This window comes from Triticum dicoccoides, chromosome 7B (assembly GCF_002162155.2).
Source record: "Triticum dicoccoides isolate Atlit2015 ecotype Zavitan chromosome 7B, WEW_v2.0, whole genome shotgun sequence".
Taxonomy (NCBI): Eukaryota; Viridiplantae; Streptophyta; class Magnoliopsida; order Poales; family Poaceae; genus Triticum; species Triticum dicoccoides.
In genome coordinates, this window is record NC_041393.1 from 232689555 (window position 1) to 232761643 (window position 72089).

General features: G+C 45.7%; 1 pseudogene; it reads left to right on the forward strand.

The window, feature by feature from the left end:
* Positions 1–34752: 34752 nt before the first annotated feature.
* LOC119340765 lies at positions 34753–48870 on the forward strand (annotated as a pseudogene).
* Positions 48871–72089: the final 23219 nt, after the last annotated feature.

Below are 72089 nucleotides of genomic sequence, written 5' to 3' on the forward strand. Positions count from 1 at the left end.
TTTTTCAAATATTTTTGAAACAATAAAATAATTTTTCCCTATTAAAGACCATTTCTGGCCTTAAGAAAAAGCTTTTAAATAAAATAGGAAAATAGCTTTTAAAATTATATTTTTGTGGTTTATGGGAGTCCTACATCTAATAGGATTCAAATATACTTTTTGAAATATTTTTCATACCGCAAATCAAGTACTTGCAGTGCAAACTTCAATTTAGGGGTTTTTGGAAAATTATTTTTTGAAAATACTATTTGGCCAAATTATTTTTGTAAGAAAATACTATATTGCTCTATACACATGTCATGATCATTGGGCAGAAGTTTGGGGCAAGGAGATGAAGTATATAAGGTGGAGTTGTGTTGACTTTAAAGAGCACTTAAAAATCACAGAGAGAAAACCAACTCCTAATAAAAGCCAAATAATGCAAAAGTTTTTGTTGGTCCCAATTTTCATGCTTTAATAATGAAAATTAAATGTTACAAAATGCAGGGTGTGACAGCCAACAACGACCATTTTGAAAGGGGACATCTAGTACAGGCTATCCTGACTAAAGGTGGTCTTCGACTGCCAAAGGCTCTAGTGATGAAGCCGTCTTGGGCTCGACGGGGACCTCCGTCCTGCCGTCCTTCTGGTCTTGGTCTCGTTGCACCGATGTGGAAACATTTGCATGATGCCTTGGTGCTCCGCGCCTGCACTTGCCCCCTTTGCACGAAAGAGGAAACGGGGACACTACGCAGGCTGGCGCTCGCCTGGCGCCCGCCTGGTCTTGATTGTCATGGCCTGCGTCATGAGCACCTCGTGAGGTACCCCTTGCCTTGATCTCTCCGCCTCCTCGCGAGCCTGCCTGGCGAGGCCGCCCCTGGGGAGGCCTTGTGTCGTCCGCCCCGCGAGGCTTGGCCCCTCGCGAGGGTGTTGAACTTGGGTTGATGAAGACAGACCATATTGGGCCACTGCTGAGCCACGCCGCAGGCCGCAGGCAGGCAAGTCTGGGGACCCCTGTTCCCAAGACGCCGACAGTAGCCCCCGGGCCCAAGGCGCGCTCGGACTTGGCTTAGCAGCGAAGCCAAAGGGCAAGTGCAGAGCGCTGGGGGGCACCAACAACCTGTGGCCTTGGTCGCCACGTGGCGGTTGATTCGACATGGGCGTCTTCGCTTCCCCACGCTGCCTCGGCAACCGCTTGATTTGACGAGTCCCTGCTGCATGCAAAAAGAGTCATTATTACCTGTGATCGTGGAGGCTGGCGGTTGACCTCCCTTGGGCTATAAATGGGGAGGGGTGGAAGCCCCCGTTGTCCATCTCTTCTTGCTCCGCCTGTTTCTCCTTCCTCCTTGCTCCGTTTGCTTGTAGCGTCGCATGGCACCTGTGAAGAGGTTCTCGGCCGCGGAGAAGGGGAAGGCTCGCGAGGAAGGGCCTGGCTCTCCTCCACCCAAGCGTGGCCGCGGCCGCCCCCGCAAGCGCCCCGTGACTCCCGCCGCGGCTTCTCGTGGTCGTGGTGGTTGTCCTTCGCGCGGTGGTGGCCGCCGAGGCAGCCCGATCGGTGGAGGAAGGCGTGCCGTGGCTGCACAGCCTCCCCGGCTGCGCTTCCATTCGGCGGAGGTGCTACCGGAGTTTGTTGTGTGGTCGGACAACCCGGCCGGCAACTGGCTCCAGCTCCCTCACTTCTTCACCGGTGAACTGCCGACTGCTCGCCCTGGCGGGCTCTAGCTGCATGCGGACGGCTGCTGCAGCAGGGCCTCCTTGGTCGCGGTGGAGATCTCCGTCGCCGGGAACGTGGCCCTGGCCCGGGGCTGGCAGACGTTTTCCCGCGCGCGTGGCCTGGGCCGGTGGTGCACCCTCCACATCAAGTACGACGGCGACGCGACCCTCTACGTGAGGGTGTTCGGAGAAGATGGCCGCCGCGCTGGGTGCTGGCCTGAAGATGATGACGGCGACGAGGTGCATGGCCTTGGCGACGGCCACGACGAGGGCGAAGGCGGACCCGCTCCTGACGGCGTCCGCAGCTCGCCGAGCTTCAGCGGCTCCTCCTGTGGTGACAGCTCCTCCAGCGGTGGCTGCGATCAGCCACCACGCCGCCGCGCCCGCTTCAAGGGAGGTAGCGGGTCGTCCCGTTGTTGCGCCCCGGTGAAGCGCGAGGCGGAGTCTGGTTGAGCTCGGGAGGACGATGCGGATCCCTCCTCGTGAGCTGTCACAGGGCGCGCGCCGTTTTTATTTTGTTTTTCTCCTTTTCCAGCATTTAGAGAGAGAGAAGTATGCAGCCCTGTGGGGGCGTGCAACAGACTATGATCCCTAATTATTGTGCTACATTTATCATCCCTGTGTTGTGTTATGGTGTTGTGATTATGTGCCTGCGTGTAGGAACAACTTAGCTCGGGATTTTTGCAGTGGTTTTCGCCTCGCGTCGTACCCTCTCGAGGCCTCGCCGGGCACCTTAAGATCTGCAAAGATTAGTTGGGAGAATAGTTTCCGAACCTTGGTCGCGAGGGCTGCCGGCTTAGGCCCGACGCTTTGTGTCACGATGCCCGTGGGGCGCGGACCGGGAGGGGTGCTCCCGTTGTGAACTTGAACGAGGGAGCCTCGCGAAAACCAGGTGAGAAAAGGGCTTGCGAGGGCACCCGTGCAGCCCCCTCGCGAGGTTTGCGAGAGAGAGAGAGAGCGAGCCAGACAAAAGCCGAAAACAGAGAACTGGGGCAGAGGACGGCAAACAACACTAGAAGCAACTCCAATAAAGGTTCAAACAAGGGAGAACAAGCCAACTGCGGAAAGCAAATGAAAAGCCGCGTCCGACACCTAGTCTAGTCTTCGACGTCTTCTCACCAGCGCGGAGCTAAGTGCTGCCACTGGGCATGGGCGGGAGCCCTCGAGGCCCAAGGGCGACACTCCGGAGACTCCGGGGCGTGTACAGCCCCAACTCGTTATTATGTGAGAGTGTCACGGGCGCAAGCTTCACGGGCACTGGGCCTTCTTCACAGGCACCGGGCCTTTCTTGGGGCGGCGAGCTTCACAGGCACCGGGCCTTCTTCATAGGCACTGGGCCTTTCTTCACAGGCACTGGGCCTTTCTTTAGGGGTAGAACTTCCGGAGGTGCTGAATGTTCCAAGAGTTTGGGATGGGCACCCCCTCCCGAGTCTCTAGGCACACGGCGCCAGGCCTGGAAACATGAACAACCTTGAACGGGCCCTCCCACATGGGCGAGAGCTTCTGCGGCCCTTCCCTGGAGAGCACCCGCCTGAGCATGAGGTCACCTACCTCAAGAGTCCTAGGCGGATGTTGCGGCAATGATACCACCGCAGCGCCTTCTAGTATCTTGTTGCTCGTAGCGCGGCTTCTCTATGGTGCTCCTCCACCAGCATGAGGTCCATTCCCCGTATGGCGTCCTGCTGCGCTTCATCAAATGCTAGGACCTGTGCGGAGTGACGCCTGGCCTCGTGAGGGAGGACCGCCTATGCTCCGTAGACGAGGAAGAACGGGGTCTCGCCAGTCGACTTGGTGGCGGTAGTGCGGATGGACCACAACACGGACTGGAGCTCATCGTACCAGCCCCAGCCGCAAGCCTCCAGCTTCTTCTTGAAGGTCCTAGTTTTGAGGCCTTTCAGGACCTCTGCATTGGTGCGCTCGGCCTGGCCGTTACTCTGGGGGTGTGCCACCGAAGCGTAGCATATCTATGTTCCAAGGTTAGCACAATATGTTTTGAAGAGATTGCTGGTGAACTGCGAACCATTGTCGGTGATGATGCCATTAGGGACCCCGAATCGGCTCACGAGGCCCTTGATGAACCTGTCTGCAGAACCAGCTGGGATGGTGTGGACGGCTTCCACCTCCGCCCACTTGGCGAACTTGTCGATGGCGACGTAGAGGTAGTGGTTGCCCCCAGGCGCTCAAGGAAATGGGGCCAAGATATCCAGCCCCCAGACCGTGAACGGCCACGAGAGTGGGATGGTCTGCAGGCCCTGAGCTGGCTGATAGATCTGCTTGGCATGGAATTGGCAGGCTTTGCAAGCCTTCACCAGCTCGATTGCGTCATTGAGTGCCGTAGGCCAGTAGAATCCGCTGCGAAACGCCTTGTTGACAAGGGTCTGCGGCGACGAGTGGTGTCTGGAATCTCCGTCGTGTATGTCAGCCAGCAACTCCTTCCCCTGTTCCCTGGAGATGCAACGAAGGGACACATCATTTGGCCGCTTCCGATAGAGCTCTCCGTCTTGGATGCAGTAGGCCGTGGCCTGCCGGGCCACGCGTTTCGCGTCCTCCTCTTTCTCTGGTAGCGTCCCTCGCATCAGGTAGTCCTTGAATTCCGTGGTCCAGCATTCCTCCTAAGGCTCTAGCGCAAGGAGTAAGCGTGCTCCCGAGGTTGGGCCACAGGCCGGGGCTCCTGTGGCTGGTGGCTGAGGGAGTTCCTCCCGAGGTTGCGCCATGCTTGATAGTGAAGGCGCTGCCGATGGCTTGAAGAGTCGTTCCTAAAAAACGCTAGGCTCCTGAGGCAGCCTCCTAGATGCCCTTCTGGCGATGTCATCAGCCTCTTGATTGGTGCCGCGGGGCACGTGCTGTAGCTCCAGCCCCCAAAACTGCTTTTCCATCCTGCGCACCTCCGCAAGATATGCCTCCATATGCTCGTCCTTTGGCTCGTACACCTTGTTGAAGAAGTTGACGAGGAGCTGTGAATCACCCTTGATAATGAGGCGCTTCACCCCCAGTGCTACTACAACTTTCAAGCCTGCTATGAGGCCCTCGTATTCTGCTATGTTGTTGGAGACCTTCTTGCCATGCTGGAAACAGAGCTGCACGGTGTAATAGAGCTTGTCTTGAGAGGGGGATATAAGCACTGCACCAGCCCCCGTGCCATGTCGCGAGAATGCTCCATCGAAGTACATGACCCAGCCGTCCGGCGCCTCATTTCCTGGGGAAAGTGACCGATCTTCACCTGCTTCGAGCCCTAGCGCCTCTGTCCATTCTCCCACGAAATCTGCAAGTGTGACTCCCTTGATGACCCTGGTTGTGCTGAATTCCAACTGAAACATTTGCAACTCGGTGTTCCATCAACGACCCTTCCAGCGGAGTTGGGGCTCCTGAGTACCCTTTCCAATGGGTAGGCAGAGACGACCTTGATGGGGTGACCTCGAAAGTAGTGCCGCAGCTTTCGCGAGGCCACCAATAGCACGAGCAAGAGTTTTTGAGGCAAGGGGTATCGTTCCCTTGCATCTCGCAGCACCGTGCTAACGAAATACACCGGATGCTCAATGAGGGTGGGTGTGCTGACGAGGTCCATACCCTCCGGAGGGTTAGGCGCCTCCTAAGTCAACGGAGCCCCCAGCACCTGGCCGCCTGGTGCGGCCTCTTCAGCCCTAGGGGCGCCTTCCTGTTGAGACTGGTCTCCATCTGCCAAGGCCTTGGTTTTCGCGAGGCCTTCTTGGTCTTGTGGTGCCGCGGCCGGGGCCATGGCCGGTCGCGACGCAGCCTTGGTCTGGCGCTCTTCCCGAACCGCCACCAAAGCTGCACTGGCGGAGTAGGGTGTGGCGGCGAGGTAGAGCACCAAGGGCTCAAGAGGGCGCGATGCCACCATCACAGGAGGTCTGGTCAGGTACTTCTTGAGGTCTTGAAACGCTTGGTCGGCCTCCTGTATCCATTCGAACGGACCCTTCTTCTTCATCAGCTTGAAGAAAGGCAAGGTGCGCTCCCCCAGCTTGGAGATGAAGCGCCCTAACGTAGTTACGCGTCCGGCGAGCTTCTGCATTTCTCTGAGGGTTTGTGGTGGACTCATGTCTTCAATCGCCTTGACCTTCTCCGGGTTGGCCTCGATCCCCCTGTGGGACACGAGGAAGCCCGGAAGCTTGCCGGAAGGAATGCCAAACACGCACTTTTCCGGGTTAAGTCACAGGTCCACTTCGCGGAGGCTCGCGAAGGTCTCTTCTAGGTCCTGGATCAAGGTCTTCGCCTCCCGAGACTTCACCACAATGTCGTTAACGTTAGCCTCGGTGTTTTTCCCGAGCTGCCGGCCTAAGGTGATATGCATCAGCCACTGGAAGGTTGCGCCCGCATTGCGCAATCCAAACGTCATGCAGGTGTAGTAGTATACCCCACATGGGGTCAGGAAAGTCGTCTTCTCCACATCTTCTACCGCCATCTTGATTTGGTGATAGCCCAAAAATGCATCCAGGAAACATAGCAGGTCGCACTCAGCGGTGGAGTCGACAATTTGGTTGATGCGAGGGAGTGGGAATAGATCTTGAGGGCAGGCCTTGTTGAGGTTGGTAAAGTCGACACACATGCGCTCTTTTCCGCCCTTTTTTGGCACAACAACAGTGTTTGCCAGCCATTCAAGGTAGCGAACCTCGCGAATAACACCTGCCGCCTCCAGCTTGCGGGTTTCTTGGACGATGAAGACCTGCTTCTCGGTGGACTGCCGCCTTGCTTCTGCTTCACGGGGCGTACATTGGGGCACACATTCAGGTGATGCTCAATCACCTGCCTTGGGACCCTCGCTAGCTGCTTGGGTTCCCACGCGAACACCTCCTTGTTCGAGCGCAGGAATTTCACCAGTGCCTCCTCCTGGTCAGGGTCGAGATTGGCACCTATGGTGAAGGTGGCGCCGGAGGATCCGTCCGCATCAACTGGTACCTGCTTGGTCTCCGCCTTGTCCTGGGTGAACAACTGCTTCTTCTTGGTCGGCGCAGCCTCCTTGGCCTTGGAGGTGTCCGCGCCGGCAGGCTGCGTTGCTGCAACTGTCTTGAGGGCGAGTTTGAGCGCTAGCAGAGAATCCTTGGTATCCCCAGCTACGGTGAGGACGCTGCTGCTCCCGGGCATCTTCATGAGGTTGTAGGCCGGATGGGTCGCTGCCATGAACTAGGCCAAGGCGGGGTAGCCAAGGATGGCGTTGTACGGGAGGCCGATGTGGGCGATGTCGAAGTTGGCCAGCTCCGTGCGGAAGTAGTCGTGGGTGCCGAAGGTCACAGGAAGGCAGATCTGCCCCAGGGAGCCGGAGGAACCGCCCCCAACGCCTGAAAAGGGCTTGCTAGGTCGAAGCCGTTCCAGCGGTACATGGAGGAGGCTGAAGGCCTCCACGAAGAGCACATTGAGGCCGGCGCCACCGTCGATGAGGGTCCTGGTGACGGCCACCTGGCAGATGGTGGGCATGCAAAGCATTGGGAGCGCACCCGAGCAGGCGGTGTTGACGGGGTGATCGTCCGAGTTGAAGGTCAGGTCGGCCTTGGGTGCCACCCAACCCAGAGGAGCTCCTTGCCGCGTGAGGGCGGCACCGATCTAGCGAACGAACGATTTGATGTGGCGGCCCGAGGGTGGCGCCTGCGAGCCGCCCAGGAGAGCTGCGATGACCGGGGGCACTGGCGCAGTGTAGTGGGTGAGGAGGAGGTTGCGCAGCTCCTCCCAGGAGGCCATAGAAGATGTTGGCAGATGGAGCAGCCAAACACGCGGGACACCGACGAGGGCCATGGGAAACCAGTTGGCCATGACCTTGTCGTTGCCTCCGGCCTTGAGGATGGCCTATTCGTATGCCAACGGGAAAGCCAGCAGATCCTTCACGCCGTTGTAGCACGGCAGCATCTCTGGCTTGAACTTGTGCGGCCACTGCACCTGCCGCAAGGCGGGGGCCAAGGCTCGGAGCCCCCTGGCCCCAGCGCTGGCGTCGGCCGCTGGAGCCGGTGGCGCGTTGTCCGCCATGGGGGCGAAGCGTGGTGTTGGTGGAGAGCGAGCCAACGGAAGAGAGAGCTCCGGCGCACCCCTACCTGGCGCACCAAATGTTGGATATTGGGTTCCGGCAAAACCCTTAAGGTTCAAACTCTGGGGTGCGCACGAAGATCTTCTCCCTACCGATACACACCCCGAAACCTCGCCGCGAATCTAAGCTAGCACGATGAAGAACACAAGAGACACAAGATTTATACAGGTTTGGGTCACCGTTGTGGTGTAATACCCTACTCCTGTGTGTGGTGTGGTGGATTGCCTCTGGGGCTGTTGATGAATAGTACAGAAGAAGAACAGCATCGCGAGGGGTGTTCTTGTGGTGGTGCGCTTTGAGAGGAATTGCTCCATCTTCGTTGGCTCTGGGTGAGATCTAGATGCCCCCTACTCTGGTGGCTAGCCCTATATATATAGAGGCCCTGGTCCTCTTCCCACGTATTAAGCGGGAAGGGAGCCAATAATGGCCATTTTGAAAGGGGACAACTAGTACAGGCTATCCTGACTAAAGGTGGTCTTCGACTGCCAAAGGCTCTAGTGATGATGTTGTCTTTGGCTCCACGGTGACCTCCGTCCTGCCGTCCTGCTGGTCTTGGTCTCGTTGCACCAATGTGGAAACCTTTGCTTGATGCCTCGGTACTCCGTGCCTGCGCTTGCCCCCTTTGCACCAAAGAGGAAACTAGGACACTGCGTCGGCTGGCGCCCGCCTGGTCTTGATCGTCATGGCTTGCGTCATGAGCACCTCGCGAGGTACCCCTTGCCTTGATCTCTCCGCCTCCTCGTGAGCCTGCCTGGCGAGGCCGCCCCTGGGGAGGCCTTGTGTCCTCCGCCCCACGAGGCTTGGCCCCTCGCGAGGGTGTTGAACTTGGGTTGATGAAGACGGGCCGTACTGGGCCACTGCTGAGCCACGCTGCAGGCCGCAGACAGGCAAGTCTGGGGACCCCCATTCCCAGGACGACGACAGAGCTGTTCTGCCGGGGAAACTTCCCTCCGGGAGGGGGAAATCATCACCATCGTCATCACCAACGATCCTCTCATCGGGAGGGGGTCAATCTCCATCAACATCTTCACCAGCACCATCTCCTCTCAAACCCTAGTTCATCTCTTGTATCCAATCTTTGTCCCAAAGCCTCAGATTGGTACTTGTGGGTTGCTAGTAGTGTTGATTACTCCTTGTAGTTGATGCTAGTTGGTTTATTTGGTGAAAGATCATATGTTCAGATCCTTTATGCATATTAATACCCCTCTGATTATGAACATGAATATGATTAGTGAGTAGTTATGTTTGTTCCTGAGGACATGGGAGAAGTCTTGCTATAAGTAGTCATGTGAATTTGGTTTTCGTTCGATATTTTGATGAGATGTATATTGTCTTTCCTCTAGTGGTATTATGTGAACGTCAACTACATGACACTTCACCATTGTTTGGGCCTAGAGGAAGGCATTGGGAAGTAATAATTAGATGATGGGTTGCTAGAGTGACAGAAGCTTAAACACTAGTTTATGAGTTGCTTCGTAAGGGGCTGATTTGGATCCATATGTTTCATGCTATGGTTAGGTTTAACTTAATACTTCTTTTGTAGTTGCGGATGCTTGCAATAGGGGTTAATCATAAGTGGGATGCTTGTCCAAGAAAGGACATCACCCAAGCACTGATCCACCCACATACCAAATTATCAAAGTAACGAACGCGAATCATATGAGCGTGATGAAAACTAGCTTGACGATAATTCCCATGTGTCCTCGGGAGCGCTTTTCTCTATATAAGAGTTTGTCCAGGCTTGTCCTTTGCTACAAAAAAGATTGGGCCATCTTGCTGCACCTTGTTTACTTTCATTACTTGTTACCCGTTACAAATTACCTTATCACAAAACTACCTGTTACCGATAATTTCAATGCTTGCAGAGAATACCTTACTGAAAACCGCTTATCATTTCCTTCTACTCCTCGTTGGGTTCGACACTCTTACCTATCGAAAGGACTACGATAGATCCCCTATACTTGTGGGTCATCAAGACTCTTTTCTGGCGCCGTTGCCGGGGACTGAAGCGCCTTTGGTAGGTGGAATTTGGTAAGGAAAAATTTATATAGTGTGCTGAAATTTACTGTCACTTGTTACTATGGAAAGTAATCCTTTGAGGGGCTTGTTCGGGGTATCTTCACCCCGACCAGTTGAGCAAAGAGTTTCTCCTCAACCTACTGAACCTACTGAAGGTGTTTACTTTGAGATTCCTTTGGGTATGATAGAGAAACTGCTAGCTAATCCTTTCACAAGTGATGGAACATTGCATCCCCATTTGCACTTAATCTATGTGGATGAAGTTTGTGGATTATTTAAGCTTGCAGGTATGCCCGAGGATGTTATCAAGAGAAGGTCTTTCCTTTATCTTTGAAGGGAGAGGCATTGACATGGTTTAGGCTATGTGATGGTATGGGATCATGGAACTACAACCGATTGAAATTGGAATTTCATCAGAAGTTTTATCCTATGCATCTTGTTCATCGTGATCGTAATTATATATATAATTTTTGGCCTCGCGAAGGAGAAAGCATCGCTCAAGCTTGGGGGAGGCTTAAGTCAATGTTATATTCATGCCCCAATCATGAGCTCTCAAGATAAATGATTATTCAAAAAAATTATGCTCGACTTTCTCTCAATAACCGCTCCATGCTCGATACTTCTTGTACTGGCTCTTTTATGATGAAGACTATTGAATTCAAATGGGATTTATTGGAAAGAATTAAACACAACTCTGAAGATTGGGATCTCGACGAAGGCAAGGAGTCAGGTATAACACCTAAGTTTGATTGTGTTAAATCTTTTATGGATACCAATGTTTTTCGTGAATGTAGCACTAAATATGGACTTGACTCTGAGATAGTAGCTTCTTTCTGTGAATCATTTGCTACTCATGTTGATCTACCTTAAGAGAAGTGGTTTAAATATAATCCTCCCATTGAAGTAAAAGTAGTTGCACCTATTAAAGTTGAAGAAAATACTATCACTTATAGTGATCCTGTCGTTCCTACTGCTTATATTGAGAAACCACCTTTCCCTGTTAGAATAAAGGATCATGCTAAAGCTTCAACTATGGTCAATAAAAGTAAGATTAAGACACCCAAACCCCCTGAGCAAATTAAAGTTGAACCTAGTATTGCTATGGTTAAAGATCTCTTGGCTGATAATATTGATGGGCATGTTATTTACTTCTGTGAAGAAGCTGCTAGAATTGCTAGACCGGATACTAAAAATAAACATAGACCTGTGGTAGGCATGCCTATTATATCTGTTAAACTAAGAGATCACTGTTATCATGGTTTGTGTGATATGGGTGCCAGTGTCAGTGCAATGCCTTACTCTATATACAGAAATTATGCATGATATTGCACCTGCTGAGATAGAAGAAATTGATGTTACAATTAAGCTTGCCAATAGAGATACTATTTCACCAGTTGGGATTGTTAGAGATGTTGAAGTCTTGTGTGGGAAAGTTAAATATCCTGCTGATTTTCTTGTTCTTGGTTCCCCACAAGATAACTTTTGTCCCATTATATTTGGTAGACCCTTCTTGAATACTGTTAATGCTAGGATATACTGTGAAAAGGATGTTGTTACTATTGGTTTGGGGGATATGTCTCATGAGTTTAATTTTGCTAAATTTCGTAGACAACCCCGTGACGAAGAATTACCTAGTAAATATGAAATTATTGGTCTTGCTTCTATTGCCGTGCCTCCCCTAATGATCCTTTAGAACAATATTTGCTAGACCATGAAAATGATATGTTTATGAATGAAAGAAGGGAAATAGATGAAGTATTCGTTAAACAGGGACCTATTCTGAAACACAACTTGGCTGTTGAAATCCTAGGGGATCCTCCTCCACCCAAGGGTGATCCCGTGTTCGAGCTTAAACCTTTACCTGATACTCTTAAATATGCTTATCTTGATGAGAAAAAGATATATCCTGTTATTATTAGTGCTAGCCTTTCAGAGCATGAAGAAAAGAGATTATTGAAAACTCTGAAGAAGCACCGGGCTGCTATTGGATATACTCTTGATAATCTTAAGGGTATTAGTCCCACTTTATGCCAGCACAAAATAAAATTGGAGAAAGACGCTAAACCAGTTGTTGATCACCAACGACGGTTAAATCCTAAGATGAAAGAAGTGGTAAGGAAAGAAATACTAAAGCTTCTGGAGGCAGGTATAATTTATCCCGTTGCTGATAGTCAGTGGGTAAGCCCTGTCCATTGTGTCCCTAAGAAGGGAGGTACTACTGTTGTTCCTAATGATAAAGATGAATTGATCCCACAAAGAATTATCACAGGTTATAGAATGGTAATTGATTTCCGCAAATTAAATAAAGCTACTAAAAAGGATCATTACCCTTTACCTTTTATTGATCAAATTCTAGAAAGACTATCCAAACATACACACTTTTGCTTTCTAGATGGTTATTCCGGTTTCTCTCAAATACCTATGTCAAAAGAGGATCAAGAAAAGACCAATTTTACTTGTCCTTTCGGTACCTTTGCTTATAGACGTATGCCTTTTGGTTTATGTAATGCACCTGCTACCTTTCAAAGATGCATGATGGCTATATTCTCTGATTTTTGTGAAAATATTGTTGAGGTTTTCATGGATGATTTCTCCGTTTACGGAACTTCTTTTGATGATTGCTTGAGCAACCTTGATCGAGTTTTGCAGAGATGTGAATAAACTAATCTTGTCTTGAATTGGGAGAAGTGCCACTTTATGGTTAATGAAGGTATTGTCTTGGGGCATAAAATTTCTGAAAGAGGTATTGAAGTTGACAAAGCTAAAGTTGATGCTATTGAAAAGATGCCGTGTCCCAAGGACATTAAAGGTATAAGAAGCTTCCTTGGTCATGCCGGTTTTTATAGGAGGTTCATTAAGGACTTCTCTAAAATCTCCAGGCCTCTAACTAATCTCTTACAAAAAGATATTCCTTTTGTCTTTGATGTTGATTGTGTAGAAGCATTTGAAATACTTAAGAAGCCAGTGATTTCTGCACCTATCATTCAGCCACCTGATTGGAATTTACCCTTTGAAATTATGTGTGATGCTAGTGATTATGCTGTAGGTGCTGTTCTAGGGCAAAGAGTTGATAAGAAATTTAAATGTTATTCAATATGATAGTAAAACTCTAGAAAATGCCCAGAGAAATTATGCTACTACTAAAAAAGAATTTTTAGCAGTTGTATTTGCTTCTGATAAGTTCAGACCTTATATTGTTGATTCTAAAGTAACCGTTCACACTGATCATGCTGCTATTAAATATCTTATGGAAAAGAAAGATGCTAAACCTAGACTTATTAGATTGGTTCTCTTGCTACAAGAATTTGATTTGCACATTATTGATAGAAAGGGAGTTGAGAACCCCGTTGCAGACAACTTGTCTAGGTTAGAGAATGTTCTTGATGACCCACTACCTATTGATGATAGCTTTCCTGATGAACAACTAGATGTAATAAATGCTTCTCGCACTACTCCATGGTATGCTGATTATGCTAATTATATTGTTGCTAAATTTATACCACCTAGTTTCACATACCAGCAAAAGAAAAAGTTTTTCTATGATTTAAGACATTACTTCTGGGATGACCCACACCTTTATAAAGAAGGAGTAGATGGTGTTATTAGAAGCTGTATACCTGAGCATGAACAGGAACAGATCCTACGCAAGTGTCACTCTAAAGCTTATGGAGGACACCTCGCTGGAGATAGAACTGCACATAAGGTATTGCAATCCGGTTTTTATTGGCCTACTCTCTTCAACGATGCCCGTAAGTTTGTCTTATATTGTGACGAATGTCAAAGAATTGGTAATATTAGTAGACGCCAAGAAATGCCTATGAATTATTCACTTGTTATTGAACCATTTGATGCTTGGGGCTTTGATTATATGGGACCGTTTCCTTACTCTAATGGGTATACACATATTTTAGTTGTTGTTGATTACGTTACTAAGTGGGTAGAAGCTATTCCAACAGTAGTGCTGATCATAACACCTCTATTAAGATGCTTAAAGAAGTTATTTTTCTGAGGTTTGGAGTCCCTAGATATTTAATGACTGATGGTGGTTCACATTTTATTCATGGTGCTTTTCATAAAATGCTTGCTAAGTATGATGTTAATCATAGAATCGCATCTCCATATCACCCGCAGTCGAGTGGTCAAGTAGAATTGAGTAACAGAGAGCTCAAATTAATTTTGCAAAAGACTGTTAATATATCTAGAAAGTATTGGTCCAAGAAACTTGATGATGCATTATGGGCCGATAGAACTGCATATAAAAACCCTATGGGTATGTCTCCGTGTAAAATGGTTTATGGAAAAGCATGTCACTTACCTCTCAAACTAGAACATAAGGCATATTGGGCCATTAAAGAGCTCAACTATGATTTCAAACTTGCCGGTGAGAAGAGGTTATTTGACATTAGCTCACTTGATGAATGGGGAACTCAAGCCTATGAGAATGCCAAACTATTTAAAGAAAAAGTTAAAAGATGGCACGACAAAAGGATACAAAAGCATGAGTTTAATGTAGGTGATTATGTGTTGCTATTCAACTCTTGCTTAAGATTTTTTGCAGGAAAACTTCTCTCTAATGGGAAGGTCCTTACGTTATCGAGGAGGTCTATCGTTCCGGTGCCATAAAAATCAACAACTTCGAAGGCACAAGTCCAAAGGTGGTGAACGGTCAAAGAATCAAACATTATATCTCAGGTAATCCTATAAATGTTGAAACCAATGTTATTGAAACCGTAACCCTGGAAGAATACATAAGAGACAGTTTCCAAAATGTTTCAGACTCTGAAAAGGAATAGGTATGTGGTACGGTAAGTAAACCGACTCCAAAACAGTTATAATGGCAATTCTTCTCTGTTTTGGAATATTTAGAAAAATAGGAAAATAAGAAGTAGTCCGGGAAGGACACGAGGCGTCCACGAGGGAGGAGGGCGCGCCCTACCCCCTGGACGCGCCCCCCTGCCTCGTGGGCACCTCGTGTGCTCTCTGAACTCTGTTTTCTTGCACGATACTTCTTTTGGTCGGTAAAAATTCATTATATAATCTCCCGAACGTTTTGACCACCGTACCATGCAAATATCCTCTGTTTTTGTTTCGAGCTGTTTTTGTAGAAGATTTGAAGCAAATATGTCATCTCAGGATTCCGACGGAGAGAGCTATGTCTCACACCTCATTGCTGACCCAAAGACCTATGGGGATCTATCTCCTTGTGGTCAAACTACGGATGAAGAGGAGGATGCTAATTTGATGAGGATCAATGATTCAAGTTCGGAGGAGGAGGATGTCCCTCTACCTCAACCTGGGGATATGCACGTGAAGTTCAAGAAGTATAGTCTCCCTAAGAGGGCTAAACTGTCTAACAACCGATCTATTCCTTCTTGTTTTTGGCAGAAAAGCAAAGGAGATTTATGTGACAAGATCTTGAAGTTGGAATCGGAGGTTGATGATTTAAAAGAGGAAACTGCTCTTCTCAATTACAATATGAAGAAGCTGAAAGCACAATATGAATCATCAACAACTCCATCATCACCACCTCCGAGGAAGGCGACGTAAACACATGGGTATAGGCACTCCCCTTGGCAACTGCCAAGCTTGGGGGAGGTGCCCCGGTATCGTATCACCATCACACTCCTATCTTTACCGTTTTTCTTAGTTCGATCCTTTGGTAATATCTTGATCTAGTAGAATAAAGTTTTAGTATGATTTAGTTTTGAGCTTTGCCTTATGATCCTTCTATGTAATCGAGTCCGTGAGCTATATATAATAAAGATTAGTGTTGAGTCAAGGGCTTGATTATTTTGCTTTGATCTTGAGGGAATAAAAGAAAAAGAAAGAATAAAAAGAAGTAAAGATATCATATTGATCGTATGGAGAGTAATGACTTCACATATAAAGAGTATGATGAATAAAAGTTGTTGAGAGTTGACAAACATAGTTTTGGTCATTGTTGGAATTAATAGGAAGTAATAGAGAGGTTTTCACATATAAATATACTATCTTGGACATCTTTTTTGATTGTGAGCACTCATTAAAGTATGACATGCTAAAGAGTTGATGTTGGACAAGGAAGACAACGTAATGGGTTATGTTTTCTTATATCTGAAATAAAGTATATTGTCATGGATCATCCAACATGTTGAGCTTGCCTTTCCCCCTCATGCTAGCCAAATTCTTTGCACAAAGTAGAGATACTACTTGTGCTTCCGAATATCCTTAAACCCAGTTTTTCCATGAGAGTCCACCATATCTACCTATGGATTGAGTAAGATCCTTCAAGTAAGTTGTCATGTTGCTTGCAATAAAAATTGCTTTCTAAATATGTATGATCTATTAGTGCAGAGAAAATAAGCTTTATACGATCTTGTGATATGGAAGCAATAAAAGCAATGGACTGCATAATAAAGGTTCATATCGCAAGTGGCAATATAAAGTGACGTTCTTTTGCATTAAGATTTCGTGCATCCAACCCTAAAAGCACATGACAACCTCTGCTTCCCTCTGTGAAGGGCCTATCTTTTACTTTTGTCTTATACCTTATGCAAGAGTCATGGTGATCTTCACCTTTCCTTTTTACATTTTATCCTTTGGCAAGCACATTGTGTTGGAAATATCCTGATATATATATATATATCCAATTGGATGTAAGTTAGCATGAATTATTATTGTTAACATTACCCTTGAGGTAAAAGGTTGGGAGGCAACACTATAAGCCCCTATCTTTCTCTGTGTCCGATTAAAACTTCATACCCATAAGTATTGCGTGAGTGTTAGCAATTGTGAAAGACTAAATGATAGTTGAATATGTGTACTTGCTGAAAAGCTCTTATATTGACTCTTTCTGATGTTATGATAAATTGCAATTGCTTCAATGACTAAGATTATAGTTTGTTGGTTCTCAATGAAGTTTCTGATTCATACTTGACGTTGTGAATAGATTATTACTTGAGTGTAAGAAATCATATGACAATATCCATATATGTTGTTGTTATAAGAATGACCATGATGCCCTCATGTCCATATTTTATTTTATCGACACCTCTATCTCTAAACATCTGGACATAATTATCATTATCGGCTTCCGCTTGAGGACAAGCGAGGTCTAAGCTTGGGGGAGTTGATACGTCCATTTTGCATCATGCTTTTATATCGATATTTATTGCTTTGTGGGCTGTTATTACATGTTATGTAACAATACTTATGCCTATTCTCTCTTATTTTACAAGGTTTACATAAAGAGGGAGAATGCCGGCAGCTGGAATTCTGGGCTGGAAAAGGAGCAAATATTAGAGACCTATTCTGCATAGCTCCAAAAGTCGTGAAACTTCACGGAAGTCATTTTTGGAATTAATAAAAAATAATGAGCGAAGAAAGTACCAGAGGGGGCCCACACCCTGGCCACGAGGGTGGGGGTGCGCCCTACCCCCCTGGGCGTGCCCCCCCTGCCTCGTGGGCCCCCTGGTAGGCCTCCAGTTCCCATCTTCTGCTATATGAAGTCTTTTACCCTGGAAAAAATCATAAGCAAGCTTTCGGGAAGAAACTCCGCCACCACGAGGCGGAACCTTGGCGGAACCAATCTAGGGCTCCGGCGGAGCTGTTCTGCCAGGGAAACTTCCCTCTGGGAGGGGGAAATCATTGCCATCGTCATCACCAAGGATCCTCTCATCTGGAGGGGGTCATCTCCATCTACATCTTCACCAGCACCATCTCCTCTCAAACCCTAGTTCATCTCTTGTATCCAATCTTTGTCCCAAAGCCTCAGATTGGTACCTATGGGTTGCTAGTAGCGTTGATTACTCCTTGTAGTTGATGCTATTGGTTTATTTGGTGAAAGATCATATGTTCAGATCCTTTATGCATATTAATACCCCTCTGATTATGAACATGAATATGATTTGTGAGTAGTTACGTTTGTTCCTGAGGACATGGGAGAAGTCTTGCTATAAGTAGTCATGTGAATTTCGTATTCGTTCGATATTTTGATGAGATGTATGTTGTCTTTCCTCTAGTGGTGTTATGTGAACGTCGACTACATGACACTTCACCATTGTTTGGGCATAGAGGAAGGCATTGGGAAGTAATAATTAGATGATGGGTTGCTAGAGTGACAGAAGCTTAAACCCTACTTTATGAGTTGCTTCGTAAGGGGCTGATTTGGATCCATATGTTTCATGCTATGGTTAGGTTTACCTTAATACTTCTTTTGTAGTTGCGGATGCTTGCAATAGGGGTTAATCATAAGTGGGATGCTTGTCCAAGAAAGGACAACACCCAAGCACCGGTCCACCCACATACCAAATTATCAAAGTAACTAACGCGAATCATATGAGCGTGATGAAAACTAGCTTGACGATAATTCCCATGTGTCCTTGGGAGCGCTTTTCTCTATATAAGAGTTTGTCCAGGCTTGTCCTTTGCTACAAAAAGGATTGGGCCATCTTGCTGCACCTTGTTTACTTTCATTACTTGTTACCCCTTACAAATTACCTTATCACAAAACTACCTGTTACCGATAATTTCAGTGCTTGCAGAGAATACCTTACTGAAAACCGCTTATCATCTCCTTCTGCTCCTCGTTGGGTTCGACACTCTTACTTATCGAAAGGACTATGATAGATACCCTATACTTGTGGGTCATCAGCCTCCAGATGGGATCTTTAGAGAACAGGAACTTGCGGTAGCGGAAAAAGTATTACATGGACTCCCATGTTGGTTTCCCAGTTTTAGAGAATTTATAGAGGCGGAGTTAGGTCGAACAGAGCCACGTGGGCCCACAAGCCACCAACACGCGCCCTGGTGCCTCGTGGGCCACTGCTCCATCTTCTAGTCCCCTTCCGAAACTTGCAGGGTCTCTTATTGCCAGAAAAAAATCTCCAAAAAGTTTTGTGGCATTTGGACTTCGTTTGGTATTGATATTATGAAAAACTAAAAACAGGCAAAAAACAACAACCGGCACTGGGCACTAAGTTAATATGTTAGTCTAAAAAAATGATATATAATTGCTTGTAAACGTATATGAACATCCAAGATTGATACTATAATAGCATGGAACAATAAAAAATTATAGATACGTTGGAGATGTATCAAGCATCCCTAAGCTTAATTCCTGCTTGTTTTCGAGTAGGTAAATGATAAAAACAGAAAAAATTTATGTGGAATGCTACCTAAGATATTCATCACATACTTTTTTCTTTTACGGCATGGACAGTTGGACTTGAATGATTCAAAGCAATAGTCTATAATTTGACATGAAGACATCAATACTCAAGCATACCAACAAGCAACCATGTCTTTCAAAATATCAACGCTAAAGAAAGTTATCCCTAGCCCATTATGCTCAATCATTGATCCATTCGTGAAACACGCTCAACATTAGCTACATACAATGCGGAAGTATGACAATAGTGCTCCCTAGTTCATGCTTTGTACGAGAATGATTCAAAGCAATAGGCCATTTACAGAGGGAAGTAGAGATTTGCAGAGGTACGAGAGCTCAAGGAGTAAATAAGAGATAAAATTATTTTGAGAGGCATGCTTTTCCTGTCAACGAGAACGACCCAGAATTCCCAATATCTTCCATTCTATATGAATTAGGCAAAAAATAAAGTTTATTTCCTTCCCATCATTCTTTCAAAATCCATGGCTAGCCATATCCGCAGGTGCCTTCCATACAAACACTTTTCAAGGAATTTATTATTATCATCTTTTTTTCATTTAGGGATCGGGCATCCCTATTACCAGCCACACTCTCATGCAATGACAAGTGAATATAAACTCGTCGTGAGAATAAAATACCTAGTATGGAAAATATTGGCCACGCTTACCGCTTCATGAGCGGTACGGGCACACAAAATGTAAGATTACTTTGAAAAATTAGAATTGGCACATGCAAATTTACTTGGAATGGTATGGAAATACCGCATAAAGGTAGGTATGATGGACTCATTTGGCACAAGTTTAGTTTTAAGGAGTTGGATGCACAAGCAGCATCCCCATTAGTACAAATGAAGGCTAGCAAATAGATTGAGAAGCAACCAACCAAAAAGCGAAAATGGCCATAAACATGCATTGAGCATGACTAACACTTTAACTTCCCAAATTTTCAATTTGGAATGTTATACATTAGATCATCATTGAATATCATATTTTATTGCATTTTGTTTTTATCCTAGAAATTTCACGCAACTCAAGGACCCACGGAGAGAGTTGGGGATTTCGTTCTTTTCATATTTGAGTTTTTCTCAAATTTAGAAAAAAGGATCATTTGATTTTAATTATTTTATCTTCGTAACATAAGAGGGAGGGAATAAAATGACTTTCCCATAATAAAGAAATATTGAGGATTTAATAATAAAATCAAATAAGATTTTATTTCGGAGTTTTATCGCTATTTTATTTGAATTGGGAAAAATATGCGTTTTTCAAAATTGCATTTTAGGCCCAAATAAATGTTCTTCTTGTCCGGCTTATTTTTAGAGGACAGGGAAAATTTATTTCGGGATTTTTGGAGTCCGTTTAGTATTTCTTTTCTTTCTTTTTCTGCACGTCTGAATTATTTAAAAAAAAGTCAAACCGACCTCGGGCTATATTCGGTCAGGACTCCGCCCGACCGGCCCCTTTAAATAGTGCGCCCAGCCCAGCCCACCCCGCCGCCGCCGTCGATCGCAGCCGCCTCGCCGGAGCCGACCGCCGTTGACCCGCCGGAGGTAGTCACCGCCGCCGTAGTGGTTTTCGAGAGAAAACCATCGGTTTTTTAGGAACCCTGGTTTATTTTTTATATAGATCGGTTTTATTTTTTTCGGTTTATTTATTTAGCGGACGTTCATCCGTACGTTCGTTTTAACGAACGATTTTCATCGTTTAGCCGCAGACAGCGAACGTTCGTTCTTTAGCCTGTTCGTCCGTTTTTCTTTTTCTCGGATTTTCCGCGATTATTTCCGATCGTGATTTCTGATCCGATTTTCGTTCTAGTATAACTTTTCGCTCGTTTATCGGAATCAGGCGATTCAAGCACCTGGAGTTTTGTCTCGAAACCCTCTTTCCGTTTAACCAACCCAAACAAGTTTTTGTTACTGTAAAATTTGACTTAGGTCTAGATTAGTAAACAAAGCTTGTTTCTTTTGCCGTTTGAGTTTCGTTGCTTCGTTCGATTTGATTCTTTTTGCAAACCGGAGTTCTTCGGTTGAACTGTCTGGTTAGATATCTTATTTGAGTTTTACCCGTGCATTAGATGAGTGCTTATTGTTGCTTGTTTTTTGCGATAGAGTACCCAGAGTGCGCAGCTTGCTACTACGAGTCTCTAGGTTTCACGGATCATCAGCAAGGCAAGTAACACTTTGATCATACCTCTTTACTACCCAGTTTTATTGCATTAGATCAATCATCAAACAATTGCATGGTTAGGATCTGATTAATATGTGGGTTTTGGGAAGTAGATGAGGTAGTACCTATTGTCATGTTTATTATCAAACCTTTGGGAGTTACTTCTACGTTTGCTTATATTGCTATGCTATGCTAGTAGACGTGGATTGGGTGAGTGTATCCATGACAGATGTGAGATTATTAACTAATGGTTTACTTAAGGTGGCAACTTTAAATACACATCTGGGTGGATTGAGGCACCTCGGGAACCTAGTGTTGCCTGTATTTTTTTTGGAAATCCCGGGGTACCGTGTGATTCTCCTATGGATCGCCACCCAGGCCCAAAGGGATCATGAGATTATTCATGCTAGAAACTTTCGTGTGCAGCCGCAAGCTACTATGGGCTCTAGCATAGTTGAGTATGTTGTCTGACCTCTTTCAGTGGTAGACTAGCAGATGTAGGGGATGTAGGTTGGTACTGTCTACCCAGAGTAAAGAGTTAATGCTTCTGAAAGATTGTGTCTTGGTCATCCGTTTCTCAAACATCATGCAGTGCGAGAAATCCAACGGAGGAGATCGAGTCTTGCGGGGAAAAGTGCGCAAACCTCTACAGAGTGTATAAACTAATCGTGGTTAGCCGTGTCCCCGGTTATGGACGTTTTGAGTATCTAGTACCTAGATTATCATGTGAATCTCATCATGTTATTTAATTAATTCTGTTTGGGTTTAATGATGATGCTTAAATGGGATTGAGTTGGGTGAACCTTCTGGATGTTTAACAACCACCATGATAGTTAAATAAAATTTATTCCTTTGTTATAGGGAAAAATTGGCTTTATGCAAAACTGTAACCATAGAGCTTTCCACCAGCCAAATATGCATGTAGTGATAGCATTATTCTGTTCATTGCTCTCTATGTGTTACATTGCCAGCATATTCCATGTGCTGACCCGTTTTCGGGCTGCAACATTCATGTTGCAGACTTTTCAGACAACGAGTAAGGTGCCTTAGGTCGTGATCTTATACTCAGTGATGCCGTTGGAGTTGATGGACTCGCTCTATCTTCCAAGCCTTCCGCTGTTATCGTATTTAGATGGCCTTAAGCCATATTTATTGTAATAAGTTCTCTTTTGAGACATTCGATGTAATAAGTGTGTGATTACTACTTTGTTATAAATCCTTCAAGTACTATGCATGTCAGCATTACCGATCCAGGGATGACACTGATGCATAGAGATCAGACTGTTTGAGGTCTGGTCGCTACAAGATGGTATCAGAGCACACGCTATTTGTACGACACGACCACTAAGCTAAAGCCCTAGATCACTACTCTCTTCTCATTTCTGACTCCTCACCTTTTCTACTCTTTAGGATGGCGGATGCAAGGAATAAGTTTACGCAGCCGGATGAAGATACACCCTTTGGACGCCACTTGAAGGAAGTCACTAGATACCTGAACATCGGAGTACCAAGCTTCACCGGGACCTACATCGCCACTTTACCAGAAGAGGAGCGTTGGATGATTCAAGTTCAAGTTCCAGGAAGGACGTTCATGCCCGTCACTGAGCCCATAGAGTTTTCCTTTGATGCACCAACCTGGAGTCTAGGAAAGAGCATGGCAGCCCACATCACCATGGGACGCATTGGAGAAGTTTACCACAAGGATCTCAAGGATACTATATACCAGATTTGTGGGCGCCGAGATGAGAAATGGGAGATGATCAGCACCAGGAAGGATAGATCAATTGCAGCTTTCATCCAGGAGTTAAACAGCACATTCATCGCCAGGAGAACCAGATGTGCGCATGCATGATAGATCTGAAGAAGGCAATGACCAAGATCACGGAGCTGGAAGAAGAACTCAAGTCTACATGCGATGGATATGAGGAGGAAATGATGACACTCGTGGAGAAGAATGATGATTTGAAGAAGAAGCTAAAAGTATTTATGGGATTCCCCGCGACCGGAGGAGAAGACGATGATTGCACTTGCCTGGAGAACTACATCATCATCGACGACACCGACTCAGACCCAGACGATAGCGATGATGACTTTGTTGATGAAGCTGGAGCAGATATCATGGAGTCTTCGACCGAGCAATTTTTCTAGTCAACCACCATAACAGTAGTAGTAATCCCCCATGTATATAGTATAGTCTGAGCACTTTTGTAACGATAGTTAGACCGTTGTATGCCCTTGTTTGAATTGATTGAAGTGATATTGATTGTGTTTGTCTCACGTGCATATGGGTGGTGTTTTTCTCTCTAGACCTCACTCTATTATGTATTCTCATCTTTTCTAAACCCTCAGATGCCTCTGAGACGTGACAATGGATTTGCTTTCCCACCGAAGCTCACCCAGTTGATCCAGCAGCAGAATGCATTGATGCAGATGCTAGTCCAGAATCAGAATCAGGGGAACAACAACAATAACAACCCACCACCATCACCACCTGTTGATCACTTAGCCCGTTTCTTGAGGCTAAATCCGCCGGTGTTCTCCAGTAGCACCGAGCTGATAGTTGTAGATGATTGGCTCCGCAAGATGGGAAGGGAGTTGACCACTACAGGATGCACAGATGCGGAGAAGGTGCGTTTTGCCGCACATCAGCTTGATGGACCCGCAGCATCATGGTGGGAGAATTTCACAGCCACTTATCCTATCAACACTGTCACATGGGACCAGTTTCAGCAGGCTTTTCGTACTGCCCATGTCTCAGCAGGAGCTATGGCCATGAAGAAGCGTGAGTTTCGCAACTTGTGCCAAGGAGGATGTATAGTTTGTCGGTATGTGGATGATTTTAGTAAGTTAGCACGTTATGCCCCAGATGATGTTGCTACGGATGCAGCTAAGCAGGAGAAGTTTCTGGAAGGACTGAATGAAGATCTGAGCATGCAGTTAATGGTGGCAACCTTCAACAACTACCAGGAGTTGGTAGACCGAGCTCTCATGATTGAAGGGAAGCAGCAGCAGATTGACAGCCGCAAGAGGAAGTATGGACAAGGGAAGTACAATTCTGGAGCTCAGCAGAAGCCTCGTTTTACCCCGAACTCGAGAGGACCTTTTCAACATACCCATGGAGGAGGGAGTTCGCACAACCATAGTGGCCCCAAGAATGGTAATGGGAATGGAGGAAGAAATGGACAGAACCGTACCAACCCATCAACCCCAACCAAGAAGGACCTGAGCCACATCACTTGCTACAAGTGCCAGAAGACTGGACATTATGCCAATGAATGTCCTGAAGCTAAAAATGGAAATGGCAATGGAAGCTCTGGGAAGAAGCCTAACCCTTTCAACAGGGGACAGGTGAACCACGTTAGCGTGGAGGAGGTTGAAGCCCAGCCAGATGCAGTAATAGGTAAGTTTTTGGTTAAGTCATTTATTGTGTTCGTTCTTTTTGATACCGGTGCATCGCATTCATACATATCAAGGGGATTTGTGGATAAGTATAAACTGCCAACTCAAGCCCTTAGGTCACCCATGTTAGTAACCTCGCCAGGAGCAGAGTATATGGCTAGTCTATGGTGTGATCGATTACCATTAAGGATTGGTAACTATGTGTTCCCCTCAGACCTAATAGTATTGGAGTCACAAGGACTGGATGTGATATTAGGCATGGATTGGTTATCGAAGTATGGAGGGAACATTGAATGCGCCAGTAAGTCGATTTTGCTTACCACCCCAGAAGGAAGAAGGATCAAGTATGCATCCCGGCATGTGCCGAAGAGGGCTCAAGTGAATTCCTTATCAGGAGTTGTACAAGAGGAAGTACCAGTGGTGAAGGATTTCCCTGATGTATTTCCAGAAGAGTTGCCAGGCATGCCACCGGATAGAGACATTGAGTTTCCGATTGAGCTTTTGCCAGGCACAGGGCCGATATCTAAGAGAACGTACAGGATGCCCGCAAAAGATTTGGAGGAAATTAAGAAGCAGATTAAGGAATTACTGGAAAAAGGCTATATTCTCCCAAGTTCGTCACCTTGGGGATCACCAGTGCTTCTAGTGGAGAAGAAGGACGGATCATTGAGAATGGTTGTTGATTACCGAGGATTGAATGAAGTGACTATTAAGAACAAGTACCCACTGTCGATGATCAATGATCTGTTTGACCAATTGCAAGGAGCTAAGGTATTTTCCAAGATCGATCTACGATCAGGATACCACCAGCTTAAGATTCGAGAGCAGGATATACCTAAGACGGCTTTTACCACCAGGTACGGGCTGTATGAGTATATCGTTATGTCATTTGATCTGACTAACGCACCTGCATATTTCATGAACATGATGAACAAGGTGTTTATGGAGTTTCTGGATAAGTTCGTCGTGGTGTTCATTGATGATATTTTGGTCTACTCGAAAGATGAAGAGGAGCATAAGGAGCATTTGCGTTTGGTACTTGGGAAGCTCAGAGAACATCAGTTATATGCCAAGTTCAGCAAGTGTGAGTTTTGGTTGAAAGAAGTTGGATTCCTCAGACATGTTATATCCGAAGAAGGAATAGCAGTAGACCCCACCAAAGTTTTCACTGTGACAAATTGGGAAGCCCCCACAACAGTTGGAGAGATCCGGAGTTTTCTTGGACTCGCGGGATACTACCGGAGGTTCATTGAGAATTTCTTGAAGATTGCAAAACCCATGAAGGAGTTGTTGAAGAAGGACACCAAATTCAAATGGACTGAGGAATGTGAGGCCAGTTTTCAGGAGTTGAAGAAACGTCTGGTTACATCTCCGGTGTTGATTCTGCCAGATCAGCGGAAGGATTATGAAGTTTACTGCGACGCTTCTCGTCGAGGACTTGGAGCAGTGCTTATGCAGGAGGGAAGAGTTGTTTCGTATGCCTCACGACAGCTTAAGCCCCATGAGTTGAATTATGCCACACATGATTTGGAGTTAGCAGCCGTAGTGCATGCATTGAAGACATGGAGACATTTTCTCATCGGAAACCATTGTGAGGTGTACATAGATCACAAGAGTTTGAAGTACATCTTCACGCAGAAGGAGTTGAATCTTAGGCAAAGGAGATGGTTGGAGCTCATTAAGGATTATGATATGAGATTGCATTATCACCCCGAAAAGGCTAACGTAGTAGCCGATGCGTTGAGCCGCAAGAGCCATGTCAACACACTCTTGACCGGAGAGTTACCAAAGGAGTTAGCCGAGGATCTTCGCGAGCTATGTTTGGAAATAGTTCCGAGAGGCTATGTAGCAGCATTGGAGATTCAGTCTACTTTGATGGATAAGATCAGAGAAGCTCAGAAGACAGACAAGGAGATTGCCGAGATAAAGGAGAAGATGAGCAAAGGAAAAGCTAAAGGATTTCGTGAGGATGAGCACGATACCCTATGTTTCGAGGACCGTGTTTATATTCCTAATGACCTAGAGATTAGGAAGTTGATTCTACAAGAGGCCCATGATTCGCCTTATTCGATTCACCCAGGAAATACCAAGATGTATTCGGATTTGAAGGACACTTTCTGGTGGACAGGAATGAAGAAGGATATTGCGGAGTATGTAGCAGTTTGTGATGTATGTCAGAGAGTGAGGGCAGAGCATCATAAGCCAGCAGGATTGCAACAGCCATTGCCGATACCTGAATGGAAGTGGGGATAAGCTAGGCATGGATTTTATCACGGGATTACCTAGGACTCATTCAGGCTATGACTCAATATGGGTTGTAGTCGATCGATTGACGAAGGTAGCTCATTTCATCCCAGTGAAGACCAATTATACAAGTGCTAAGTTGGCAAAGATATACATGACCAGGATCATATGTCTACATGGAGTTCCGAGGACCATTGTGTCAGAAAGAGGAACCCAGTTTACCTCAAAGTTCTGGAATCAGTTGCATGAAACTTTGGGTACTAGGCTAGAGTTTAGTATAGCCTTTCATCCACAGACCGATGGACAGACCGAGAGATTCAATCAGATCCTGGAGGACATGCTGAGAGCTTGTGCGCTAGATTATGGAGCTAGTTGGGACGACAATTTACCGTATGCAGAGTTCTCTTATAACAACAGTTATCAATCCAGTTTGAAGATGGCCCCTTTCGAAGCTTTGTACGAAAAGAGGTGCAGGACACCGTTGTTATGGGATGAAGTTGGAGACCGTCAGTTGTTCGGACCAGATTTGATAAAAGAGTCTGAAGAGAAGGTTAAGATAATTCGTGATAGGCTCAAGGTAGCCCAGTCCAGGCAGAAGAGCTATGCGGATTCTAAACGCAAGGAGACAGCTTACGAAGTCGGAGGCAGAGTTTATCTTCGTGTGTCCCCACTTCGAGGAGTTAAGCGTTTTGGAGTTAAGCGAAAGTTAGCGCCACGTTTTGTGGGACCATACAAAGTTTTGGAGCGTATGGGAGAAGTTGCTTACAGGTTGGAATTGCCCGAAGGATTGTCAGGAGCTCATGATGTGTTCCACGTTTCCCAGTTGAAGAAGTGCCACGCAGAGATGGCCGATATACCTCTGAGAGATACAGTGCCACTAGAAGCAATTCAGTTGGATAGTGATTTGACCTATGAGGAGAAACCAGTCAAGATTCTCGAGTTTGCCAGCCGAGTCACATGCAGCAAGGTTATCAAGTTTTGCAAAGTTCATGGAGCCACCATACTAAGGATGAAACCACCTCGGAGCGAGAGAAAGATCTACTGAAGGACCACCCTCACCTATTTTCTAGCCAACCCGAATCTCGAGGGCGAGATTCATCTTAAGGGGGGTAGGTTTGTAACATCCCAAATTTTCAATTTGGAATGTTATACATTAGATCATCATTGCATATCATGTTTTATTGCATTTTGGTTTGATCCTAGAAATTTCACGCAACTCAAGGACCCACGGAGAGAGTTGGGGATTTCGTTATTTTCATATTTGAGTTTTTCTCAAATTTAGAAAAAAAGATCATTTGATTTTAATTATTTTATCTTCATATATTTCAATTATGAACATAAGAGAGAGGGAATAAAATGACTTTCCCAAAATAAAGAAATATTGAGGATTTAATAATAAAATCAAATAAGATTTTATTTCGCAGTTTTATCGCTATTTTATTTGAATTAGGAAAAATACGTGTTTTTCAAAATTGCTTTTTAGGCCCAAATAAATGTTCTTCTTGTCCGGCTTATTTTTAGAGGACGGGGAAAATTTATTTCGGGATTTTTGGAGTCCGTTTAGTATTTCTTTTTTCTTTCTTTTTCTGCACGTTAGAATTATTTTAAAAAAAAGTCAAACCGACCTCGGGCCGTATTCGGCCAGGACTCCGCCCGGCCGGCCCCTTTAAATAGCGCGCCCCAGCCCAGCCCACCCCGCCGCCAAACCCTAGCCGCTAGCCGCCGCCGCTGCCAACCACCGCCGCCGACGCGCCGTCCGCCACCGCCAATCGTCGCCGCCTCGCCGGAGCCAACCGCCGCCGCCGTCCATTGACCCGCCGCCACTATCGTTAACCCGTCGGAGGTAGTCACCGCCGCCGCCGCGGTTTTTGAGAGAAAACCATCGGTTTTTTAGGAACCCCGGTTTATTTTTTTATATAGAACAGTTTTATTTTTTTCGGTTTAGTTATTTAGCGGACGTTCGTCCGTACGTTTGTTTTAACGAACGGTTTTCATCGTTTAGCCGCAGACAGCGAATGTTCATTCGTTAGCCTGTTCGTCTGTTTTTCTTTTTCTCAGATTTTCCGCGATTATTTTCAATCACGATTTCTGATCCGATTTTCGTTCTAGTATAACCTTTCGCTCGTTTATCAGAATCAGGCGATTCAAGCACCTGGAGTTTCATCTCAAAACCCTCTTTCCGTTTAACTAACTCAAACAAGTTTTTTTACTGTAAAATTTGACTTAGGTCCAGATTAGTAAACGAAGCTTGTTTCTTTCGCCGTTTGAGATTCGTTGCTTCGTTCGATTTGATTCTTTTTGCAAACCGGAGTTCTTCAGTTGAACTGTCTAGTTAGATATCTTATTTGAGTTTTACCCGTGCATTAGATGAGTACTTATTGTATGCTTGTTTGTTTGCGATAGAGTACCCGGAGTGCGCAGCTTGCTACTACGAGTCTCTAGGTTTCACAGATCATCAGCAAGGCAAGTAACACTTTGATCATACCTCTTTACTACCCAGTTTTATTGCATTAGATCAATCCTCAATCAATTGCATGGTTAGGATCTGATTAATATGTGGGTTTTGGAAAGTAGATGAGGTAGTACCTATTGTCCTGTTTATTATCAAACCTTTGGGAGCTACTTCTACGTTTGCTTATATTGCTATGCTATGCTAGTAGACGTGGATTGGGTGAGTGTATCAATGACAGATGTGAGATTCTTAACTAATGGTTTACTTAAGGTGGCAACTTTAAATACACATCTGGGTGGATTGAGGCACCTGGGGAACCCAATGTTGCCTGTATTTTTTTGGAAATCCCGGGGTACCGTGTGATTCTCCTATGGACCGCCACGCAGGCCCAAAGGGATCATGAGATTATTCATGCTAGAAACTTTCATGTGCATCTACAAGCTACTATGGGCTCTAGCATAGTTGAGTATGTTGTGTGACCTCTTTCAGTGGTAGACTAGTAGATGTAGGGGATGTAGGTTGGTACTGTCTACCAAGAGTAAAGAGTTAATGCTTCTGAAAGACTGTGTCTCAGTCATCCATTTCTCAAACATCATGCAGTGCGAGAAATCTAACAGAGGAGATCGAGTCTTGCGGGGAAAAGTGCGCAAACCTATGCAGACGATGAGTAAGGTGCCTTAGGTCGTGATCTTATACTCAGTGATGCCGTTGGAGTTGATGGACTCGCTTTATCTTCCAAGCCTTCCGCTGTTATCGTATTTAGATGGCCTTAAGCCATATTTATTGTAATAAGTTCTCTTTTGAGACATTCGATGTAATAAGTGTGTGATTGCTACTCTGTTATAAATCCTTCAAGTACTGTGCGTGTCAGCATTACCGATCCAGGGATGACACTGATGCACAGAGATCAGACTGTTTGAGGTCTGGTCGCTACAAACACTGAATAATGCACCATATGTAGGATATAACTTCATTTCATAACTATTGACTTTATGTGCATGCATAGGGAATCACAAACCTTAACACTAATATTCTTACTAAACCACAATTACTCACCAATATGAATCACATATTATCATCTACATGAAAGTTTTTATTATATTCCTCTTGAATATTCATCACTTTGGGACCAAATTCATATCTTGTGCAAATTACCATTGCTATTATCAACTCTAAAAAAGGTGTAAGTGAAGCATGAGAGTGCAAACATTTCTTCGAAATATAATCTTATCAACTCCCAAAATAATATAAGTGAAGCACGAGAGTGTATGTATTTCTTTAAATATAATCACTGTTGTGCTAAAAAAGATATAAATGAAGCACTAGAGCAACTATCTAACTCAAAAGATTTAAGTGAAGCACATAGAGTATTCTAACAAATTATGATAATCGTGTGGCTCTCTCAAATAAGTGTGTCCAACAAGGGTGATTGTGACAAGCTAAAAAGCAAACAAAGCAAAGACTCATATAATACACGACACTCCAAGCAAAACTCATGATATGTGACGAACAAAAAAATAGGTCCAAGTAAAATTACCGATAGTTGGTAGAAGAAAGAGGGGATGCCTTCTGGGGCATCCCCAACCTTAGTTGCTTGGGAGTCATTGAATATTACCTTGGGGTGCCTCAGGAATCCCCAAGTTTAGGTTCTTGTCACTCCTTATTCCTTCATCCATCGTGATCTCACCCAAAACTTCAAAACTTCAATCACACAAAACTCAACAAAACCTCGTGAGATCCGTTAGTATAATAAAGCAAATCACTACTTTAAGTATTGTTGCAAACCCATTCATATTTTATTTTTGCGTTATACCTACTGTATTCTAACTTATCCATGGCTTATACCCCCGATACAATCCATAGTTTCATCAAAACAAGCAAAACAATGCATCAAAAATAGAATCTGTCGGAAACAGAATATTTTGTAGCAATCTGAACATTGACCATACTCCTATAACTCCAAAAATTCTGAAAAATTAGGAAAACGTGGGAAATTTGTATATCAATAGTGTGTGAAAAATTCAGAATTTTATAACGCTCCAGCAAATGTTAACAATTCTGCTACTGGGTGCAAAATTTTCTGTTTTTGCATAGAATCAAAGCAACTATCATCCAAATCATCCCAAAGGCTTTACTTGGCACAAACACTAACTAAAACATAAAAAACACAATCATAATAGCAGCATAATTGTGTGCACACAAGAAAACAGAAAAAATAAACATTGGATTGTCTCCCAACAAGCTCTTTCTTTATAGCCACTAAGATAGACATTGAGATTTCAATGATGCTCACATAAAAGATAATAATTGAAACACGAAGAGGGCATCATAAAACATGTGACAAACACATTTAAGTCTAACATACTTCCTATTCATATGCATTTTATAAGCAAACAAATTATCAAGGCAAGCAAAAACTAGCATATGCAAGGAAGAAGAAAGAAACAATAGCAATCTCAACATAACAAGATGTAATTTAGTAAGATGAAAATCTCTACAACCATATTTACCGCTCTCATAATATTACATGTAGCATCATCATCAAATTCAACAATATAGCTATCATATAAAATTTTCTCTTCATGATTCACATGCCTAAAAGTTTTATAATCTTCCAAGATAGTGGGATTAACATCTACTAAATTCATGACCTCTCCAAACCCACATTTATCAAAACATTCATAAGATTGAACACTCTCCAAACATGTGGGGTTCTTTTTTTCTAAAGTTGTCACTCTTCCAAACCCAATTTCAATATTATTGCAAACATTATTATCAATAACATCTTCATCATGATGCTTAAATAAATTTTCAAGATCATAAGAAGCATTATCACCCCAATCATGATCATTGCAACAAGTAGTGGACATGACAAAATTATCATCCCCAAGCTTGTAGCTTTGCATATCATTGTCACAATTGACATTAATAGAATTTATAATAACATCATTGCAATCATGCTTTTATTCAAGGAGCTATCATGAGTCACTTTATAAATTTCTTCTTCTAACACTTCATCACAATTTTCAGATTGACGATCTTCAAGCAAAACTTCATAACGATAATCTAGTGCACTCAGATCACTAGCAATTGGTTCATCATAATTGGATCTTTTAAAAAGATTAGCAAGAGGATAAGGATCCATCTTAATTTTTCTTGTTTATTTTTCTGTTTTTGAGTGTCTACATGAAGGAAAGCAAGCAAACGAGCAAGCAAGGAAAAAGGCAAATAAAAAATATTTTTGTATTTTTGTAAAACTTTTTAGAAGTGGGAGAGATGAAAACGAGAGGCAAACGACAAATAATGTAAATGCAAGGAGATGAAAGTTTATGCATAGGTACTTCATAGATGTTGATGATGTCTCCCCGGCAACGACGCCAGAAATTCTTCCTGCTACTTGTGAACTGCATTGGGATTTCCTCGAAGAGGAGAAGATGATGCAGTACAGTAGAGAGAAATATTTTCCTCAGTTACGAACCAACATCATCTATCCAGTAGGAGAACCAAGCTCGTTAGCAGCACCTGCACACAAACAACAAATCCTTCTAACCCAACGCGAACAAGGGGTTGTCAATCCCTTGATGGTTACGAGCAAGATTAAATTGTATGGTGTTTGATAGATAGATTGAATAAAAATACAAAATAAAATAAATAAAGGAAAATTGCAGCAAGGTATTTTTGGTTTAATATATGATAAAGGATACATTGGGGGCTATAGTTTTCACTAGAGCCTTCTCTCTTGAAAATAACATACGATGGGTAAACACATTACTCTTGGGCAATTGATAGAAAAACAAATAATTATGATGATATCCAAGGCAGTGATCATATATAGGCATCATGTCCGAGACAAGTAGACCGACTCCTGCATGCATATACTGTTGAAAATATGCCCTAGAGGCAATAATAAAATGATTATTATTATATTTCCTTAATCATGATAAAGGTTTATTGTTCATGCTATAATTGTATTGATCGGAAACTTAAATACACGTGTGAATACATAAACAAATACCAAGCCCCTAGTAAGCCTCTACTAGACTAGCTCATTGATCAAAAGATGGTTAAGGTTTCCTGACCATAGACATGTGTTGCCGTTTGATAACGGGATCACATCATTAGGAGAATGACGTGATGGACATCCATTAGCATAACATATGATCGTTCAGTTTATTGCTACTTCTTTCTTAATGTCAAATACATGTTCATTCGACCATGAGATCATGCAACTCCCGGACTCCGGAGGAATGCCTTGTGTGTATCAAACGTCACTTCATAACTGGGTGATCATAAAGGTGCTCTACAGGTATCTCCGAAGGTGTCTGTTGAGTTGGCATGGATCAAGATTGGAATTTGTCACCCCGTATGTCGGAGAGGTATCTCTGGGCCCTCTCGGTAATACAACATCACAAGAAGCTTGCAAGCAAAGTGACTAAGGAGTTAGTTACAAGATGATATATCACGGAACCAGTAAAGAGACTTGCTGGTAACAAGATTGAACTAGGTATGGAGATACCGACGATCGAATCTCGGGCAAGTAACATACCGACGGACAAAGAGAACTACATATGTTGTCATAAACGTTCGACTGATAAAAATCTTTGTAGAATATGTAGGAACCAATATGGGCATCCAGGTCCTGCTATTGGTTATTGACCAGAGAAGAGTCTCGGTCATGTCTACATCATTCTTGAACCCGTAGGGTCCACACGCTTAACGTTCGTTGATGATATAGTATTATATGAGTTATGTATGTTTGTGACCGTATGTTGTTCGGAGTCTCGGATAAGATCACGGACATGACAAGGAGCTCCAGAATGGTCCGGAGGTGAAGATTGATATATAGGATGATAATATTTAGTCTCCAAAAGAGTTTCGGAATGCACCGAATAATTATCAGATCACCGAAAGGGGTTCCGAAAGGCCACAGAGAGTTATTGGGCCTAACAGACCAAGAGGGGAGCACACCAGCCCACAGGGGGCTGATGCGCCCCCCTCCTGGTCGCCGACCCAAAACGAAAGAGGAGGTGCTGCCCCCCTCCTGCCTTTCTCTACGCAAGGGAGAAGGAAGGGGAAGCGCCATAAGGCAGCTTGCCCCCTTTCCTTTCCTCCCATGCGCCAAGAAGGAAGGGGCAAGGGGGAAGGGGGGTGCCTAGGGCAGGCGCCCTAGGGTGGCCGCCAACCCCCTTGGGGTGCACCTGGGGCTGCCTTCCCTCCCCCAAGCCATGTGCGGCGCCCTTCTCTCCCTCTAGTCCGTCCTCCGCTCTAAACTGTTGTGCTTGGCAAAGCCCTGCGGAATAGTTTTATCAATATCAGCATACCGTCGTGTTGCCGGAACTCATCTACCACTTCGCCTCTTTTGCTGGATCGAGAATGCTAATTTAAAGTATCCAAACAGGGCCATCATCTTTTCTTCCCTACTTTTTTATTTTTAAGTTGTCGATTGTTTTCTGGGGTAGGTAACCGCTTATTCCATTTGTGTCTCTTTTGGATACATATAGGCCGGCCAGCCATGGCGTATACCAGACACTCACCAGCCTTGAGCGCAGTAGCAGCCTAGGAGCAGCTTCCAGTGCGCACGAGTTACAGCTGAAGCAGAGGCATGGGGATGACGCATGTCCTCCTGGCGCCGGTGTTGGCCATGGTGGCCGCCGCGGCGACGGTGAGCGCGTGACCGGCCGAGGGGATCCAGCCGCTGTCCAAGATCGCCATGAACAAGGCCACCATTAACCTGCACGGCTCCGCGTACATGCGGGCCACGCCGGCGCTGCTCGGCGACCAGGTATGTAAAGCTAATTGCCTAGCTATTTTTTTTCTCGAATATGCACGAGCGTGCATATTATGTATTAAAGAAGAAAGGCAAAGAATGCCTCCACCATGTTATACAAGGTTCCCGTTACACTTATCCTTCCCTACGCGCCCACCTTTCTAAACTACCAAAGAAGGGTTCAACATCCCCTTTGAACTTGCCAGCCAACGACCATATCTTCCCTTCGGACTTGATCCTAGCTATAAGCACATCCATGGAGGGGGATGCCCCTTCAAACACAACAGCATTGTGATGCTTCCACAACTCCCAAATAGTGAGAATGAAGATAGTATGTGTTGACGCTGGAACGCGTCACACGAACATGTCGATGTGTACCCGCGACACCGAGGGAGATGCTCTGCAACTCACACCGCGGGAGGCCGACTTCCAGCGCGATACGCAAGACAGCAAGCCGGCGCTTTTGGGACCAGACGCCCCGCTCGCCCGGGAGGGACCCCGTTAGGGCTCGCGGCGACGATTGGCTGCTCGAGGTCGGTCTTACCGCCCCTAGAGCCTCGTGGATTCGCAGCCTCCAATCTTGAAGGACGATGAAGAACGAGAAGAAAGATACAAGGGGAGAGATAAAAGTAGATGAACACGGAAAAGTAGTAGATTGATTGATCGATTATGTGTTGTTCAATCGGCCGTCACCCCTTAGGTATATAAGAGGCGGCTGGACTTCCCGTGCAAGGAAAAGGCTTGGATTCACGTCCAAAACCCTAGTCAAATTCGGATTGGTTTTGTCCGAACTTTCCAAAACTGTTCGGTTTAAACTGGCTGCATCTTGTGGGTCTTTTTTGTGGTGGTAAACGATCTCGGATGGAAACGAGCCCAAAAGCAGTCTTGACCGTTTCAACGATACGGACAACTTTTATGTTGAACGTGTTTTGATCAGAGGTCATCTTTAGGGTCAAATCGGTCGCGCAAAACAGGCTATCCCTCACGCTACCCATCAGACAGGGTGTCTGGTGGGGCGCGCCAGTTTTTGCCTCCTGACGGGGCTGTATTCCGATGGCTCTAACTTTTGCATACGAACTCGGATTGGAACGATTTTTATATCAAAATCAATCATTTCGACGAGACGAAGACAATCCGTGTAAATAATGTTTCCATTTGAGGTCGTCTTGGGAGCTTAATCAGCCAAACTGTACTCTGAATATAAGATCTTAGTACTTTGAGCATAGTTTCGGCCTTTGAGATGAAATCGGACTGCGATGACCCAAACTTCAAAGATGTTCATATCAAAAATACGGAACTCTTTCATGAAGATCACTTCTCCATTTGAGGCCATCTTAAATAAGTTATTGACCGTGCCAAAATCTGGTGTCAACACATGCCCCCCTGTTTTTCGGCAAAGTTTGTGTGCCGAAAAATAACTTCCGCATAGCTTGTTCTAAGGACGATGTCAACACTCCATCGGCCATTTTGCATGTTCTTAGGACGACAAGTATATATCGGTCATTGCTTGTTTGAACCTCTTGATGCAAACTTGGGTGAAAACTTCTCAGCTTCTATAACAATCCGGTGATAAGGTTCCATAGATCAAAACCATCCTCCGAACCATATTGTTCACCCTTTCACTAGGATTTTGCAGATAATCAAGAATGAACTTCCTCCAATCCTTACTTCGCCTGCATAAAAGTTTCATTAGTGGCCGAAGCGGTGGGCTTCGATTCAGCCTTACCTATGTTGACAATACCTAGCATCGGCAATTGATAGAAATGCAATACACCATGGTTAACATAGTAGCCGGATGCTTGCTGTGCCAACTCTTTCAAATTGTCATGCCTAGATATATGAACAATTTCAAAGCAACCCAAGGTAAATCTTGCATCTAGACATACCCAAAGATAAACTATAAGTGATCCGTCAAGACATTGATAACCCTTGGATATTTGTTGCACTACTAATAACGAATCACCGGAAGCCTCAATATGTATAGCACCTATATCAAGGCAAAGCTCCAATCCGAATGACAATGCATATTCGGCTTTGATGATTGTGCAAAAATATTATACGCGGCCTGAGGCTTCACAAAATAGCTCCATATGGAGATAAATAAGCAACACCAACACCTTGGCCATTGCCACAAATTTATCGTCGAAAATAATCTCCATAGTACTAGAAAGACAAGGGCAATATCAATGAACATGTACCTCGTTTTGGCCTCTAATTGAACTAAGGACGATGTTAGGATACTACATCAGCCATGCTTTGACATATTCTTAGGGCAATAGATAAATACCGGCCATCAACATAATGCCCATGTAGAATTCATTCACCAAATCATGTATAGCCAAAATAAACAAATTAAATAGCAATCAAATATTTTGGCCCTTTGGATTAGCAAGAAAAATGTAGCTAATAAAATGTATAGTGATTTGGTAATACTCTGTCATCATATAGAAAATTATGTTGCATCCATGGATCAAAATAAGTCCATGGAGGGTAACTGATCATACCTGTGGATGAATTCCATGGCAAAGACATCAATGGCATTGTTGAAGAAAATGGATGATGTGCTAACCAAAGATTTTGATGTTGTGATGCACACCTTCGGCTTAATTGTTTGTTGCTTCCATCATTCTCCTTCTTCATTTTTATTGTACTTGTTGCAATTGAAGCATGCACATCGTTTTTGTTTTGATTGATCCTCTTGGGAACCCATGCCATGTTCCTCTTTCTAAGCTCTTGTGCACTAAGATTTTGTAATTCCTTCTTTTGCCAATACAATAAGCCGAGTGAGCACCTCGACTGTGATTTTGTTTCAACCAATGGCAACTCTTTCTGGGCCTTGTGCACCCTCAACTTATTTTCTTCAGATTTGGCACTCTGATTTTTATCAATTGATTGCTTCACTTCTTTGCTTTTTGTAGCCAATGTCAACACTTTAATTGGCTCTTTGTTTTTTGAGATCAAATCTGAAGTAGCACACTTACGGCCATCTCTTTTCACGCGGTAAACTTACTTTACCATCTCTTTCTTCTTCCTTGAGCTCTGGACCGATTCCTTATGATTGAAACGGTCTTTGATACGTGATTGTTCAAATGTTGATCTTCTTGTAGCTGCATAGTATTGGTGAGATGGTCTAAAATAAGATAGAGAATGTGCCCTTGTACCATACCTGTCCCATGATGAATATGTATCTATATGAGCATAGGGAGGCATCCACGGCATTGGCATTGGCGGCCCAAAATAAGGATATGAATATGTTGCATTAGAATTATCACTTTGCCAATAGCAATCCTCATATTTGCGCCTTGGGGGTGATCTTGGTTTCTTTGCATGATTTGGCCGATAAGCGTTCTTCTCTTCACTCATCTTTTGATATTTATCCAATAGTTCAGCAAAGGTGATTTTGGATCTCTTACACTTGCGCTTATTTCGGCCTTTGTTTTCTTTTGGTTTGCTTTCATCGATCATTGGATTTGCTTGCTGCCCCCCAGTCCTTGGCGTCTCCATTGTAGCTTCAATGGAATTCTCGCCCTCAAGATTATGTTCATTATGCTCTTCAACAACTTCTTTACTTGAAACATTGATCCCATCACCTGCAGTTTTTACATTCTCTTTAAATGGATCGGCTTGAAGAAGCCGGTGCAAAAACCTTTTGCCATTGGGACCAATCGGAATAGACTGGTCATCTCTTGGTGTTTCAACAAACTTCAATTGTCCTTTTTCAATGGCCGATTTAACTATTTGCCAAAACATGTTGCAATCCTCAAAATTATGTTTGGACGAATCATGCAACTTACAATACATTCGTCCTTGGATTGATGGCTTAACATGGTGATCGAGAATTGTAATATAATTATTTTTCAGCAACAAATCAAATATTTGATGACACATGCTTGAATTGAAGGTATACTTCTTGTTTTCTAGCCGATCTTGTTGTTTGAACGACTTTGGAGATAAGCAAACGAATGGTTCAGATTTGTAATCTCCCCATTCGGCTATGCATTGTGTTTTCCACTCTATATCCGATGTCTTTGGATAAGATATTGTATTAGCATCGGTTTTCTCAATAGAATTTAACCTTGGCTTTAAATTTCTAAAACGAAGATATTTAGAACATACATGTCTCAGTTGAGACCAAGTGCAAGCCAAGTACGAAATAAGCAAAGCTACCCAACTAGATATGAACTTTAGATAAAGCAACGGGGAAAGCTTTGGCTGTAACAATAAGTCATTATCGGTCTTTATAAATGGCACAATGGTTTGACCGATATGTTCCATAACAATTTTATTGCTAACAAGTAAATTACCCTTCTTCATTGGTCTTTCAAAATTACTTATGAGAATATTTCTTATAGATGCATCAATAATGAAGTTGCGACCAAATCTGAAAATAGGTAAATTACTCGCTATGCATACCTCTTCAAATATGTTGGGAGAACATAATGGTGGTGTCATTTGAAGAACATCTTGCTCCGTCTTTGGATGGCTCCCCAACACCTTGTCATCATCTTTTTCTTGAATCCGTGCATCATTGCTTTGAAGATTTTTGTCGGGCGAACTTTGTTCGGCTACTTCTTCTTGTCCTTGAAGCTTGTCAATTTCTACGGCACGGAACTCATAGGGCAGGAAGTAGGTTCCATTAACTTCAGAAAAATCAAGCACCGTTTTTTTCCTATGCTTTCCATGCCCTTTCTCAATAATGCTTGCCTCGTTGGATTTGATGGATTCAAAATATATACTACTTGATTCGGATTTTTCAACCGAAGCACTTTCATGTTCCGAATCATCCTTATTTTCATTGATACTACCAATTGGCAATGCTTCTTTTATCTGAGCCAACTCTTTTTCTATTCGTTTCTGACGGCGAGCGGCAAAATTAGCTTTAAACTTTTTCTCAATTTCAGCCCACTCCGGATATGATTGCCCCCCAATGCTTTTAGATTCTTTCGGCAATGACACACGGGTGTTGCCGAAATTTTGCAATTGTGTAGGGGGTGTATAATATGATATAGTACTAGGTGAAGGCATATGCATTGTTGTAAGACTATCCTTTTGCTCGCCAATTTCATCAATTGGCAAAGATTCATTTTCTTGCAAAACTCTAGCTTTTATTGCGGCATAATCAGGAAATAGCCCCTTTTCATGTTGTTCAAGGCAAAGAGCACTAATTCTCTTATTTTGGGCTAAACTCTTCAATGCAGCCACCACTACCTCATCTTCTATAATATTGGGCACAACCGCTTCTGTAAAATTTACATTCATTCGGCTATAACCAGGAAGGTGTGAAGCCGAATTATGAGCATCTACAGTTGTGTATGGTGCCGAAGAATTACTAACATGAGGTGTAGCATATGACGTTTGAGAGTAACTGGCCGAATAACTAGTAACAGCATGGCCAATTATCTCGTTTATCGGCATGGTTGGATTAGTATATTGCACATTACTTGCCGATGAATAAAAGGGTGAAACACTTTCTTGCATGTCATTGGAGATTCTAACATGAGGTATTTCAAATTTATTAACTGAACTCACCATGTTGTTCATCGGCATAACAATTTGTGGGGTTGCCGATGCATGAGAGTTGGGATACATATGGTGTAGGTTACTAGTATCATAAGAACTTAAAGCATGCAAATTACTTTGAATCGGCCCTTGCACGTAATTAGATGCATTATTGAAAAAACTAGGGCTGGCCGATAGAGTATACTCATTGAACAATCTAGTAACACCATATGAATTATTTGCATCTACAGTAGCGAATTGGGTATTCATATTACCTTTGTAGATTGCAAACCCTAGATGACGATCCTTTTGTAGCAAGAATAGGCCGGAGACCGTTCAAAGCTTCGTCCCCAGCGGAGTCGCCCAAAAGTGTGTTGACGCTGGAACGCGTCACACGAACATGTCGATGTGTACCCGCGGCGCCGAGGGAGATGCTCCGCAACTCACACCGCGGGAGGCCGACTTCCAGCGCGATACGCAAGACAGCAAGCCGGCGCTTTTGGGACCAGACGCCCCGCTCGCCCGGGAGGGACCCCGTCAGGGCTCGCGGCGACGATTGGCTGCTCGAGGTCGGTCTTACCGCCCCTAGAGCCTCGTGGATTCACAACCTCCAATCTTGAAGAACGACGAAGAACGAGAAGAAAGATACAAGGGGAGAGATAAAAGTAGATGAACACGGAAAAGTAGTAGATTGATTGATCGATTGTGTGTTGTTCAATCGGCCGTCACCCCCTAGGTATATAAGAGGCGGCTGGACTTTCCGTGCAAGGAAAAGGCTTGGATTCACGTCCAAAACCCTAGTCAAATTCGGATTGGTTTTGTCCGAACTTTCCAAAACTGTTCGGTTTAAACTGGCTGCATCTTGTGGGTCTTTTTTGTGGTGGTAAACGATCTCGGATGGAAACGAGCCCAAAAGCAGTCTTGACCGTTTCAACGATACGAACAACTTTTATGTTGAACGTGTTTTGATCAGAGGTCATCTTTAGGGTCAAATCGGTCGCGCAAAACAGGTTATCCCTCGCGCTACCCATCAGACAGGGTGTCTGGTGGGGCGCGCCAGTTTTTGCCTCCTGACAGGGCTGTATTCCAATGGCTCTAACTTTTGCATACGAACTCGGATTGGAACGATTTTTATATGAAAATCGATCGTTTCGACGAGACGAAGACAACTCGTGTAAATAATGTTTCCATTTGAGGTCGTCTTGGGGGATTAATCAGCAAAACTGTACTCTGAATATAAGATCTTAGTACTTTGAGCATAGTTTCGGCCTTCGAGATGAAATCGGACTGCGATGACCCAAACTTCAAAGATGTTCATATCGAAAATACGGAACTCTTTCATGAAGATCACTTCTCCATTTGAGGCCATCTTAAATAAGTTATTGACCGTGCCAAAATCTGGTGTCAACAGTATGCAGATCCTTGCGCCGTAGATTGTTCGGTCCTTGCTTGTCCCGCAGCCAAGCATCCAGCGTGTCTTGGGCCGTCGGTGTCCATTGCATCTTGCCCAAAGCCTCATAGATAACAGCCCATACAGCACGAGAGAACACGCATGTTAGTAGCACATGGTTGATCGTTCCCTCCTCCTGGTCGCAAAGAGGGCATGCGTCTTGATGTGGAAACCCTCTTCTTGCAAGTCGATCCGAGGTCCAGCACCGATCTCGTAGTGCTAGCCAAGCGAAGTACTTGCAGTTAGAGGGGGCCCTGGATGTCCAAGTAAGCTCCGCCATTGGTGCCACCTCACGGCCCCAAAACTTTGCCGCATAAGCCGACCTCACCGAATAGCGACCGTTCGTCTCCCAGGACCATGCAACCTTGTCCGGTACATCCACCTCCGGCTCCCACGTGTGCACACACAGCCATAGGGATAAAAATTCCCTCAAGGCTTGCTCATCCAGCTCCGGGCCAACATCCATAGCCCACGAACCATACTCAATGGCCGGTGCCACATGCTTCGTCAGTCTCACACGTCGGGGGATCATGCCATATATAGTTGGTGCGATCTCCTGCACCCTCATCCCATTAATCCAACGGTCCTCCCAAAAGAGGGTGTTCTGTCCACAATGTGCCTCGCACTTGGTAGCAGCCTGGAACAAACAGAGTGCCTCCGCTGGAACCTTTATTGTGAATTCACTCCAAGGTCTGCTCAAGTCCACCCGTTGCAGCCATGGCCACCTAGCTTGCATGGCCACATTTAGCCATTTGAGGTTCGGAATGCCCAGTCCTCCGGCCCACTTTGGAGCACAGACCGAGTCCCAAGTGACAGCGCAGTTGCCACCATTCGCATTAGCTCGCTTGCACCATAGGAAACCTCGACACACTTTGTTCATTGCAGCTATGGTCTTCATTGGGATATCCAAGGCCATCATTGCATGAATGGGCATTGCACATAGCACCGATTTGACCAAGGTCAACCGTCCACTCTTAGGCATCAAATCCACCTTCCATTTAGGGAGACAATTTGCCATTTGATCCACCAAATATTGCAACTGCGCCGGAGTTTGCTTCCTTAGTGCCAACGGGAGGCCTAGGTATTTTATAGGGAAGGACCCTATCGGGCATCCTAGCACATTGCTAGTCATGTCGATTTCCTAATCGGAGCACCTTATCGGGAGGGCCGCGGATTTCGCCATATTCATCCGCAAACCTGAGGCCTCCCCAAAAATCTCAAATATACACTTCGCAGCTTCGAGCTCTCCAGGCTTTGGTTTGATGAAAACCACCACGTCATCCGCAAATATCGACAACCGTTGCCTCATCCCTCGAGAAGCCAACGACTCCAAGAGTCCTCTTTGTGTTGCTTGCTGAAACAACCTTTGCAACGGCTCCATGGTGAGAATAAAGAGCATCGGTGATATCGGATCACCCTGCCTGAGCCCCTTACAGTTGTATATAGTATTTCCGGGGTCTCCATTCACCATGATTTTAGTGGTACAAGTTGCAAGGATACCACAGATCCATGATCTCCACCTAGGGCCGAACCCAAGTTGTTGCATCACCTCAATAAGGAACGGCCATTGAACTGAGTCAAAAGTTTTCGAAATGTCTAGCTTGAGTAGAATAGCCGGGTTGCGCAAGGCATTCAGCCTAGCTATTTTATTAATTAATATCCCCAGATTAATTTGACCAGCAGGCAAAATCTCTCTCGGGCCTGCTGGCTTTGGATTTGGATGTGGAGTTTGGGAAGCAAAAGTTGTATAGCAGAGTAGTGTGCTAGCTGGACCTTGCATCGAAGGGCAGAACAGCAAAATATTTCAGGCGGGCATATTAATATTATACATTGCCAACTTTTAACTGAATCATGAAATGATGCAAAAGATGACGATAAACAGCTCTAGGCAACGTTTTGCAGAATTACTAGTGCAGCTTTTGATTTGATTAGTGCTTATTTAGCACCTTTATCCTGATTCTGTGCTTTATATACTAATCAGAGAGCATGTGGGCAACAAAAGGCACCTTAATCTCCCAGTCTCGAGATGCACAACCGGATGGTTTGTGATGGTGCTTGGATATGAGAAATTGCCAATTGTTCCACTATGACAAAATAAAAATAAAATATCTATGCAGCTCAAACTGCTGAACTGCCTCTGACAGGATGAAGACACTGTATGGGTCACCGTGAAATACGGCTGGGAAAACCCCTCCGCCGATGACTGGATCGCCGTCTTCTCCCCCGCCGATTTCATGTAAGACCTTAATTAAGTAAAAAAAAAGATTATTCCGTTAGCATTCCAGTCGCAATAGATTCAGCTCTGATCGCTGTTGAATCTCCTCTGACATTCCAGTATGCAGCTCGGGCTCGGGCCCTAACCCATCGAGGTACCCCGGCGAGCCGCTGCTCTGCACGGCGCCCATCAAGGTCAGTTGGTTAGCTACTAACAAAGAATTTATCTTCCAATTTCGTGACATGTGTCAACATGGATGGACATCGCCATGGTCGAGCTGAACCTGAAATTATCTGTTGTGTGTGGGGCTGCAGTATCAGTACGCCAACTACTCTGCCAACTACCTCCATGGGGGCAAGGGCGCCATCCGGTTCCAGCTCATCAACCAGCGCTCCGACTTCTCCTTCGCCCTCTTCACCGGCGGCCTCGAAAACGTAACCATTAGTCCTAGCCTGTCGCTATCCGAACTATTCAATCTGAAATTCTGAATCATTTTGCATGTGAAGGACGTTCTGTGATTACGTTTTGGTTTTGCAGCCGAGCCTGGTGGCCGTGTCGAAGCAGGTGGCGTTCAAGAACCCCAAGGCGCCGGTGTTCCCACGCCTGGCGCAGGGCAAGACCCACGACGAGATGGCCGTGACGTGGACCAGCGGCTACGACATCGGCGAGGCCTACCCGTTCGTCGAGTGGGGCGTGGTCGCCTCGGGCGGCCGCGGCGGCAACCCCACGCGCCCGCCCGCCGGGACGCTGACCTTCAGCCGCGGCAGCATGTGCGGTACGTCGTACTCGTACACGGAGCGTCAACTGATGGGGAGCGTCAACTGATGGGCTGATAGATCACATCATCCTGCACAAGCGTACCAGCTGACGAGAGTGTGTGTTCTCTGGTCTATTAGGGCATCTCCAGCCGTTGGCCCCCAATGGGACATCTAAAAGCGCCGCCTGGGGGCGAGTTGGCGATGCACTCGGCGCTGGGGCGGTTTTGCGCCCAGTCGTCGCCCTCAGGCGCCGAAATTGGCCCACTTTGCAGCCCAATTTCGGCGAGTAAACGGTCCATGTGGGCGAGAATAGGCTCATATTCGGCGTGGTTTCGGCGTTTAATTATCAAGACAATTATTCCTTATCACATATTTCATCACAGAAAAATCAAATACTTCAACAAAATACTACAACAACAAATAGTTCAATACAAATTATATAGTTCAACAAATAAAAACTCGTATTTCATCACGCGGCGTCCCCCTTGAGCCTTCATAGGTGCTCAATCAGATTTTTCTGCAGTTGATGATGCACCTGTGGGTCTCGGATCTCCTGACGCATACTGAGATAGGCAGTCCAAGTTGCCGGTAGCTGGTGATCAACTTCGGCTAGAGGACCCTGCCTGTAGTATGGTTCAGTGTCAAACACTGGGTCTTCTTGCTCGCTCTCGATGATCATGTTGTGCAAGATGACACAGCAAGTCATGATCTCCCATATTTGATCTTTCGACCAGGTCTGAGCGGAGTACCGAACAACAGCGAATCGAGATTGGAGCACACCAAATGCCCGCTCGACATCCTTCCTGCAAGCCTCCTGAACCTTCGCAAACCAGGTGTTCTTGCCTCCTGCCACAGGGTTTGAGATCGTCTTCATAAATGTCGACCATCTCGGATAGATGCCGTCAGCTAGATAGTACCCCTTGTTATATTGGTGCCCATTGATCTCGAAGTTCACCGGAGGAGAATGACCCTCAACGAGCTTGGCAAAAACAGGAGAGCACTGCAGCACGTTGATGTCATTGTGAGTTCCTAGCATACCAAAGAAGGAGTGCCAAATCCAGAGGTCCTGTGTGGCTACCGCCTCAAGCACCACACTGCAACCGCCTTTGACGCCTTTGTACATCCCCTGCCAACTAAATGGGCAGTTCTTCCATTTCCAATGCATGCAGTCGATGCTTCCAAGCATCCCAGGAAATCCTCTTGTTGCATTCTGGGCTAGGATCCGAGCAGTGTCTTCCGCATTGGGTGTTCTCAAGTATTGTGGCCCAAACACTGCCACCACTGCCCGACAGAACTTGTAGAAACACTCTATGCTGGTGGACTCGGTCATGCGCCCATAGTCGTCGAGTGAATCACTGGGAGCTCCATATGCAAGCATCCTCATCGTTGTCGTGCACTTCTGGATGGAGGTGAATCCAAGAGCGCCAGTGCAATCCATCTTGCACTTGAAGTAGTTGTCGAACTCCCGGATGGAATTCACAATCCTGAGGAAGAGCTTTCGGCTCATCCGATAACGGCGCCGAAATGTTCTCTCGCCATGAAGTGGAGCATCGGCGAAGTAGTCGGAGTAGAGCATGCAGTAGCCGTGCAGACGATGCCGATTCTTTGCTTTCACCCGCCCCGGTGCCGAGCCACCTCGACGCGGCTTTTCATTGCTCGCCAGCAGCTGGGCGAGGGCGGCGAGCACCATCAGATGCTCTTCTTCCTGGACGTCGGCCGCGGCTTCCTCCTCTAGCAGCGTGGTGAGCTCTTCCTCCTCATCCGAGTCCATCGCCGACACAGTCAAAACGCCGAACACCTTGCGCTCGGTGGGCGTGTACCCGCCGTTAAACCGCGCCTCCGCGGCCGGAAACGACGGCCGGAAATGCCCAGCTGCTGCGGGAGGGGCTGTTGCGGCGAAGCGCTGCTATTTTCCGGCGGGGAATGGCTATCTAGCGGAGTAGGCCGGCGGCCGTCGCCGGGATATAGCTAGTGGTGGCCGAGGGCGCGGGGGGTGCGAGGCGAGTCGGGGGGAAGAAAACCTTGACTTTTCCCCTGTCGGTGTGGGCCAGGCGTGCTTTTCCCTATCGCCGGAGCCCCCAACAGCTCCCCAGCGCGCCGGGTTCGGCCTGTGACCGCCGGGCGGAAAAAAGGTCCGAACCGGCGATTTTCGGCGTCCTGGGGACGCGATTGGGCCGTTTTTTCGGCGCCGGCGCCGAAAAAGTGGCCTGGGGGGCCTGTTGGGGGCGCGGCTGGAGATACCCTTAAGGCGAGCCGGCGCGGACGGTTGGGTGGAGAGATCCCGGGTTCATCCACACGGCGTTCATGAGGGGACTGTGGCCCAACAAGGAGTACGTACGCACATATATTGCCAAACCGATTTAACCCCTAAAAAAACCGATTTAAGGAATTAATTTGCCCTTGAAAAAGAATATGCAGCAGCGGTTCCTTCCCACCCATGTTGATATTGCCAGCGTTTGCTCAAGACTAGTTCGTTTGTGATCATTCAGGTACTTCTACAAGATTGGGCATGAGCTCTCTGACGGAACGGTGATGTGGGGCAAGCCCTACACTTTCCGGGCACCGCCAACCCCCGGACAGAACTCGCTGCAGCGCATCATCATCTTCGGCGACATGGGAAAGGTACAAGATAGCGTGTCTCTTGGTAGCCGAACAGCACGAAAAATATATGGGTGCTGTTGCCGCTCGGTAGAAGAAAGGAAGTGAGCTGGAAGAGGATATCACTCTTACGGACGCTACATTGGTCTGGCCTTTTCAGGCGGAGAGAGACGGGTCAAATGAGTTCGCCAACTACCAGCCGGGGTCGCTTAACACAACGGACAAGCTTGTAGAAGATTTGGACAACTACGACATCGTCTTCCACATCGGTGACATGCCCTACGCCAACGGGTACCTCTCCCAGTGGGACCAGTTCACCGCGCAGGTCGCCCCCATCAGCGCCAAGAAGCCCTACATGGTTGCAAGGTATGATTTGGGGGGTATAGATACATCATGCATGTCATGACCGTATGGAGCAGTGTCAAGTAAGAAACGTCAGGGAACTTAGTACAAAGTACTACTCCCTCCATCTCTAAATATAAGAACGTTTTCGACACTACACTAGTGTCAAAAACATTCTTATATTATGGGACGAAGAAAGTACTTATTATCCTTGTCTTGTGTGTGCAGTGGCAACCACGAGAGAGACTGGCCCAACACCGGCGGATTCTTCGATGTCAAGGACTCCGGTGGCGAGTGCGGCGTGCCGGCCGAGACCATGTACTACTACCCGGCCAAAAACAGGGCAAATTTTTGGTACGAACGTTTTTCAATCCCTATATAAGTCGAACCATTTTTCCTCCAAAGTTCATAGTCTACTACTATCGTGTTTCAAATGACTGACGAAATGACTGGACTGCCATCGATGAATTTCAAGGTACAAGGTGGACTATGGTATGTTCCGGTTCTGCGTGGCAGACTCAGAGCACGACTGGCGGGAGGGGACTCCGCGGTACAAGTTCATCGAGGAGTGCCTCTCCACGGTGGACCGGAAGCACCAGCCGTGGCTCATCTTCGCAGCGCATCGGGTATTGGGTTACTCCTCCAACTCGTGGTATGCCGACCAGGGCTCCTTCGAGGAGCCCGAGGGCCGGGAGAGACTGCAGAAGCTCTGGCAGCGGTACCGCGTCGACATTGCCTTCTTCGGCCACGTCCACAACTACGAGCATACCTGCCCGCTCTATCAGAGCCAGTGCGTCACCAACGAGCGGAGCAACTACTCGGGCACCATGAACGGGACCATCTTTGTCGTGGCAGGCGGCGGTGGAAGCCACCTCTCGGGCTACACTAGTGCGATCCCCAAGTGGAGTGTGTTCAGGGATAAAGACTACGGGTTCACCAAGCTCACTGCCTTCAACCACTCGTCGCTTTTGTTCGAGTACAAGAAGAGCAGCGACGGCAAGGTCTACGATTCCTTCACCATCCTTAGGGACTACCGCGGCGTGCTCAGTTGTGTGCATGACAGTTGCTTCCCCACCACACTTGCTACCTAACCATCGAGCCGTCATGGAGTTTTTCTGTGCAATAAAACTACTCAGCTGCGCAACTAATGTGTGCTAATGAAGTGTGGAAGGCTAGTTTTTTTTTTGGAAAAAAGGGGTTGTCCTCTTGAGAGGGGAGTTTTAGACCATGATCCATCAGTACCTATGCTCGACACCGATGGATGCAACCCAAGGTTACATGCAGATCCGAGACATGTTTTCTCGATAAATGGTGTTTTTATTAACTCATAATGTTGCCTCAAAGGGATACAAGGTATACACCACCCACTAGATGTGTGCAATCTGACTGTCATCGATATATTGCAGAATTGAAAGGCTCCTGTCCACTAGATGTGGCACAAACCTGCAATCTGACGGTCCTATTTAGCATGCTCAAAGCTCAATCATAATGGTCAACGTATCTATGACAATATTAAATAACATTGGACATCAGATACCCTGACAGAGTCCTTTATCCTTCTTGAATTAATGGACGACATGATCATTGACTTGTATAGAGACACTACGGCTAGAGACGAAATTATCAACCAATGCATGCCATTTCTTGGAGAAACCCTTCATTCTTATGGTCCGCTAAAGAAATGACCATTTGACTTTGTCCTAAGTTTTTCAAAGTCAATTTTAAATATTACCCCATTCATGGTTTTCATGTGCATCTCGTGTACTGTCTCATAAAGGATAACTACTCCATCAAGGATTTCTTCCTTGCATGAAGGTTGTTTGAGAGGGTCGCACCACATGGTCAATTGTTACATTAATTGAGCCTATTAATGGTTGCTTTAGTTAAAATTTTGAAGCTAATATTATGGATGAAAATCAGCCTATACTGTTGGATCCGTTCGGCCTCCTTAACCTTTGTCAAGTTGGCCGACATGTAGAAACTTACACATCACCATGTGATCCAACTGGATGACCACTTAGAAGTTATGGTAGAGCTCTGCGAGGAAGCCATTTGGACCTGATGCCTCTCTCAAAGTGCTCTATCTTAAGATTTGAGCTCAAGAATGAATGAAATAGGAACACAAAGTACGAGAGTACAATAAATGTGATGGGGTGTCTACTCGATCTTGGAGGGGCCAGGTTCCTTATATAGTCTCGCAGATAAAACTAGTCATCTTTCCTCAAGATTCTCACTTAGCAGCACCGGGATCCTAACGAATCAGTCTGAGTTCTTTAGAAAACAGACAACTATGAGGAATTAGATGCACAACATAAAAACAAATCCGTTGAAACCACATACTGTGATGTCGATTTGAGAATCGAGCTCATATCGCGAGGAAACCAGGAACACCCAAAATTACTTCAGAGCCTCATCTTGGCAATGTCGATAGACGAAGCAAAAATGATCGGGCATGAGGTACTAGACTGGATGATAGAAACCAGGGTGTAGTCGAAGCAAGACGTGAGAGCAGTTTGGATTTTGGGGGTTTGATTGAGCATAAAAAACTTCAAGCCTAGAGATCTTACTTGCTACTCTTGGAGAGTTGGTGTCTCCTTGACACGTAGACAGCGTTTTAGAGCTTCCATCTTGTGGATCCACCACGAGCAAAGTTTTTAAAGGTCCAAGATCACCTCAAGATCTACCATGAGTGACTGGGGTGAGTTCTAAGTGAAGTTTAAGGAGATGAAGGTGGAGTTGAAGTGGCTTTAGAACATGCATGCTCAAGGCTCTCTAATGAAGACATAGAGTCGAGCCAATGACTTGAGCTTCAGGAAGCTAATCTGGTGTATTCGTTCCTTGCCATTTACCTTCTAGTTACTTACTTGTTCTTGCTTAGTGCTTGTTTCCTTATTAGTTGATATTTAATTGTTGCTTTGTTTCCTCACCTTTGCATGCAAACGAATTGGTTTGAACTTTGATAATCTCCTACCACCCCTCTAGTCGATACAACTCGGTCTTTCATATAACAAGCACCCCTTTGTGAACTTCCCATTTGAGAGGTACTCATGGAGTTTTCCTTTTATTTTGGGGCAATGCCATCATGGTGGTTTATATTTCATGTGAAAACAAGGAAACATTGTTTGATAATAAATTGACTAAAAAAATCAGGAGGTTCGAATTGCCAAACAATAGTTTGTGAAGCTTCCGACTTACTAGCCAGCACATCCACCGCCATTGCCTTGCCTGGCGCTATGTAAAAGCTTACAGAGTTGAAGTTGGCAAAATATTGTCAAGCTCTCATCCTACGGTGTTACCATCAGGAATAGCTATCTATGGCAACAACTCTTACCCCTATTTTTTCCACTGGCACATCTCTCCATAGCTTGCGAAACAACCATATAAAACCTCACACCTCCACACTGACGAGTAGGATATGGCATCACCACCATGTTTGCCTTACGATCCCCATACATCTGTCCTAGGAAGAAAATCATAATAACCACCATCAACAAGGGGCATCTCTCGCTACCACCATGCCGCATCCCGCATCCGTACTTAAAATCTCCTGTACACCAAAAACAACAGTCATCCTCCCCTAATGCACAATGAAGGAAGAAAATTGTGACAATCTCGCGCTCCCAGTATCAGTAGTCATCGAGCACGTGCAAATGAATAAAGAGAAAACGCAGTGTTGCTCCCGCTCCCAAGGATGCCTAGGTGCGCTCACAATTGAAGATGATGGCACTATCTCCCTCAATAGTTCTCTCATCCCCTCCTTGCACTTCTACCCCATTGAAGTACATTTGTAGATCCGAGAGGATGAGCGCTAACCCCCGCCCCCACACAACACAACACAACCACCACCACCAAGATACATCACACGAGTGCTACGTCTTGAGCTTGCGTTAGTTTTCCTTGAAGAGGAAAGGGTGATGCAGCAATATTAGCGTAAGTATTTCCCTCAGTTTTTGAGAACCAAGGTATCAATCCAGTAGGAGGCTCCTCAAAAGTCCCACGCACCTACACAAACAAAGAAAGAACTCGCAACCAAAGCAATAAAGGGGTTGTCAATCCCTTCACGGCCACTTGCGAAAGTGAGATCTGATAGAGATAGTATGATAAGATAAATATATTTTTGGTATTTTATAATATAGATAGAAAAAGTAATGATGCAAATAAAAGTAGATTGAAAGCTTTATATGATAAGAGATAGACCCGGCGGCCATAGGTTTCACTAGTGGCTTCTCTCAAGATAGCACAAGTATTACGGTGGGTGAACAAATTACTGTCGAGCAATTGATAGAAAAGCGAATAATTATGAGATTATCTAGGCATGATCATGTATATAGGCATTACGTCCGTGACAAGTAGACCTACTCCTGCCTGCATCTACTATTACTCCACACATCGACCGCTATCCAGCATGCATCTAGAGTATTAAGTTCATAAAGAACAGAGTAATGCATTAAGAAAGATGACATGATGTAGAGGGATAAACTCATGCAATATGATATAAACCCCTTATTTTTATCCTCGATGGCGACAATACAATACGTGCCTTGCTGCCCCTGCTGTCACTGGGAAAGGACACCGCAAGATTGAACCCAAAGCTAAACACTTCTCCCATTGCAAGAAAGATCAATCTAGTAGGCCAAACCAAACTGATATTCAAAGAGACTTGCAAAGATAACTTAATCACACATAAAAGAATTCAGAGGGGATTCAAATATTTCTCATAGATAAACTTGATCATAAACCCACAATTCATCGGATCTCGACAAACACACCGCAAAAAGAGTTACATCGAATAGATTTCCAAGAAGATCGAGGAGAACATGGTATTGGGATCCAAAAAGAGAGAAAAAGCCATCTAGCTAATAACTATGGACCCGAAGGTCTGTGGTAAACTACTCACAACTCATTGGAGGGGCTATGGTGTTGATGTAAAATCCCTCCGTGGTCGATTCCCCCTCCGGCGGAGCACGGGCGAAGGCTCCAAGATGGGATCTCGCGGATACAGAAGGTTACGGTGGTGGAAATAGTTTTTCGTGGTCGCCTTTGATGTTTTCGGGGTACGTGGGTATATATAGGAGGAAGAAGTAGGTCGGTGGACGCCCGAGGGGCCCACGAGATAGGGGGCGCGCCCAGTAGGGGTGGGCGCGCCCTCCACCCTCGTGGCAGCCTCGACTGCTTCTTGACTTGCACTCCAAGTCCTCTGGATCATGTTTGTTCCAAAAATCATGCTCCCGAAGGTTTCATTCCGTTTGGACTCTGTTTGATATTCCTTTTCTTCGAAACACTGAAATAGGCACAAAAAGCAGCAATACGGGCTGGGCCTCCGGTTAGTAGGTTAGTCCCAGAAATGATATAAATGTGTGAAGTAAAGCCCATAAACATCCAAAACGGGTAATATAATAGCATGGAACAATCAAAAATTATAGATACGTTGGAGACGTATCAACAAGCTCTTTGTTGAGGGCAACAACACAACACATCACTTCCTGGTCCCTCCCCACCTCCCATCGACCCCAATCCCCCGCCATGAAGCCTACCTCAAGAGCATACACAACAAAACTGATCAGACATTGTTGCCGCTCCATCCCTTTCTTCCACCACCCCCAAGCCCGCATTTGAAAAACACAATGTACAACTCATAGAGCTCGTCTTCAAGGAATGGAGGGATGGAATCTTATGGGAGCTGGAGGTCTTGATCAATTTGTGAGACATTAGCTAGAGTAGTGTTTGGGTGAAGTGTTTGTGGCCTGTGAGGATGTTTCGTATCCCCTGTAGGTTTCTTCTAATCTATTTCCGCCTTCCACAAAAATGGCATACTCTCAAAATAAAACCACACAATTCGTTAAAAACTATGGAGAGAAAACTGACAAGGTAAACAAGAGTGACTCGCCCTATAGTTATCTCCTCCTCGCGAATGCTCTCTCGACTTGTGTTGAGAGAGAGGGGGAGGGTGGAAATGGGGGGAAAGATAAAATGACCCACCGATCAATTCCCACATGATGGATGCAGTTTGAAGTTTTGAAACCCCATCCCTTGCAAATGCTTACACATGGAACCTACGAAAACTGCACTAAAAAGTGACATGAGTGACCAAATGCTTGGTTTTTTTACATTGATGCGCAAATCGACGACTTTGTTTCGGCCTCCCATGCTCGCCTACCACCCCACACTTTTCACTAGCCTTGATCGCACTTACGTACTCATCCCGTCTAACATCTGATTCATCACTCACCCAAATCCTGGTACATGACAAGTGAAGATTGCCATCGAACCACCAGCAGGGGTCTCTCATATCCAAGTGGTTGTTCAAGATAAGGGTATGTTTGGATGGCCACAAAAGTCCACCCTGCTAATTTGTTGGTGATTACAAAATGTTGGCCCTTGTTTTGATGAATGTCAACTTTTGGCATGCCAATGCAATATTGACAACTCTAGTTCATTTTTCTCGCAGATGTCAGCTAACTCATGATCAAACAAACCCCAATCCAAATATCCAGGACAAAGAGACCTTTATCGCAAAAGAGGGGGTGTAAGAGCATCTACAGCAAGTAGCTAATCCGAGCTCCTGTATGCATGCGGATGCGCGCGGACAGTGCTGGTCAGGTCCCCATTTGGCCCTCTCCACAACCACACTCCCCAAATCTCAAAACCCAAATCCATGCAAATACATGCACAACGATCACATAATGCAAATTCATCATGCATTAAATGATACAAAGATAGTGTAGCCCGAATAAATTTATCATATGCCAAAAATAAAATTCAGTAGTTCATACATAGATAAGCATTACACGAATGAATCAACAACTTCACTCCTTGCGGTCATTGATCCTCTTTTTCATGTGGAGCAACCACTTCTTCGCTTTCTCATCCAAGAGGTTGATGTCCTGCAACATGATACTCAATTCCTACCTCTCTCTCGCAAGAGGCAACCTCTCTTTCTCGAAGACCACACATTGTCACTCTCTGCTCAAGCTCCCATTTGGCAACCTTTGAAGGAAATATGCCCTAGAGGCAATAATAAAGTTGTTATTTATATTTCCTTATTCATGATAAAGGTTTATTATTCATGCTAGAATTGTATTGATCGGAAACCTTAATACATGTGTGAATACATAAACAAACAACATGTCCCTAGTGAGCTTCTACTAGACTAGCTTGTTGATCAAAGATGGTTAAGGTTTCCTAACCATGGACATGAGTTGTCATTTGATAACGGGGTCACATCATTAGGAGAATGATGTGATGGACAAGACCCATCCGTTATCTTAGCATAATGATTGTTCAGTTTTATTGCTATTGCTTTCTTCATGTCAAATACATATTCCTTCGACTATGAGATTATGCAACTCCCGGATACCGAAGGATTGACTTGTGTGCTATCAAATGTCACAACATAACTGGGTCATCGTAAAGATGCTATACAGGTATCTCCTAAGGTGTTTGTTGAGTTGGCATAGATCGAGATTAGGATTTGTCACTCCGAGTATCAGCGAGGTATCTCTGGGCCCTCTCGGTAATACACATCATAAGCTTGCAAGCAAACGACTAAGGAGTTAGTCACGAGGTGATGTATTACGAAACGAGTAAAGAGACTTGCCGGTGACGAGATTGAACTAGGTATGAAGATACTGACGATCGAATCTCAGGCAGGTAACATACCGATGGACAAATGGAATTACGTATGTTGTCATAAGGTTCGACCGATAAAGATCTTCGTAGAATATGTAGGAGCCAATATGGGCATTCAGGTTCCGCTATTGGTTACTAATCAGAGAGGTGTCTCGGTCATGTCTACATAGTTCTCGAACCCGTACGGTCCGCACACTTAACGTTCGATGACAATATAGTATTATATGAATTATGTGATTTGGTGACTGAGGGAGTCCTGGACTAGGGGGTGTCCGGATAGCCGAACTATCATCATCGGCCGGACTCCAAGACTATGAAGATACAAGATTGAAGACTTCGTCCCGTGTCCGGATGGGACTTTCCTTGGCGTGGAAGGCAAGCTTGGCGATACGGATATGTAGATCTCCTACCATTGTAACCGACTCTGTGTAACCCTAGCCCTCTCCGGTGTCTATATAAACCGGAGGGTTTTAGTCCATAGGACGAACAACAATCATACCATAGGCTAGGTTCTAGGGTTTAGCCTCCTTGATCTCGTGGTAGATCTACTCTTGTACTACCCATATCATCAATATTAATCAAGCAGGACGTAGGGTTTTACCTCCATCGAGAGGGCCCGAACCTGGGTAAAACATCGTGTCCCTTGTCTCCTGTTACCATCTGCCTAGACGCACAGTTCGGGACCCCCTACCCGAGATCCGCCAATTTTGACACCGACATTGGTGCTTTCATTGAGAGTTCCTCTGTGTCGTCGCTCATAGGCCCGATGGCTCCTTCGATCATCAACAACAACGCGGTCCAGGGTGAGACTTTTCTCCACGGACAGATCTTTATGTTCGGCGGCTTCGCACTGCGGGCCAATTCACTTGGCCATCTGGAGCAGATCGAAAGCTACGCCCCTGGCCATCAGGTCAGATTTGGAAGTTTAAACTATACGGCCGACATCCGCGGAAACTTGATCTTCGATGGATTCGAGCCACAGCCGAGCGCGCCGCACTGCCACGATGAGCATGATTTAGCTCTGCTGCCGGACAGTGCCCTGGAGGCCACACAAGAGTCCGTTCCGACCCTTAACTCGGAGCCGACTGCGCCAATCGAGGATGGGTGGCTAGACACCACCTCGGGGGCTGCTACGGAGATGGAGCTGAATACCGACCCTCTCCCTTGTAAAGCTCGCGACTCCGAGGTGCTGGACTCCTCACCGGACTCCGAACCTCCCGCGCCTCTACCAATCGAATCCGATTGGGCGCCGATCATGGAGTTCACCGCTACGGACATCTTTCAGCACTCGCCTTTTGGCGACATCCTTAACTCACTAAAGTATCTCTCATTATCAGGAGAGCCCTGGCCGGACCACGGTCAGGATGGTTGGGACGCGGACGACGAAGAAATTCAAAGCCCACCCACCACCCACTTTGTAGCCACTGTCGACGACCTAACCGACATGCTAGACTTCGACTCCGAAGACATCGACGGTATGGACGACGATGTCGGAGACGATCAAGAACCAGCGCCTACGGGGCACTGGAAATCCACCTCATCATACGACATATACATGGTGGACATCCCAAAGGATGGGAACGGCGATGGAACAACGGAGGAAGACCCCTCCAAGAAACAGCCTAAGCGCCGGCGTCAGCGGCGCCGCTCTAAATCCCACCACAGTAAGAATGGAAATTCCGGCACCGGAGACAACAACACCCCGGATAGTGCCGAAGACAACCCCCTCCAGCAAGATTCAGCACAGGAGGAGGGAGAAGCCAGCCCTCATGAGAGAGCGGCAGACAAGGAGGTAGAAGACGATAATTACATGCCTCCCTCCGAAGACGAGGCAAGCCTCGATGACGACGAATTCGTCGTGCCTGATGATCCCGTCGAACAAGAGCGTTTTAAACGCAGACTTATGGCCACGACAAGTAGCCTCAAGAAAAAGCAGCAACAGCTTAGAGCTGACCAAGATCTGCTAGCCGACAGATGGACCGAAGTCCTTGCAGCCGAAGAGTACGAACTCGAACGCCCCTCCAAAAGCTACCCCAAACGCAAGCTGCTGCCCCGATTAGAGGAGAAAGCATACAAACCCACATCACCAGCGCACAATACAGCCGACCGGCCACCTCGTGGCCGCGACAGAGAGGCCTCCAGGCCCTCCACTAAAGCCGTACCCCGGCATCGCTCGAAAAGTACAAAGCCACGAGGGAATGCGCCGGACTTGCGAGACATATTGGAGGATAAGGCAAGACAATCAAGATCGATCTACGGATCGCGTGGGCGCCCCACAATACGCGACGATGACCGTCGCGCTGGATACAGCAACTCCGGCCGGGCCGAACACAATAGACAAAGCTCGCTTGAGCTACGTCGTGATATAGCCCAATATAGAGGCGCCGCACACCCACTATGCTTCACAGATGAAGTAATGAATCATCAAATCCCCGAAGGGTTCAAACCCGTGAACATTGAATCCTACGATGGCACAACAGACCCCGCGGTTTGGATCAAAGACTATCTCCTTCATATCCACATGGCCCACGGTGATGATCTTCACGCCATCAAATACCTCCCGCTCAAGCTTAAAGGACCAGCTCGGCATTGGCTTAACAGCTTGCCAGCAGAATCAATTGGGTGTTGGGAGAACCTGGAAGCCGCATTCCTTGATAACTTCCAGGGCACATATGTGCGACCACCAGACGCTGATGACCTAAGCCACATAATTCAGCAGCCAGACGAATCGGCCAGACAATTCTGGACACGATTCTTAACCAAGAAAAATCAAATCGTCGACTGTCCGGATGCAGAGGCCCTTGCAGCCTTCAAGCATAACATCCGCGACGAGTGGCTTGCCCGGCACCTAGGACAGGAAAAGCCGAAATCCATGGCAGCCCTCACATCACTCATGACCCGTTTCTGCGCGGGAGAGGACAGCTGGCTAGCCCGCAGTAACAACCTCAACAAAAATTCTGGCAGTCCGGATACCAAGGACCGTAATGGTAGGTCGCGCCGCAACAAGCACAAACGCCGCATTAACGGCGATAATACCGAGGATACGGCGGTCAACGCCGGATTCAGAGGCTCCAAACCCGGTCAGCGGAAAAAGCCATTCAAAAGAACTACTCCGGGTCCGTCCAACTTGGACCGAATACTCGACCGCTCATGCCAGATACACGGCACCCCCAAAAAGCCAGCTAATCACATCAACAGGGATTGTTGGGTATTCAAGCAGGCAGGCAAGTTAATTGCCGAAAACAATGATAAGGGGCTGCATAGCGATGATGAGGAAGAGACCCGGCCGCCGAACAACAGAGGACAGAAGGGTTTCCCCCCACAAGTGCGGACGGTGAACATGATATACGCAACCCACATACCCAAAAGGGAACGGAAGCGTGCACTCAGGGACGTATATGCGATGGAGCCAGTCGCCCCAAAGTTCAATCCATGGTCCTCCTGCCCGATCACTTTTGATCGAAGGGACCACCCCACCAGCATCCGCCATGGCGGATTCGCCGCGTTGGTTTTAGACCCAATAGTCGACGGGTTTCACCTCACTAGAGTCCTGATGGACGGCGGCAGCAGCCTGAACCTGCTTTACCAGGATACAGTGTGCAAGATGGGCATAGACCCCTCAAGGATCAAACCCACAAAGACGACCTTCAAAGGCGTCATACCAGGTGTAGAGGCCAATTGTACAGGCTCAGTGACACTGGAAGTGGTCTTCGGATCCCCGGATAACTTCTGAAGCGAGGAGTTAATCTTCGACATAGTCCCGTTCCGCAGCGGCTATCATGCACTACTCGGACGAACCGCATTTGCAAAGTTCAATGCGGTGCCGCACTACGCATATCTCAAGCTCAAGATGCCAGGCCCTCGAGGAGTCATCACGGTCAACGGGAACACGGAACGCTCTCTCCGAACGGAGGAGCATACAGCGGCTCTCGCGGCAGAGGTGCAGAACAGCCTCTTAAGGCAATTCTCGAGTCCGGCGGTTAAGCGACCGGACACCGCCAAGCGCACCTGGAGTAAACTACAAAAAGACCACCTGGCACGTTCCGAGCACGCGTAGCAATGCGGCCCCAACCCCAGCCCTTGCAAAATTGCAAAACCAGTACTCCGTGTACATCACTACGCTCTGAAGATACCATGGGCATAGGGGGAGGGGCACGACCACGGCAGGCCCAGAGTGCGGCTCAACCACACCAAGGGCTCCCAAGTGTGTCATCCTTTTTTTCTTTTCTTTTTTTCTTATCCTCAGGACTCCGTTTACCAGAGGCCCTGTCCGACAGTAGACCCGCCGAACTCACGATGCAAGAGCCAGGGAAGCAGAAAAGCTACGACGAGTATCCAGGTGGTCTCCATTACGAGCATGATACCTGTTTTATACACCATTCCGCAGCCTACCCCTGGAGGGGGACATGTTAAATAGTCCCACCCCTTGCTTATCGCACTATTTGTATCGTTCTGAATTCATTGCAGTATTTTTTGAATAAACAATGCATCGCTTTTTGCCTATCATTGCATTCCTTTTTGGGACATTTACATCTATGCCCTTAACTCGAACCCACTACTCAGTTTTGCCCCTAATTTTTAGGTATGCTCAGTTTTGCCCCTCCGCCGTTAGTGTCACTTATAGAAATGCCCTTTTGCGCTGTTACCGTCTGGTCAAAGGACTTTGACCACCCATAAAAAAATAGCAAAAAAAATCAAAAAAATCTGAAATTTTGTGGGATCGAAGATAGTCATGTCCGCAAGGCGCGTGCAAATTTGTGTGTCGTTCGGACACCCTGGGAGCTCGTGGCAATGGAAATCATAAATTTTGTACGCATGTGAATAGTAAATTCGAAAAAATAGAAAAAAATCAAAAAAAATATGAGATTTTGTGGGACTAAAGATACTTAGGTGCACAAAATGTGTGCACATTTTTGTTGTTTTTGGACATCGTAGGAGCTCGCGGAGAAAAAAACAAAGTTTAGCTCCTACGAGCTCCTATGATGTGCAAACACAACAAAAATGTGCACACATCTTGTGCACCTAAGTATCTTCAGTCCCCCAAAATTTCATATTTTTTTGATTTTTTTTCTATTTTTTCAAATTTACTGTTCACATGCGTACAAAATTTATGATTTCCTTTGCCACGAGCTCCCAGGGTGTCCGAACGGCACACAAATTTGCACGTGCCTTGCGGACATTACTATCTTCGATCCCACAAAATTTCGGATTTTTTTGATTTTTTTTGCTATTTTTTTCTGGGTGGTCAAAGTCCTTTGACCAGACGGTAACGACGCAAAAGGGCATTTCTATAAGTGATACTAACGGCGGAGGGGCAAAACTGAGCATACCTAAAAATTAGGGGCAAAACTGAGTAGTGGGTTCGAGTTAGGGGCAGAACTGGAATTGGCCCTTCCTTTTTATATATATGTTCAATTATGACATGTTGCATCCGTACGCTTTGGTACGGTTAAATACACCAGGGGCTTAGGTTCCCCACATTATGGTGTGATAAGTCCGAACACTTTCACAAGTGCGGCACCCCTAACTTATAGCATTATATGCATCGGCTCCGAATCATGTCTTGGGTCAACAGTTGGGTTTGCCCGGCTCCCATGTTTTGGTACCTTACGTTCCGTTATATCGGCTAAGGTAGCGCTGGGAGAACCACTGCGATTGTGCCCCAGTTGAGCTGGGTGAGCACCTCAGTGGAGAAAGCTAAATCTGACCGTCATGATGGGGCGAGAGCCGGTCGCTGTTCGAGAGATTTTTTCGACTCCCTAAAGACTTATGCCGCTTAGAGCGAGGAACCGGCTTTGTCCGGCCCAGGCGTAGATAGCGCCCCGAATTCGGCCTTCCGAACACTAGGGGCTTCGCCGAAATTTAAAATTATAGAATTCTATGGCTAAGTGAGAGTGTTCAAGCACTATAGGTCCGGTTGCCTCGTTCGTCGTGTTGGGCGCCTCCCTAGTTGGACCCAAAAATGGGAACAAGAGCGCTCAAGTTTATCCCGAACACCCCAGCACTCGTGGCATGGGGGTTGAAGCCGACGACTTGCCATCTCTCAGATTTGATAAACGGCCGCACAGAAGGTAATATTTTAAATTAACAAGCGTTGCTTAGCGCATATGAACAAAGTTTTCAGCGCACAGGATAACAAAATGCGAGTCTACTCAAATATTACACCATTGGAGCACTCACCCGCAATAATGCGGGACCCTTCAGGACACCCTTATAATACATTTTGGGCGTGCAATACTCCTTGCCCGGCGGTGGCGCGTTCGTCACAAGCTTCTCAGCGTCCATCTTGCCCCAGTGCACCTTAGCACGGGCAAGGGCCCGACGGGCACCTTCAATGCAGGCGGAGCGCTTGATGACTTCAACCCACGGACAAGCATCCACCAGCCGCCGCACCAGGCCAAAGTAGCTCCCAGGCATGGCCTCTGTTGGCCACAGCCGAACTATGAGGCCCTTCATGGCCTGTTCGGCCACCTTGTGGAGCTCGACCAGCTGCTTTAGCTGGTCGCTAAGGGGCACCGGATGTCCGGCCTCAGCATACTGAGACTAGAACACCTTCTCCGTCGAGCTCCCCTCCTCGGCTCTGTAGAAAGCAGCAGAGTTGGACACGCTACGGGGCAGATCTGCGAACGCTCCTGGAGAGCTCCGAATTTGGGTAAGTAACAGGTAATTCACTTTTACATGCTTGCTTTGCATGAAGAATGCCTTACCTGCCGCTATTTTCTTCAATGCATCAATCTCCTGGAGGGCCTTGTGGGCTTCGGCCTTAGCGGCTTTGGCACTCTCAAGAGCCGACGCAAGCTCGGACTCCCGAGTCTTTGAGTCACGCTCCAAACTTTCGTGTTTTTCCACGAGAGCCTGGAGCTCTTGCCGTACCTCCACCACCCGCGCCTCTTGTTTCTCTCCCTCGGTGCGCTCCAAGGCCACTCTGCTTTCGGCCTTGGACACTGCCTCCTTCAGGGTCGCCACCTCGTTCGTGGCCCCTGCAATACTCACGATATTCCTGTCATTTTTTGCAACCAAATCCTTTTCTATAAGGTACTGCTTTCATAAGGTATTACTTACCTTCCCTGTCCTCGAGCTGCTTCTTGGCAAGGCCGAGCTCGTTCTCGGACCGCTCGAGGCTCTCCTTCAATGCATTGACCTCCGCAGTCAGTGCGGCAGAGGTCAGCAGCGCAGCCTGCATTCCCATATTGACATATTTTTGTTAGACTCCTGCGTATATCTTTTTAGATCCTCAGTTCGGCTTTTCTTTTCGAACAACAAACTGAGCATCAGGGGCTACTGTCTATGCGGTACTATTTTACATATCTTAAAACTCTTACCTCAAAGCCTGTTAGAAGGCTGCTGCAGGCTTCGGTCAGCCCGCTCTTCGCGAGCTGAACCTTTTGAATCACCGCACTCATGACAGTGTGGTGTTCCTCTTCGATGGAAGTGCCGTTGAGCACCTCCAGCAAGTTATCCGGCGCCTCCGGTTGGACGGAGGCCGCCGGCGTCACAGTCTTGCCCTTCTTACGAAGGGGCCACCCGCCGGACTCAGGAACCACTGCAGGTTCCGGTGCGGAGTCCGGTCCAAAGTCCGGGAGGTTGCCTTGCGGCACCTCCGGGGCCCCCTCCTCCTGGTGGGTCCCTTTCCGGGATCCCACCTCGGTGTCGTCGCGGGGGGAGGAGGCGGTCGGAAGTGAAGTGCTATCCACATCCGACGTACCCAAGGACCCGCTCGACGAAGCGGGAAGATCGTCCTTGGGCGGACTACAGGGTTGTATGCGGCATTAGAAAGACACCATGCGACGAAAAGAAAAGTTATGAGCTATTCGGGAGTCCGGATACTTACGATCTCCCCAGGGGCTTGGCCCTTGAAGGCCAATCCTCGTCGTCGTCGCCGGCGTTGGCAGAATAATCCGGAGGAAGGGTCCTTCCCTTCTTGGACCCTCCGGCCTCCCTAGTTGGGGAGGCCTTCCTTTTCTTCCCTTCCCCCATTGGGGAAGAAGCTTCTTTCTTCTCCTCCTCGTCTTCGCGGGAGGAGTCCGCCTCGGAGTCATCGGACGATGAATCCGATAACACCTGGCGCCGGGAACTCTTTCGAGTTCCCGCGGCCTTCTTCTTGGCCTTCTTATCCGGCACCACGTGAGGTGCCGGAACCAGCAGCCCCGTTAAGCGGGCGTCCGCTGGGTCTTCTGGCAAAGGAGCCGGACAGTTAGTCTGCCCGGCCTTCTTCAGCCAGTCCTGTCAAAGGAGAGGGAGTTTAGATCCCACATAGAGTCAAACTATGAAAAGCAAGTGTCCCATAAAGGATAACATGTCTTACCTCGTCAGCTGGACGCTGCGAGCTGAATCCGCGATCTTCAGTAGCGGATGCGGGGACCTCGGCACCCTTGAACAGCACCTTCCAGGCCTCTTCGTACATAGTATCGAAGAGCCTGTTCAAGGTCTGGTGTTGCGCCGGATCAAACTCCCACAAATTGAAAGCCCGTTGTTGGCACGGGAGAATCCGATGGATGAGCATGACCTGGACTACATTGACAAGCTTGAGCTTCTTGTTCACTAGCTTTTGGACGCAGGCTTGGAGTCCGGTCAGCTCTTCCGAATCGCCCCATGTCAGGCCCTTCTCTTTCCAAGAGGTGAGCCATGTGGGGATGCCAGATCTGAATTCGAGGGCCGCTGCCCATTCAGGGTCACGCGGCTCGGTGATATAGAACCACCCCGATTGCCACCCTTTGATGGTTTCCACGAAGGCGCCTTCGAGCTATGTGACGTTGGGCATCTTGCCCACCATGGCGCCTTCGCACGCCGCTTGGCTGCCCTTCACAACCTTCGGCTTGACATTGAAGGTCTTGAGCCACAAGCCGAAGTGGGGTCGGAGGCAGAGGAAGGCCTCGCACACGACGATAAACGCCGAGATATTGAGGATGAAATTCGGGGCCAGATCATGGAAATCCAGGCCCTAATAGAACATGAGCCCCCGGACGAAGGGGTGGAGTGGGAAGCCCAGTCCGCGGAGGAAATGGGGAAGGAATACCACCCTCTCATGGGGCCCGGGGGTGGGGATGAGCTGCCCCTCGTCGGGGAGCCGGTGCGCGATATCGCTGGACAAATATCCGGCGCTGCGCAGCTTCTTGATGTGCCCCTCCGTAACGGAGGAGGCCATCCACTTGGCTCCCGCTCCGGACATGGTTGGAGAAGGTTGAGGTGAGATGTGCGGACTTGGGCGCTAGAGTTCGAGTGCGCGGAGATGGATAAGCAAAGGAGGAAGAAGGCGTATGTAAAAAGGCGGATCCTTATCCCCTTATATATGGGCGGACAGAACCATGCGTCCCCACCGGCCTGGTAAAACTCGCTTATCTCCCAAGCGCCGCAATCAATGGCGCGGTTGGGTTACCCACGTCCGTATTGATGGGAATCCCGGAATAAGGGGAACACGATCCCTGCTTCGACAAGACGTGCCAAGGAAACCACTTCGCTAAACGCGCTGAGGAGGAACAATAAAAACAATTCGAGTAAGGGCTTGACCGTAGCGTGATGTCATGCTACGAAATACGTCAGCAGATTGAAGTTGTGTAAATATTATTTCCTCTATGGTGGTATGTGGAATTTATCTTGCAGAGCCGGACACTATCCTGGTGTTCACAATCTTCTATGAAGAATTCGGAGGAGGAACCCGCCTTGCAATGCCGAAGACAATATGTGCGCCGGACTCGTCGTCATTGAAGCCTGGTTCAGGGGCTACTGAGGGAGTCCTGGACTAGGGGGTGTCCGGATAGCCGAACTATCATCATCGGCCGGACTCCAAGACTATGAAGATACAAGATTGAAGACTTCGTCCCGTGTCCGGATGGGACTTTCCTTGGCGTGGAAGGCAAGCTTGGCGATACGGATATGTAGATCTCCTACCATTGTAACCGACTCTGTGTAACCCTATCCCTCTCTGGTGTCTATATAAACCGGAGGGTTTTATTCCATAGGACGAACAACAATCATACCATAGGCTAGCTTCTAGGGTTTAGCCTCCTTGATCTCGTGGTAGATCTACTCTTGTACTACCCATATCATCAATATTAATCAAGCAGGACGTAGGGTTTTACCTCCATCGAGAGGGCCCGAACCTGGGTAAAACATCATGTCCCTTGTCTCCTGTTACCATCCGCCTAGACGCACAGTTCGGGACCCCCTACCCGAGATCCGCCGGTTTTGACACCGATAGTGACCGAATATTATTAGGAGTCTCGGATGAGATCACGAACATGACAAGGAGTCTCAAAATGGTTGAGAGGTAAAGATTGATATATAGGGCATTGGTATTCGGACACCGAAAGTGTTTTGGGGGGTACCGGGTACTTATCGGGTCACCGGAAGGGGTTCCGGGCATCGCCGGCAAAAGATATGGTCCTTATGGGCCAAGAGGGGAAACACACCAGCCATAAGGGGCTGGTGCGCTCCCCATATGGGCCGGCCTAGGAGGAGAAGGAAAGAGGGGAAGGAAAAGGAAAGAGTGGAATAGGATTCTCCATTCCTTCCCTCTCCCCACTCTTTCTTCCCCCTCCGACAAATATGGCAGGGGAGGGTGCGGCCAAGAGCAGGGGCCCAAGTAGGATTCAGACCTACTTGGGGCATTACCCTCTGCCTTTTATTGATCAAATGTTAGAAAGATTATCTAAGCACACACATTTTTGCTTCCTTGATGGATATTCTGGTTTTTCACAAATACCTGTTTCATAACCTGATCAAGAAAAGACCACCTTTACTTGTCCTTTTGGAACTTATGCTTATAGACGTGTGCCTTTTGGTTTATGCAATGCAGCTGCTACCTTTCAAAGATGTATGACTGCTATATTCTCTGATTTTTGTGAAAATATTGTTGAGGTTTTCATGGATGACTTTTCTATTTATGGGAAGTCTTTTGATGATTGTTTAAGCAATCTTGATCGAGTTTTGCAGAGATGTGAACAAACAAATCTTGTCTTGAATTGGGAGAAGTGCCACTTTATGGTTAACAAAGGTATCGTTTTGGGCCATAAAATTTCTGAAAGAGGAATTGAGGTGGACAAAGCAAGGTTGATGCAATTGAGAAAATGCCATATCCTAAAGATATCAAAGGTATTCGTAGTTTCCTTGGTCATGCTGGTTTCTATAGGAGGTTTATCAAAGACTTTTCTAAAATTTCTAGGCCTCTTACAAATCTTTTGCAAAAGGATATTCCTTTTGTGTTTGATGATGATTCTTTGGAAGCCTTCAAAACACTAAAGAAAACCTTAATTACTCCACATGTTGTTCAACCACCTGATTGGAACTTGCCTTTTGAGATTATGTGTGATGCTAGTGATTATGATGTTGGTGTTGTTCTAGGACAAAGAGTTGATAAGAAATTAAATGTTAGCCATTATGCTAGTAAACTCTGGACAGTGATCAATGAAATTATGCTACTACTGAAAAAGAATTCTTGGCAGTGGTGTTTGCTTGTGATAAATTTAGATCCTACATTGTTGATTCTAAGGTGATTGTTCACACCGATCATGCTGCTATAAAATATCTTATGGAAAAGAAAGATGCTAAACCTAGACTCATTAGGTGGGTTGTTCTGCTACAAGAATTTGATTTGCATATCACTGATAGGAAAGGAGCAGAGAACCCCGTAGGTGATAACTTGTCTAGGCTTGAAAATATTCTTGATGACCCACAACCTATTAATGATAGTTTTCCTGATGAACAGTTAGCTACAATAAATGTTTCTAATAGTACATCTTGGTATGCTGACTATGCTAATTATATTGTTGCTAAATACATACCACCTAGCTTCACATACCAATAGAAGAAAAAATTATTCTATGATCTAAGACGTTACTTTTGGGATGACCCACATCTTTATAAAGGAGTAGATGGTATTATTAGACGTTGTGTATCTGAGCATGAACAGGAACAAATCCTATGGAAATGTCACTCCGAGGCTTATGGAGGACATCACGCGGGAGACAGAATCGCTCATAAGGTATTGCAATCTGGTTTTTATTGGCCTACTCTCTTCAAGGAAGCACGTAAGTTCGTCTTGTCTTGTGATGAATGTCAAAGAATAGGTAATATCGGTAAGCCTCAAGAAATGCCTATGAATTATTCACTTGCTGTTGAACCATTTGATGTTTGGGGATTTGATTTCATGGGACATTTTCCTTCCTCTAATGGGTATACTCATATTTCGGTTGTTTTTTATTATGTTACTAAGTGGACAGAAGCTATTCCAACCAGTAGTGCTGATCACAACACCTCTATTAAAATGCTTAAGGAAGTTATTTTCCCAAGGTTTGGAGTCCCTAGATATTTAATGGCTGATGGTGTTTCACACTTTATTCATGGTGTTTTCCATAAAATGCTTGCTAAGTATGATGTTAACCATAGAATTGCATCACCTTATCATCCTCAGTCTAGTGGTCAAGTTGAACTTAGTAACAGAGAAATAAGACTAATCTTACAAAAGACCGTCAATAGGTCCCGAAAGAATTGGTCTAAGAAATTAGATGATGCACTTTTGGCTTATAGAACAACATATAAAAACCCTATGGGTATGTCTCCTTATAAAATGGTTTATGGAAAAGCTTGTCATTTGCCTCTTGAGTTAGAACACAAAGCATATTGGGCAATCAAACAAATCAATTATGATTTCAAACTTGCTGGTGAAAAGAGGTTATTTGATATTAGCTCATTAGATGAATGGAGAACCCAAGCTTATGAAAATGCAAAGTTATTCAAAGAAAAAGTTAAAAGATGGCATGACAAAAGAATCCAAAAGTGTGAGTTCAAGGTTGGAGAATATGTTCTTTTGTACAACTCTTGTTTCAGATTCTTTGCCGGAAAACTCCTCTTCAAATGGGAAGGACCCTGTGTTATCAAGGAAGTATATCGATCTAGAGCTATCAAAATAAATAATGTTGAAGGTACTAATCTGAAGGTTGTTAATGGGCAACGAATAAAACATTATATCTCAGGTACGCACATTAGTGTTGAAAGCAATATTATCCAAACTATGACACCGGAAGAATACATAAAAGAAACCTTCCGGATCGCTCCAGCATCATGAAAAAAAGGAGGTACGTGATATGGTAAGTAAACGGACTCCGAAAAATATGCAAAAATATTTTTCGTCGGTTTTGGAATATTTAAAAAATAGGAAAATAAGAAACTACCAGGAAAGTGACCCTGGTGGGCACGATACACCAGGGCGCGTCTGGCAAGCCAGGCGCGCCCCGGTGGGTTGTTCCCACCTCGGGTACTTTACAGACTCCGTTTTTCTTCCGTTCTGCTTGTTCCCCAAGATAAAAAATCTTTATATACCCCCCGAACCTGTTAACCTCTGTATCACGGAGAAATCTTCTGTTTTCTTTTCTTGATGTTTTCTGACAGATCTGAAATTATGTCGTCTCAAGATTCTGAGAAGGAGAGCCCGGTTTCTTACCAGCCTTTCGATAAGAATATCTTCAAGGACACCTATCCTTACATATGTTTTTCTGATGAAGAGGATGGAGATGAAACAATCCCTTCTTGCTTCATGAAAGCAAGCAAGGAAGCATTGTGCAAGAGGATACTAAAGCTCGAGGAGGAGAACGATGAGTTGACTATAGACAATTTCTACCTCCGAAACAAGTTAGGAAAAAGGACAAGATCGCTTCTACTTCATCACCACCACCTCCTTCTATCTTTTGCCTTTACTTTTCTTAGTTTGATCCATGATTATCTTTTGCTTTAGATGAATAAAAGTTTAGTTCGATCCTTTCTTTTCGAGAGTTTGCTTAGTGATCTATCTTTGTAATCGTGTGCGAGATATATAATAAAGTTTAATTTGAGTTTTGCTTTCTTTACTTTCTTGTTTCAACAAAAAAAGGAAATAAATGAAAAAGATCATACGCTAATCTTACGGTAAGTGATGACATTACACAAAAAGAAGTATAAGTAGAAAATTTTATTGTAGATTGACAAACATAGCATTGATCAATGATGCAACTCATGAAAGAATTAATAAGGGAAGAGAAGATACACATGCAAATACATTATCCTGGAAATCTTTTGTGATTGTGAGCACCCATCAAAATATTATATGCCAAAATTGTTGACGTTGGATAAGGAAGACAACGTAATGATTTATGTTTGTTCATATTCACATAGAAGTTATATTGTCACAGATCCTTCAACATGTGGTGCTTGCCCCTATCTTTGCTAGCCAAAAAATTCGCACTAAGTAGAGATACTACTTGTGCATCCAAAACCCTTAAACCCAAATCTTGTGTGAGAGTCCACCATACCTACCTATGGATTGAGTAAGATCCTTCAAGTCAGTTGTCATCAGTGCAAAAAGGGCAATAAAAATTGCTTCTAAAAGTGTAAGATCATTTAGTGTAAGGGAAAATTGAGCGTTGTACAAACTTGTGATGACGAAGAATAAAAGCGACAGACTGCATAATAAAGGTTGCCATCATAAGGGGCAATATAACATGACGTTCTCTTGCACTAAGGGGTTGAGCATACAAACAAAAAACGCATGGCAACCTCTGCTTCCCTCTGCGAAGGGCCTATCTTTTACTTTCATGTATTTACTTTCATGCAAGAGTCAAAGTTCTTCTCTCTATTCCTTTTTATTTTCTCCTTTGGCAAGCATCATGTGGTGAGGAAAGATCTAGGCACATATATCCAGTTGAATATGGGTAGCATGAGTTATTATTGTTGACATCACCCTTGAGGTGAATGCGTTGGGAGGCAAAACTATAAGCCCCTATCTTTCTATGTGTCTAGTTGAAACATTTTGCTCATGTGTATGCGGTGAGTGTTAGCAATCATAGAAGACTAAATGATGGTTGAGTATGTGGACTTGCCTAAAGGCTCCGATACGTGACCCTTCCTCTCATAATATGCAAGAAATACACAAAGGGGGAGAATTCTAGCAGCTGGAAATCTGGACCTGAAAAAGCTACGTCAGGCTACCTATTCTGCACAACTCCAAATGAGCTAAAACTTTACAAGGATATTTTTTGGAATATTTGAGGAATATTGGAGCAAATAAGTACTAGAGGGGGCCCACCAGATGGGAACAACCCACCTCCCATGCACGCTCTCGTGGGCTGTGCTCACCCAGGCCCACCTCTGGTGCCCCTCTTCTGGTATATAAGTCATTTTGACCTAGAAAAATAAGGAGGACTTCCGGGATGAAGCACCGCTGTCTCGAGGCAGAACCTAGGCAGAAGCACTTTTGCCCTCCTATGGAGCGATTCCGTTGGGGGAACTTCCCTCCCGGAGGGGGAAATCATCGTCATCATCATCACCAACAACTCTCCCATCTTGGGGAGGGCTATATTCATCAACATTTCAATAGCACAACTCATCTCAAACCCTAGTTCATCTCTTGTGTTCAATCTTTGTACTGGAACTATAGATTGGTGCTTGTGGGTGACTAGTAGTGCTGATTACATCTTGTAGTTGATTACTATATCACTACTAGGGAAAAGCCTAGCAGCAGCGCGGGTTTAGGCCTATCAGTAGTGCGGGAAGGAGCGCTACTGATAAGGCGCTACAGCTAAAGCTTAGCAATAGCGCGCCTAGATCCACGCTACTGCTAAATTGACTTAGTAGTAGCGCTTCTTTAGAACAGCGCTACTAGTAATTAGTAGTAGCGCTTCTCCTTTCGCGCGCTACTACTATTATTTAGTATTTTATTTCTTTTTTATTTCATGTTGTATTCATACACCTTTACACAAGTTTTCATACAACAGGAATTTAGAGATTGTTTTTACATCATAATGAGTTATCACATCACGGGTTGAAAGAACCATGGACTAAACTAATCTGCGGTTCTTTCATCCAATGATATAATAATATCATCATCATCATCATATCATTAACAACTTATCATCATAATACATCATTGTCATATAACACCTCCTCAAGATCATCGTTTTCATCAATGACATCACATAGCAAATTGGTCACTAGTCGTAATCACAAGTACTCCTCATTATCAACTCTAACACATTACCATATAATAAACATATTGTACCTCATAGGACCTACTACATTCGATTAAGACCTACTACATTTTTAAGGTAAAATAGCAAAAAACAAGATAGCCCCTGACTCTCCATTATGGAGAATGGAGATTAGCCTGTCTCCAATTCTTGCCTTTCGCTGAATGTTACTTCCAAGAACCTCCTTGCGAATGTCCATACATTTCTTCCATTCTTTGATGAACATGTGTTCACCGGTTTTACAAATCCGATATGCACAGGTGAGCTCCCTAGATTTACCTGGCAGTATGTTCAGAACTGAGAGGCGACCATTCAGAGACATCAGATGAGGCACACAATCCATCGGGAGTTTCTGTTGAAAAACATAATAATAACTTCGTAGTTAGCAATGATGTACTAGTTTTAGAAGTATGCAAAAGATGCACGGATGTCGTAATAGTAAAAAATCTTACCAGGGTATCTCCAGAGAAGTTACCGCGGTTCAACACATGCACTAGTGGCAAGTATTCACCATAATTTGGAGGAGTTCGATAATAGTTATTGTAATTCTCAAGAAGAGTACAAAATGCGATCAGATGATTTTTCTCCTTATACGTTAATTCGGTGCCATCAGTGTAGTGGGTTTTATCTACCATCTTCCGCACAGTTTTTGAAGAATCAAAATAAGTTGTTAATGGAAATAAGCT